Source organism: Phyllostomus hastatus, unplaced genomic scaffold (genome assembly GCF_019186645.2).
Source record: "Phyllostomus hastatus isolate PE091 unplaced genomic scaffold, TTU_PhHast_1.1 phas_contig_159, whole genome shotgun sequence".
In the NCBI taxonomy this organism is placed as follows: domain Eukaryota; kingdom Metazoa; phylum Chordata; class Mammalia; order Chiroptera; family Phyllostomidae; genus Phyllostomus; species Phyllostomus hastatus.
In genome coordinates, this window is record NW_025333640.1 from 34,660,217 (window position 1) to 34,732,305 (window position 72,089).

Sequence of the window (72,089 nt, forward strand, 5' to 3'; positions counted from 1 at the left end):
AACCCTACCTTTCCTCTCTTTTATTAGTGTCTAAAGCTACTTAAACAGCAAAAAAAAGTAAATCAGAACAATGAAAATAAATAGGTTGTCTGCTTGCTCATATGTGAATACTTTCAAGGATCACTTGAAAAAACCACCAGAAAAATTGCTGGAACTGTTCGCTCACTACGTACGGTACTTGCAACGTTGACTGAATGACACACGTATCGGATGCAGGAGCTCAGGGCCCCAGTGGTCCTGTGCAAGAAGCAAGGTCAGGATTCTCCCGTGTCTCCAGCGGCTGCACAGGCATCCCTGCCTGGATGCTGAGGTGGGAGTGATTTAGAACTTGATGCTGTCACTACCCTGCCTTGCCAGTGATTCCCCACAAAAGTGCAGGCAACCTAATTCATTCCTTGACTTCTCAGACTCATCAAGAACCAGAATTCAACCTTCATTTCAGCTTTGTAGTATCTGTGAGCATTTAATCACATTCGGGTTCCACATCCCATTAAGTGAAAAATAAAGTGGAATCATTTATTTATAATTAATAACAAAGAACAACAGGACCTGACTTCTCTGTCCCAGGGATAATGATTTGGGTATCCGATGTAAAGGGAGATTTTCAAATTACTCCATCTCTACGCTGCATCCCTTCATTTCATAATTAGTTCCGTGGACACGCCAAGGCATGCCGTCCCAGACACAGAGCAAGGCTAATTAGCCGTGAGGGATTGAGGCTCGCCAATTAGTTGTAAATTTTAACTCAGCTGGGTGAAAGGCCCTTGGAGAGGTCAAACGAAGCTGCCATTGAACCAGCACATGGAAAGAGAACCATACTGAAGGTCAAAGGGGCCATCAATGATAGTAAGTACGGAGAAGTTAGGGTTCAGGACCAAAATATTGCAGAGTGATGAATTGCACAATCTCTGAAAAGGCAATTAAATTTGAAGTACCTCTAATTAACTGTAGGGGTGAAAAGGAACCATGGAAAGAGTAAAGGGAGAATAAATCACAGGCCTCTAAGAAAAACATTATTTTCTTCATTAAAGTTCTTTAATTTAAATTTTCCTTTGTAGAGTCTGAGGGATGGCAGAAGCCACCTAATTAAAAATCCACACATTACCTATTAGTCATTTTTCAATCACATTATTTAATGCCCTTGAAAAAGAAACTTTTGTTAATGTATTCTACCAATGAAAGCAACTCAGAAGTCTCTTTGATTTGCCATAAAGAAAGAGTACTTGACAATATGAAAGTAAAACTACTTGATTTTCAGTCTCTAAAACAATTTCCATCATTCAGTGCTTCCTTTAGGGCCACCTTCTATACTTAAATTGGGTGTATCTTTATCAGTACAGCTTGTTGGAAGTAATTTCATATTATGACTAATCTATGTGAAGAAACGCCTATTAAGAAACATTGGATTTGTCTCATTTCCATTACATTCTTATTTGAAAAGCCTACTGTTTCCTCGGGAAAGTGAAAAGGGCAAATAATTGGAATTCCATGTAACAATTAAAAGCTGTACTAATTTTTCAGATACTCTTCAATTTTGAAAAGCTTATAGAATTCATCTGAAATCAGAGTGATCGAGAAGGCATTTTCTCCTAAGAGATCAATTTGCCTCACTGGAATTCATTCACACTGTTGAGAACATTTAGATGATTCTAATCAAAATATTAATAAATTTAAAAAGTAAATGCATTTGTATAATTATACAAATGAGCAACACTTTGAAGAGCTGAAGTTCAAGGTGTTCCCTTTGCATAATAAAAAAAATCAATGAACAGTCATTACAATATGCATCAAAATCTACTTGATTTCAAAAAAAGTTTAAGGATGATTATCTTGAAATATGGGTAGGAGTCTAACAGCAAAGGAAAGGCCATGCCAGGGTAAAGAGAGCAGGGACTCTGTAACGAGGGGGGTGACAGGGAACAGCGTGAGAAGTGGCGAGGGAGCTCCCGTTTGCCGGACTGAGGAAGTGTCTAATGCTGTCAGTGAAAGCTAACTAAACTTTTTTCATCAGCGCATTCTCTCCATATAATCAAGACGATCGCTACCAACAATGAGCAGCATAAAATCATAACAATGGTTTAAAGGGATGCTTCTCATACTTCTATTGCTGTGCTCCTTGGCGCAAAGGAACACTAGGCTTTAGTTCAAAGGAGCCCTGTGAATGCAAAGTTAATTTTTTTAATGTTCACTATACACTATAATATAGACACACTGTTTGAAATGATAAAATGTTTTCCCCAAAAGATTTGAGGCAAGGTGATCTTCTAGAAACACATTCTATGTTTATTCTCTAGAAAACACATTCTATGTTTATGCTTATTAGGTCACATACCTTGACTTAAGCATCTCAAACTTCTGGACTTATGTCTGTTTAGACAATGCAGCTCTAAATTGTGTGTGTGTGTGTGACATTGAGTGCGTATGCACAGACTAGTGTGTATCATTAAATTATAAAAGGAAGCAAAAGATGTAAATGAAAGATCCTTTTTATATACCTTAGTACCTCCTTCCAGGTTCCCTGGAGGTTGGGACCTAGAGTCCTGCAGGGAGTGAAATATCGGCAGAGTGGCCGTGCAGAGGAGGAAGGCTAGTGAAAGGTGTGTCTAGAGAAGTAAGCAGTAGTCAGAGCAGGTACTGCCTTGTGCATGACAGGAAGCATTTTAGTTGTCATCTTAAAAACTAGGTGCCCATCGGTAAATGAACGGATCAAAAAACTGTGGTGCATTTACACAATGGAATACTACACAGCAGAATGGGAGAAGGAGCTCCTACCCTTTGCGACAGACTGGATGGACCTGCAGAGCATTGTGCTGAGTGAAGTAAGCCAGGCGGTGAGGGACAAACACCATATGATCTCACCATTAACAGGAACCTAATCGACAAAACAAAACAACTGAGCAAAATAGACCCAGAGACATGGAGATAAAGAACAAACAGATAGTAACCAGAGGGAGAGGGGGATGGATTTAATGGGGAAAAGAAGAAAAAGGGTCATCAAAGAACATGTATAAAGGACCCATGGACAAAGCCAAAGGGGGGAAGGATTGAGGGTGGGAGCTGTAGTGGGTGGGGAAGGGGAAGTGGTGGTGGGAAAACAGAGACAACTGTACTTGAACAAGAATTTAAAAAGATAAAATAAAAAGGTAAAAAGAAATGTATATGTAATAACACTCCACCAGAAATCTAGAGCTCAGCATTCAAATAAAATATTGTAATAAAAAAGAACAGTGGAAAGTTATTAAAGAATTTTAAGCATGGATGTGACACCATTAAGAGCGTGTTTGAAAAGTATACTCCGCGTGGACTTCTAGAAAGTAGATTAGGAGTTAAGAGGGAAGGCTTGAAAACCAGGAGGTGTTGGCAGTAGTATAAAATATAACTGAGTTTCTGAGATTTATTAATGAAATCCTGATTCCCAATCAATGTTCTTGCCTCCAGACTAAGAAACATTTTCATTGAACTATAGAGGTTATTTATGAAGTAAATAACCTTACTACTTTCATTTGTTTTATTGTGACTATATACAAGTGAAAAGCTCTGATTTAAGAACTAAAACCTGCATTCCTCTGGATTAATTAATGAACATTTATTTTAACTTGGCATTTGGGATGCTTACTTTATTACCTAAATATCCTTGTGTGTGTTAATATGTCATTTTAACATCTGAAATAAATTCTGAAACAAATTATTGTTTGTGCAATTAAAGATATAGGTTCCTGAGTAAAATATTATATGGATATGTTCTCATTCCTAATTTGAGAACAAAGATCTCAAACTAATAATATTAGGAGGCATAGAGGTAGCATAGAAGTAATTTTAAAGATATGTTTATATTTTATTTAGTAGCTTTCTAAGTGAGGCAGAACTTGAAATATATTTCAGCGCACAAATTTTACAGCTACTTTTTTATTAACCACAGGAAGTCACCTTAGAACACATTTCCTTCAATTATGCCAAGCAGGTCCATTTTAAATGTTGAAATCCCACTCCACAACAATCAACGTCTTTATTTTTATGTAGAAGATTTGTTGAGGTTTGAATCCAACATGTGCTGTATTTCAGGAACGTGCGAGGTAAAACTACAAATTAGATTTTCAAGGACATAAATCCTGTAGCTAAAAGGAGAAAATGTACATATTTCCCTAGTTCCTTGTCCCTGGCTTTCCTGAGAGTTTAACACCTGGAAGCCGTTCTTTCCTCTCTACCAGTGTCCCAGTGCTCGTAGAATTGGCCAGGCTGCCTTTTCACTCGCCTCGCATCCTGGCGATAGACAGAAGCCTCGCTTTCAACACTGCTACCAGTGATTTTATAGTATTGATATAGTATTTTATTGTGTATTCTAGTAGATTATCATCAATGTAGAATAATGCTCCTGATTTAGGTACTTTGATCCCGAGACGAGAAAACCCACTCAACTCGAACTCTACTCAAACTGAGTAATGTTTGATGCTACTTGTGTTATGTAGATGACTATCATTGGTAAATAATATTTTACTCTAATCCCTCTCAATCCTTACACTCTAATTCTTTTCTTTGCTTTTTTTCTTTCTTCACTATCTCTCTCTGTTTCTTTATATTTGTCCCTTTTTCTCCTTCCACACACCCCCCTACACTTCCTTACGTCCATTATTCTTACCCCATAACCAAGACATTCAGTACTAAGTTAAATAGTAGCTATGCTAATGAGATCCCTATCTTACTCTTGTTCTTAAATAAAATGTGTCTGTGTAGGTATTTGGGACATAATCTTTGCTAAACTAGGAAATTTGCCTTCTTTCCATTGTTGATTATTTTTTAAAATATTGATTTTTATCAAATCTTTATTTATGTCTGTGATTATACTTTTTCTTCTTTAGTCCATTAATGTGAAAAATTGTAATGACAATATTTTTAAATGTTGAATCAGAATGGATATTTTGGGATAAATTTTATATGAATATGATGCATTAATTTTAGAACATTGTTATTTTATATTCACTTAAGTATTGTTTTATCTAAGGGATTCTTGTCTGAATTTATAAGAGAAATGGATCTATAATTTCCCCTTTCATACTATCTTTATCAGGTTTGATATTATACTAACTTTATACAGTGAATGGTTACCTTTGGCAATTTTTTCTGTTTATTTGGAAAAATTCACCAACATTCATGAGAATCTCCTAGAAGTTTCTGGAATTTTTTCTTTGTCTGACACACTTAAATTTCAATATAACATGTGTAGTTATATATTTCCTTTAGAGAGTTTGACATTCTATAAGTTGTTTCTCTATGAGATTTTAAACTTTATTAATTGTATGTTTATTATCATTACTTCTTCAAACATTTGCTCTTGTTTTGTTATCCTATGTCTAAATGCTCACAGTTCTACTTCTCTTCCCTAGTTTCCTAATATTTATTTTATCCTTCCTTGTTGCCTTGTGTAAACTTTTGTGAATATGATTTTCCAGGCCATTTACTTGTTGTTTATCTGTTTTGTACCAGCATTTTATTTCATCCGCCATAAGTAAAATTTCTACTTTATTACCTTTTCTGTTTCTTTCTGAATTACTAACATTCTTTTATAATACACATCCATGAAGTTTACATAGGACAATCAACTTGAATTCTTTTGCTTCTGATTTCAAAAATTCAACACCACGTGTTGCACTTGTTTTTTTTATAGAGTGGGTTTACTTCTCAGATAAGATGATTTTGTCTTGAGTGTTCATATTCCCCTGGCGATACCCTTTTGGCAATAGCTGTACAGGAGGTAGGTCATAGTTGTGTTCCTCCCAGTGAACTAAGGGGCATAATAAGCCCCAGGTTGAAGACGCTCAGTAATCTTCAAAAGCTTTTGATCGATGCCATTGTTGACTATTCTACCTGATCATTCCTCTGATCCTGGATATGTAATGCCCAAATAAGTTTCTGTATCAAGGAGACCTAAAGTTTTATAATAACTTACACAAGAATCGTGTTCCTTTCTCATTTCATCATTCAAGGGGAGTTCTCTAGGACTAGTAGATCATTTCTTCACCACAAAGGCACTGAATGACTAAGTATAAAAGGTGGCCCTTGGTCCAAACTGGCTACAACATCTTGTCTCTATGCCAGCAAGAAAGAGAAGCATGGGGAAGGCAAGAACTTTTTTCTTTTTAAAGATGTAATCTAGAAGTTTTAAGCATCATTTCCACTTATATTCGACTGACCAGAGCTACACCACGTGATCACATCCGGGTGCAAGATAGGAAATACAGTCTCTATTCAGGCAGAAAATGTGCCCTGCTAAAATTCAGGGGGCTCTATCATTAAAGAGAACTATGAGTGAATAGTTCCTGGGAAATCATTGGCATTTCTTACATAAAAATTAATCTCAGGGGAAAAAAAAGCACTCAGTCCTTGGGTTTGGACAAGGGGGACATGGAGCAATGAAGTCCCCACCTTTTCCTACCCCCATCCCATTAGTGATTTAGGCCACGAGGGACATTGCTAGAGCTTCTGTGGTGATGACGAGCTAGGCCATTCCCAAGACAGTGTGGTTCTAAGATCAAAATTTTAAAACTCTCTTCCAATCTAACCTCCTGCTGTAGCACACACACACATACTTTTTCTGGAGTGGATTATATGGGAGAAAACTAAAAGCAGGTGCTAGTAACCATTTTATCAAGTATCAGAAAAAGTAAGAATATATATATATATATATTCCAAGAATATCATATATATATACCAAAAATGTCAAATAATTTGTAGAAAGTTAAACATTTTGTTCATACCCTTTCAATAACTTCTCAGAGCTTATTTTATCTTCTTAGTAAATGGGTTATTTTGACATTTTATTGGCACAATCATAAATAGAAATATTTGAGAAGAGTTGTGAGTCATGATAGTTACTAGAATAGATAAAATAAAGAATAATTGAGCATAATTTTAGTTTAATTAAATGAATAAAACAGGTTTAGTCAGATTTTAGGAGAAATTATGAGATTTCATATTGAAATTCTCAAGATCTGAGGGTCGGATGAAGCTCAGCATTTCATGGTAACGTGATACTGAGGCCACAGGAAAGAAGGCCCCTCAATGTGCAGCAGAGCCACCCTGTAAATTAAGAGAACAGTTCTTAGAATGAAAATTATGCTAATTAGATGATTGTTCTGACTTACTTTTAACTCAGTTTTTCAATCTCTATCTCTCTGACGGAGAGCAGCTTAAGAGAAGAATAAACTGTCTTTACTCGGGAGAACCCTAGGTGTGTCTTTTCCCCAGTAGTCCAGTCTCAGTCTGAAGCGCCAAGTCCCGGGTGGCTGACGGAAGCCTGCAGCTCCAGCCAAGGAACTGTGGAAGCCGAAGTCTAAGGGGCTCGTTCTAGTATGTGTGCACGTGTGTGTTTAACTCACCCACGTCCAAGTTTAATAGTTCGGGCCACTCTGAGTATTTCCCCAGGCCTCCTGAATAGTCACATAATCAGACCAAGGCAGCTGAAGGTGTTCTTCTTCTATTGTTCCTTCTAATTTCTCTTGGGCTGTACCCTTTCTTATGGATAAGAGGTTGTACTGGTGCTGAAAATGCACAGATTGTTCGTCCATACTGATGTATAATATATCACTGCCAGTCCTTTGTCTCGCTGATTGTTTTAGCTTTAGGATCTACTAATGTGTATCCCTCCCCTAGGTAATAACAAGACTGGGTGTGGCCAGACACTACACTACCCAGCCCCTGACGCAGCCTATTGGGAACAGGTGTATTCACTCCCTCGCCAATGGCATATGGAAAGAAGCAATGTCCGCATCTAGGTGGGCCTTCAGACGAGTATATTTGTGCTTTCCCGACTTTTTTTTTAATGTCCAGGGCCCTAGAGTTGAGTCCAAATAACGGCCTTGGACACAGAGATGAAAGTATAGATGGAAGTCTCCTTACCAGGCTGGACCTAATACTTTTGTTCTTGTATGCAAAAGATGAATACATCTCTACACAGTTTTTATTACTATATTTTGTTTGTTCTTTGTTAGAGCAGCTTGCCTAAATGCTAACTAATACATCCTGAAAACTAAGTCAGACACCCTTAGGGTTGGGACTATACCTAAACTTGGTATAACTGATACTTGATTTATTCTGCAACGGCTTCCTTTCATCCCATTCCTGCTTCTTACCGCACTCCAGAAAATAGAAACTCAGGCATATAGGAATAAAGCAGGAATATTGTCACTACAATATCGGGGGGGCAGGTCTCCTGGCAAGACAGACTAAAGTCTGAAACAATAACTCTCAGAAGTTGGCACGGTGCTGAAATTAGAAATAGAAAAAATATGATCACTCAGTAGAAGAAACACAAGGGAAGAGAATACGCAGTTGTTCTTCACAGCGGATCTTAGAACATCACATGAGCATTACAAACAGGAGCTCATCCGAGCTAGTTGTTTATTTCCTCGCTCTTATTTCATGGCACATGATATAAAGGGGCAGGGAGGGAATGAAAAGCATTTACAGGCACATACTGCCTCGTAGTTAAAAATCACCTCATTTGTGTTGAGTTATTAACTTAGTCTGGTCAAATGTCACAGATAAAATATGAATATTCTAACCAAAAATTATCATATCAAATACACATAGAAAATCAAATAATTACAATAATGTATTCAGCAATATAAAACTCTAAATAATGTTCATTTGGGAGAAAAAAATAAGTTTCTTTTTACTTTCCTATATTCTTCTATCTGGATGAATAATCAAATTAACATGAAACATAGGAACAGGAGAAAATGACTAAATTCATCACATACCAGGGACGGATGGGGGTTTTGTAAGCACATGAGACCCTCTTGGGCAGATGGGGCGGGTAAGGTTCTTTTCCCACCTGAGCTGAGGATAAAGGGGGTGGAGGGAGGGGCTTGGGACTTCAAAAGGCAGGAAGGCCATTCCCAGGAAAACGAAAGGGAGATGTTTGAAAAACAAGTGTTTGCTGTGGCATCTTTAACAGTGGGACACGAAAAAGACTGGGATCGATAGGGCTTTTCTAGGTTCCTCCCTGTCTACTGCACATGAGTTCAAATTAAATTATATTCATCTATGGTGATAGCTCCCTTCTATAGGAGCAGGTCCTATGTCTAAAGTCTTCTAAGGCAGTGAGGGGAAGGTCAAAGTTATTTTTCTGAGTCATTTGTTTCTTAAAAATTACTAGAATAAAATAATCATAATCCAGCCCTGGCTGGTGTGGCTCAGTGGACTGAGTGCTGTCCTGTGATCCAAAGAGTCACCAGTTCCATGCCCAGTCAGGACACACGCCTGGGTTGTGGGCCAGGCCCCCAGTAGGGGGCGCATGAGTGGCAACCACACACTGATGTTCCTCTCCTTCTCTTTCTCCCTCCCTTCCCCTCTGTCTAAAAATAAATAAATAAAATATTTAAAAAATAAAATAAATAAAATAATCATAATTCAAAACGCATATTATATGATGGAAAACTGTTTCTCCTCATTTACATGTTCAGAGGCAAACACTAACTTGAGCATATTCAGATAAAGAGAAAGGGCAGCTCTGTGAGGGGTTACAAGACCACTTACATGGGATCTAAAGTCCTACAGGGCAGAGAAATTACTGGTTTCCACATGTATGTAATGAATCAGTAGATGCATATGCCTGAAAATGCATCTAAAACACCACTCTACTCGGGGAGTAGTGGGAGAATATACTGACTCTGGATTATATCCACACATGGAGAAAGCAATACGCCTCAAGAAGGATATTGAGGATCTGTCCTTTTGAAACCGTTTGCTGGAACTCAAAAAGTGGAGGAGTTTCTCAGTCCTCATAGTTTTCAAGGAGCATAGGTCTCCGGCCAACTTCAACAATTTCATTAGAATGAGGAATTATGAAAATGTATAACGCCCTGGCTGGCATAGCTCAGTGGATTGAGCGCGGGCTGTGAACCAAAGTGTCGCAGGTTCAATTCCCAGTCAGGGCACATGCCTGGGTTGCAGGCCACGGCCCCCAGAAACCACACATTGATGTTTCTCTCTTTCTCTCTCTCTCTCTCTCTCCCTCCCTCCCTCCCTTCCCTCTCTGAAAATAAATAAAATCTTTAAAAAAACAAAAAAAAGAAAATGTATATTCTTCTATTATTATTGTAAATATCTAAATTGTGTATGTTTCTAATTATATCACTGACCACTTAAACATCTATAAATTCTTATAAAAGTGTTCCAAATATTTGTCTACAACACTCAGATTCAGAAAAACAACAAGGGGATTATAATAAAAATCAATAATTTGTGGCTTTCATACTCCATGGATAAAAAAATTCGTAATCAAATAACACCAAATGAAGAAGTTAAGGTAAAATTTTAAATGCCGGATGAAAAAAGGTTGAAAGCACACTTCCTCTGAACGCACACGTTCCCAGTCGAGACTTGGCTCGGCTTGCTCTTAAAATGCTCACGAAGTTTCCGCGATGGTGAAACAGTCCTCCTGCCTTCCGATCCCAGGGCTACAGCTCCACTTCCCATACACGCATTCCAGAGGCTTTGAGCGTCTTGAAAAATTTAACAATCACCAGTGGATCTTCAACCCCTTTCTCCAGGCGAGGGTCTATGCTAATTCCTTCTCAACCTGGGCGGCAGCAGCAGGGGGAGCCTGCGGAGGAGACCGGCCTGAGCTCCGCGGTGATGGGAACATCTCCTCCCACCAGCTCTCCACGCAGCGCCCGTGGCTCGCGCATGCTCGATACGAACAGGGATTTGCTCGTAAGAATGTCTACTTTCAATTCTGAGCCTAAGACTAAACTTAAAGCAAGTACTTCATGACTAAGAAGGCAATTCTTCTGTCAGGCTCACGAACTATGGTGAGATATTTGATTAGCAGGTTGAAGGGTTTTTGTTGTGTTTTTTTAACTATCCGAAGCTGTTATTTCCATTACACTTTACGGTTTTATTATCTTGCTCTTAACAATGCCAAATGCATCTCCCGTTTTAACTTCCCTTTCCCTTCAGCCGACTCTGTCATTTTGTTTTATTTCAAGCCAGGAGTCCATTCAGTGCTCTGCACAGAGCCCACAGATTGCTACTAAAAGTGCCTATTTGTTGCTGCTGGAAATCAATTGCAAGTTAAATATTTAAATCTAACTAATTGGACATTGTGCACATTGGTTTCCAAATGATATTTTATCTAAGTCTCTTTACTAATGATATTAATAAATAAATTAGAGAACATTGGAATTAACATTGGTAATCTCAAAGTATAATAACACTTTTCAAACACAGTAATTCCTTAAAACCTTAATTGAGAAGGACCATATTTCCTTTGATAAAGTTTGATGAAAGAGTGAATAAAATACTGTACTTGGACATAAAAGGATGCTGTCTTTCTGCTCTTGTCATTTCTTAATAAATAACTTTACTCAATTATTTATTTTTTAAAATATATGTCACATGATAGTAGACTATTTTAGTTGATCTTATATAATTTCTAGTAAAAACAATGCATTTAAATGTTTGCTAAAAAGGATGGTCCTATTAAATATAATACCCAGTTTACAAACAGGTCCTTCCATAATCAGAATGCCCTGCTCTGGAGGCTAAGTAGCTCTGGGCAGATTTCCCCTAACAGAGCAGCCCTAGACACAAACACAGTGTTCCTTTCCATCTACTGCTTAAACTGCTGTAGATGTCCCTTTCCTGTTAATGTAAATGAGGCCCATTAGAGCCCACTCATTGTCCCTGGTCATGGTATGGTTAGAGTATGCTATCCCCACACTCCCCCTTGCCCCCTTGAAAACCTTCACACAGCTGTCTGGCCAGACTTTCACGCAAACAACTGGGACAGGTGCCCTGAAGGGCACTTGAAATAGCAGCAGCAGCAGCAGCAGCAGCTAGACATCCAAGCCCAAAGCCAGAGCCCTTATGGACACAGTGAACTTGACTCCCTGGCAGTCCAGCCCTTCCCTACCACCTAACCATTAGCCCAGACATTGCCAGTGGCATTCAGTGACAATTAGAGACATTTAAAAGTGTTTTTAAAAACCTACCTGTTTTTTTCCCAATGCTTTATTACAGAGAGCATGCTGGTTCAGGTTTTCCCTGCTGGACAATAGAATGTGCACGCAATGCTCTTTTCCTCTCCGGCACCCTACAATTGCTCACGTGTGTTCTATCGGCTCAGATCAGCTTCTCCCGCCGCCGTTTTGTCTTGTGAACTCCTATTCATCCATCACACGTGGGGTCAAATATCTTCGTATTGGGGAAAGCGATATCTCTAGACAGTTTCTGTGGCATTTATTATTGCTTTATGTATTTAAATTATTGCATTGTGCCCTTCACATAGGGCATGAGCACCTGCGATCTTTGTACTGGTTTTGAGTCTCCGTGCCCTACCACAGTGCTTGGCACAGACAAGGTGCCCATCAAGTTTGGCCCCATGAATGTTGATTTAGGAAGTATTGATTTAGGATTTACTATGGAACGGACACTGTGTTAGGTGCTGTAAACAGAGCACTCAACCAAACGGCAGTGTTTCTTTGTGTGTGTGTGTGTGTGTGTGTGTGTGTGTGTGTTTGAACCCCTTGGTCTGTCGTTTATCCCAGGAACCCCAACGTTTCAGTTTGGCGGGGTGGGTTAGATCCTCGTGGCCCTTCTGTGTGTGAAGTTCTGATGAGTCCCTCGAGACCAGTAACTTCACACGTTGGAACATCGTCTACTCTAGTCCCGAGACCTGTGGCCTTAAGTAGGAAAATGGAAACTTTCCCTTCTAAGGCGCTCAGACTGAAGAGAAAAATGCCCCAGGAACCGTGAAAGCGAACCCAGGAGTCAGAGACCCTGGTTGGTGACCACTGCTGAGCAAAACAGTCTCCGGCACGGAGCGACTTCCCCTCATTTTCAGCAGCACTGCCAATGTCATAAACTGAAAGACAATTCTCCTAAATGACAAAGGAAGGGAAAACGTATGTGGAGCTTTGATGTACGGACCATGTGGTGGGGGGCGGGAGGGTCTGACTGCCGCCCAGGTGGAAGGCCCCCGCCCTGGCACTGCGGCCCTGCCCTCACACGCCGGAAGCCCCCCACGCCTGGGCCAGAGGCTCGCGTACGATCTGGATCTGTGCATGAACAGAAGTGGGGTTATTACATGGGTCTCGTTAAATGGTGAAGGTGAGGCCATTAGTTTTGAACATGTTAAATTGCCTCATTGGTAGACTATTTGTGTGTAAACCAGGGAGGAAATGGGTCTTAAATGTCTAAGCCGGTTTAAGGAAGATCCTCCAGTTCTGTTCCCATGTATCTCTCAATACGTTTCCTCTCCTCTCTCTGCTTCTACAGCTATAATTCAAACATGCCATTTCTCAACCAGACTACTGCGACAGCTTCCTTGTAGAGCTCTATTTCCCATCAGATGCCTTTGATGCCAAGCCGCCTCCACACCAGCAGCTCTTGATCAAGGTGTAATGATTCTCCCGCGTCAGTGGAAGGAAGGTAAAGGGAGAGGCACCCTGTAACTGCTTTATACGAATCCGGAACGATGCAAGGATTACGCAGTGGCTGCTGTTATATTTGTCCTTAACATCCTTCAACTGCCTCTAATTCGTTATATGATAAAATTCCATATCTTTTTATGGATCAGTAGACAAAAAAATCTAGGCTGCGTTGCTTTAAAATCTTCTCTCAATCTTTTCCATAAAATAGACATTCCCTAAATGTTTATTTTTCACTCAGACAAATTCAGCATGGGTCAGGTACACATCTTCGTCTGTAACTAGGCAATACGGACTTGGTGTCCACAAGGTCACTACGGAAATGGAAGGCAGAGCTGCTGCCACCTTCGGCCACACAACTCATGAGACACTCTCTCTGGTGGCCCAGCCCAACCAGAAACGTATTAGAAAGGAAATTCTGCGGTTTCTATTCAGCCTGGCCAAGTTGACACATCACAAAACAGTCAACCTAAATGCATGAATATTCAGTATCCTGGAGTGAAATTCCTCAGAATCACCCTTGACACTACCTGAAGCAGAATGAAATGCTCACTACTCGGCCATTTCACACTGGCTTGCATACACCGCTGATTACCGTTGTCTTGTTATGTTGCATCAATTTGCCACAAACACTGAACTAGTGAATGCTGAACTATTGCTCCTAGGAGAAATGAAGGGTCTCTGTTCTCCATATTTTCATCAGGCAAAATGCCATTTGTATTATATATGTTCATTTACAGTGTTGATCCACCAGGATCCTCAGTGTTGAAAATCTGCTTTTCCAAATTACTCGTTTTCTGGATAAAACTTAGCAGGGAGTTGAAATCTGTCTGCAGCTTTTTGATCTGTAGAACGCATCTTGCCTGCAACTTTTACCATTTTCCACACTGTATCACCTTTTGCAATGTGCACGCCAGCCAGCACTAGCCAAAAAGAATTTGAGTGTTCCTGATCCTAGTTAATACCTCTGTAAATTTTAAGGGTCATTTAAGGGACCCAGAATGGAGGATTGCAGTACGTAAGGCTTCTCTTTCTTCTTGCTCCTGGTGATCTCATCCACACTCATGACTTTTAACAACTATTTTTATGCCCCTGACAGCATATTTCTACACACAATCTACACCTCCTCTTGAACTCAAGTTTTAAATACCTGAACTGCTTAGCTGACTCCATCTTTGGAGTGTCCAAAAAAATGCATCATCAACTTTCCATTTCATGGAAAACTGGATTCTTTTTTTAAAAGACTTTATTTATTTATTTTTAGAGAGAGGGGAAGAAAAGTAGAGAAGGGGAGGCAAGTCAATGTGCGGCTGCCTCTCACACGCCCCCTCCCGGGGACCTGGCCCACAACCCAGGCAGGTGCCCTGACTGGGCATAGAACCGCCGACCCTTTGGTTTGCAGGCCCATGCTCAGTCCACTGAGCCACACCAGCCAGGGTTGACACTGAATTCTTGATTTCCCCCAGCCCACAGCCAGCTCCTCTCCCAGTCTTTTACATCTCAGTCATTACCTGCTCCTTTTTTCTAGTTTCTCAGGCCACATTTCTTGCACCTGTCTTTCCCCAACATGCCACACACCTCAGGAAATGTTTTCCAGTGTGACCACAGTCTGCAGCGACACCCTAATCCAAGCACCTCTTGTCTCTCAGGCAGATTACACACGTCCTGCTTACACCTGTGGCCACACGTGCCTCCAAAGGCCCATTGTCCACACAACAGGCAGTCAAGACGACCCCCTCACCCCTCTCTTCCATGACTTCCAGTGTCTTCCTATTCCCATCCAGGCGAGAGGATCAAGTGCCGGATGACCTACCTTTGTATGCCCTCCATTCATTTATCTGCTACCCCCTCCTCCTCACAGTGTGCCAGCCACACTGGCGTCCTCTTTGTCCCTCCAACCCACTGGGCCCAGTCAAGCCTCAGCGGCTTGGGACAGTCTGACCCATCTGAATGGATCACGTGCTCCCCAAGATTCAGTCCGCTCGGTAACTTCTTTCGGTCATCTCTTTTCCCAAATGTTTGTTCAATGGAGCTGCCGCACTTAAACCCGAACTCCCCCCACACAGAGGCACTCCTGCTTCTTACTACTCATATTCTTTCTACAGAAATGATCAGCTTCCAACATCATATTTATTTTAATTCGTTGACGGTCTTTCCTTCCCCAGTGGCAGGCGATTTTCATGAGGGGGATGGATTTGTCTGCTGGTGCTTACTGCTGTATCTGCAGGATGTTGGGTAAAAACAAGGATGTCCTGCCAGCACTCGATAAAGACTTTCGAGTGATAGTAACAATGGTTCCTTCTCTACTCCTTCTACCACTCCTGGTGTTGATGAGGTTTATTGCGCCCTCCCAAAAGTCCCCTGGCAGATAGTGTTCCTTTTATTTTACAGACAATCTCAAAGAGCTTAGTGACTTGTTGAAGACAATGACAAATGGACACGGTGCCGCATCTCGAACCCACGTTGTGTGAGTCCATATGTGTGCGTGTGTGTTTGCAGAGAAAGACAGCCAGAGAGAGGGGAAGGGAAAAAAGGAAAGAAAGAGAGCAGCGAGGGGTGAGGGGACGGGAAGCAGATATGAGAGAGAGAAAGAGAGAGAGAGAGAGAGGGGCTGCTTCTCCTCTAGACGCCCCTCGTCCTGAATTAGCGACTTCTGCAGTGGCGGGCCTGGTGGTTAGGAGACTTAGCCACAGCCGTAATGGTATGATTTCCAGCAGTTGTGCAGCAAATTTTCTTACAGTTCCTTTTTGTATATATTTATTTCTCTTCCACACTTAACTTTCCCTTTCCATGGAAACAGAAATTGAGATTAAAGAAACAGTAAAGCTGATAACAGCCACTGAACAGGGAACATTCACAATAAATCCTACCACTCACTTCTCTCTAGTGATTAGTAAAAATGCTGACGCTGCGTAGAGTGTGTAGGTGACAGTATTAATTAACTGATTAACTAATGTCATTTGAGGTGTGCAGGCACTGAGTTTCGTGTCCATTTAAAAATACGAATTTCATCACTGCTTTGGAAGTTTCCAAAATTACTTCCAAAAAAAAAAAAGTAATTGCGATGAAATGATGTCCTTAGACCTAACCATGGAGAAAGACTAACCCATTCGCCAGGCTGTGTGCCTTTACCATGGGCTTTACTGTTCTAATCTTTTATTCTTTATGTGACCATCAGTTCAAAAAATACACACAGTTCAAGAAACCATTTTTGTTTCTGTTTTCTCAGCAGCATTTTAAATAATGTATGCCTTTAGGTACATGCGTTTGGAGAGGACTGTCTCCTGCCCCCCGCAGCCACACAGCCACGTGTCATGCTTTGTTCCCACACTTCCTATCTTACTGCCACGCGCAAACCACAGTCTGTGAAATCCCGCAGCGATGATGGCCACTCAGCGATATTTTGTGGGCACTTACTTTTCTTTCTTTTTATTTTTCTGTGGGAACTTCATGAATTCCGAGACATGAAAAGTGTTTTTCAATCAGCCCTGCCCTTCCAGGGGAAGATGCGGGGATGCACAGCGACAGCGCTCCCCCAGACGCGCACTGTCCGCGCGGGGAGGGCAGGCAATGGAAGAGCCACAGCGGCGGGGTGGGGAGCAGTGGGCGGCGACGGGGCGGGGCGGGGGCAACCGAAGCCACGAAACTGTGAGGAGTGCTGTTTGCCGAAGTTTGCTGAGAAGTCTGGTTCTCGGAGGTAAGTATCGTGGTGAAGAGTTACAGATGGGACTGAAAAAGTAAATAGTAGTGAAAGGTTCTTCTACGCAGCCACTGCTCCACGAATTACTTCATTTCTGCCCCCCACTGGGGATGCATACGTGTGCCAGCCAGCTCGCTACCTGCACACAGCCAAACAAAACTCACGGGCTGCCACGCCGCCTTCCATTCTCCGCGAGTCGCCCACCCAGGGAGAAGAGTTCGCTCAGGGGGCGGGGCAGGCCGTTAGACGCAGAGAAAATTGCAGCCTAGGAAGTTCCCTTTGACTGCATTATGAAATTCGAACTCATCACTCATTGCAGAAAATGAATTAACAGCCAGGATGTGTCACATTGGTTTGGAACACGAGCAGCACGACAGAGGAAGACTGAAGTAGAAAAACCAGCCCTGATGTTATCAGAGACAACGTGGGAATATGAGGTAGCTTTAAACCCCTAATATGAAATTAGAATCCTCCGGGACATATTAAAAGATATCATTTCATAAAAGCAGGAAAAGGAACAATTAGAGGAAAGTAAAGGACTCTTTAAAAAAAAGCCTACATATAAGAATATCTAGGTGATCTTGGGTTTGATGATGGCTTTGACACAACTCCAAAACTTGAATCTATAAAAGAAAAATATTTGTAAATTGGATGTCATTAAAATTTAAATCTGCTCTGCAAAAAAAAAGGCAAGGTACCAATTAGGAGTAAATATTTCAGAACACAGGTATGACAAAAGATGGGCTCCTGAAATATATAAAAACCTCTTAACTCTCAGCCATGAAAAAAACAAACAGCCCATTAGAAAAGGGGCTAAAGATCTGAAGGGACACCTAACCACACGAAACACACAACCGAGGAAGGAGCACGTGGGAAGTCCTCCCACCTCACATGCCATCAGAGAACTGCAAACTAAAGCAACGAGGAGGCGCCGGTACACCCCTCCCAGGATGGCCGGGCCCAGAGCATCGACAACACCAAATACTGATGAGGATGTGAAGAAAAAGGAACTATCTTTGCACTGGTGGTGGGAATGCAAAATCGTGCAGCCATCAGTACGGCCGTCTCTCACGAAAGTAAACATACTCGTACCAAAAGATCCAGCAATCACACTTTTTGGCATTTACCCACATTAGCTGAAAACTCCTATCCACACAAAACCTGCACTCAAATATTTATAGTAGCTTTACTTATTCATAGTTGCTAAAAAAAAAATTCGGAGGCAACCAAGATGTTCTTCAATAGATGAATGAATAAATAAACTGTGGGGTATTCAGACAATGAGTATGAGACAATGTTATTCAGCACTAAAAAGAAATGAACAATGAAGCCAAGAAAAGACAGAGGAGCCTGAAATGCACACTGCTAAGTGAAAGAAGGCAATCTGAAAAAGATTCATCTTGATGGACATCCGCAATAGAATGGGGAAATGAACTCAGCATAGCCGCATACTAGAGTACTAGATAGTGACTAGGATAGAGTGCAGTTTTAGCATCAAACAGGTTTTTAATCAGGACCAAAAAATCATAGAAGGGTTTTTAAAATGATAACAGTATTTAGTTCACAAAAAAGTTTTGTAAGCCCTGGCTGGCGTAGCTTAGTGGATTGAGCGTGGGCTGGGAACCAAAGTGTCCCAGGTTCGATTCCCAGCCAGGGTACATGCATGGGTTGCAGGCCATAACCCCCAGCAACCGCACATTGATGTTTCTTTCTCTCTCTCTCTATCTCCCTCCCTTCCCTCTCTAAAAATAAATAAATAAAATCTTAAAAAAAAAGAATCACTTTGTTTAATAAAAAAAAAGTTTTGTAAATATTATAATGTCAGAAAATCTATAACAGATAATAGCATCAACGCTCATGAAAATATTTTTCACAAAACACAAAAGACTAAAAGCATCACTGGTAGGTGATTTACTGCATGACAAATCAAGTGAATAAAAAGATGACTTAAGAAAATCTAAATAAGATTTAGGAAACACATACTTAATTATAATTAATATAGAAACTATATTAGAGATATATAGATGGATTAGAGGATACACTTACTTCCTGGCACCATTAGGATATTTTCCGACACATACCTGTCTATAGAAAAAAGCTTAATAAATTCTAAACTTAACTGATGAAAAGGTCATAAATAAAATGGAAGGAGAGACAGGCGAAGGGAAAAAGTCCCTTGTAAGCTAAATTACTTATATTTATTCATAGGGGTTTCTAGAAAACATTTTCACATGGAAAACTAAGCAATAGAGATGCAGGCAGGGCTGGAACTCAGGAGACAAACGCTGGCGTGGCCTTGGGACCAGCGAGCACGCCTTCAGGTGCGGATGCGCTTCTGCCGCACTGGCCGTTAAGGATGTCGAGTGCTACCCCTGAGTACGAATGCGGGGTTTACAGAGATAAAGAGCAGACTAAACCAGCTGAATAGAAACATGCCCAGAATGGTGACTCCTAAGAAATATCACTCACAATTTTGCTCACTTTACATTCGGTGCTTTTCCACAGTGCTTCGATGTTTATAGCCTTGTAGCTAGATGGCTCTAAAACATTTTTTAAAAACCATCGCTCCAATAATCAAACTTTGACTCTCCCTTTCCCTTCTATACTCACCACACAATCTTCTATACATTTTTTCTTCATATGTACTCTTCCCAAATTACTCACAATACCACTTCTCTTCTTGGATTGTATTTGCTTTATCTTTTACGATTAACTATTTATGCTGAACAGTATTTGCTGTTAGGTCTTTCTCCTTCAAATACTTGCTTTTATAATTCTGTTTTTGCATAAACTCTAGACAATTTTTAAATAAATTACTTTTTGTAAGTAATTGTAAACATTAACCAATAAAATTAATATGTATTCGAAATTGAGCTGGAAAACGTACTCCAGTGCTCGGGCAGCAGGAGATCTGGGTTTGGCCCTGGGTCTTTCACACACAGTGACCTCATTGTCATTTCAACTCTACATCCCTCCTTCTTCTCCTGGGGAATAATAACAACAACAATAAGTATTCCCTAGTGTTGTTACAAACATGAAATATTTATGTTCTTTGAAATCACTTGTAAAACGTAAAGCATTCAGAGTCTTCTTACGACACAACGCATGTTATTTGCTCAAGGCACACAGGTGAGCCCGCGGCTCCTCCTGGGAACACTGTATTCACGGGCGGATCAAAAACTTCGGAAAGTCTTTCTCTGCCTCGCTTTGAGTACATCTGTTCACTGGGCCAGTTCTGTCGGTAGCCAGCATATTTCTTTTCAGCTAGTTGTGCTCCTGACAGCGGTCACATCCTATTACCGCACCTTCCAAACTTTGCGGGGCAGCTTCATCTCATTTTCTATCAGAAAATGTGCCTGTTTCCTTTGTCATGCAACCCATAATTATCTGAAAATAAGCAGCCTGTTGTTGATGCTAGCAAAGGAAGCGGGGGAAGGACGATATTCTATTCTTCACACATGCCTGGACCCTCTGTGGAGACACTGGATGCAACTGCCGGTAACAACCGTGCGCGGATGCTCTGTACACAGCTGTGGTTTCGGCCTTTACGTGGTTTTAATCTTCCCTGCAAGGATGAGCTTATTCATGCCAGGGTTCAAAATGTCTTGGTCCTTTATTCTCTCCCACAGAATTGATATAAATTGTGGCACGGTTTTTTGGCCAACAGTTTTTACAGGGGTGAGAGAGTCTTTCTCTTTGAGTGGGCAATCAATTAACTATCTACGTGTTTGCTCTGAAAAATGGAGTTGAGAATTTAGTAATTATACATTCTTCTCAATATCGAGATAAATTTCTAGACCCTGAGCCTGACAAAATCATCACTGAGAATACTGTATCTTGGGAAACTGTCTCAGTCATAGAAGACATACAGGAGTTATACCCGTTAAGCTATTTTCTAATTGAAGACGTTACCAAGTTGGGGAAAAACAACAGGTTGTTTTTCTGAGTGAAGGATCATAAAGGAGAATCGTGCAGCACAAGTTTGCTCTGGCAAACTGTCACATTGCTCCTCTGTACTTACACTTTTCAGGGTCGGGCGACCCTCGTACTCCCCTCACCCAGCCAGGTCATCATCCTTAATTTTGACTGCTTTTAGTGAGTTCTAAAACAGCTCTACGCCTTTCATTTACCACATGCCGATGCAATATTAAGCATTTGATGCATTTATTGAAATGCCTTATATCATCAGTAAAATGTGAACACCTTATTTCACATTAATACATTTATCAGGGGTGTCAACATCATTTTCATCGGGGGGCCACATCAGCCTGGTGGTTGCCTTCAAAGGGCTGAATGTAATTTAGGGCTGTATAAATGCAACTGCTCCATAACTAAGGGCAAGGAGCTCAGCACTGCCGCCAGGTACAACAAGGTGGAGGGCTGGATTCAGCCCTCGGGCCTTGTGTTTGCCACCTGTGATTTAGGTATTTGGATTTCTGGGTGATGCAAGCAAGTCCTCTTGTGTTAGGCAAAGCTTGTTGGAGGTGGATGGTATCAGATACATACTTTTACATTCTCCTTCCACATAGGGGACATGCTCTTGCTCACTGTGTTTTTATCAGCTGATGTTATAGCTTTTCTTACTCTATGTAGTGCTTTGGGTTTTATGAGAAATAGTAGCCAAAGTTAATTAGTTATTGAAATTTGTAGTAACACATTTTCTTTGGCATTTATAAAATTTTAAAATTTATACACAAGAGGCCTTGGAAGGACCAATTATTGAATGTATAAAGAGTCAGGTGAGGTTTTTTTTTAAATATTTTATTTATTTTTAGAGAGGGAAGGGAGAGAGAAGAGAGAGAGAGAGAGAGAGAGAGAAACATCAATGTGCAGTTGCTGGGGACCATGGCCTGCAACCCAGGCATGTGCCCTGAATGGGATTCGAACCTGAGATACCTGGTTCGCAGCCCGTGCTCAATCCACTGAGCTATGCTAGCCAGGGCAAGAGTCATGTAAGGTTTAAAATTAAATTTAAAATTTTGTCCCTCTAATCTTTCTCAAGTACTTTTACTAGTAAAAAAAAAAAATCATTTTTTTAGACATAGGGCTCAAACTAAGAGAGGAAGAACTGATGTTTATGTTATAGGCATTTTCTCCACTAAACCTCATGCATATATTGCATCAGCATGTGGTCATGAGTGTCTACCAATATGACTTCCACATCCTCAGACCAAAACCCTAAACTAAGAACATTACACCAAGAGGCATCTCACAGAGCCCAGACACTTATTTTCCTCCTAATAAGTTTTCTTTTAGACCCATTGTTCTCCTGCAAACTAATATTCTAAATTATATAAAAGTAGATCACAATTTGTACTCTGAATTCTTAAAAGAAACGTCATTTTTAAAGCCTGAACTACTTTGGTAACTGCTGTAAAGTTATTTCATTTTAATCTTGTAGCCTGAGGATAAAAGTTTCACGTGGTTTTCTTAAAAATAACAAAAGATGATAGCAAGTCTCTGATTCCGTAGTTGCTGGCGGGCATGTCACGTGGGTGCCACGTGGGAAGATCAGGTGGCTAAATCGCAGGGAAGTGCTGTGCGTGAAAGAAAATCTGGTAGACACAGTCAGCTGCATTCTCTATATAGTTTTCTCATTTCCAGATACTTTAATTTCGTTATCCTGTTTTGTTTCTTGTGATGCTTTTCTAGTTTCATTTATTTAATCATTCCAAACTTGTGTGTAACCATTCAATGTTTCATATTTTTCTCCTTCCTATCCAAAAGTAAGTCAAGTTTGTCAGTAGAATGCACTTGGCTACGCATTTTGGAATTGGGCTTACAATGTGCATCAAGATGATTGGTTTTTAAAAGTCCTTAGAGGATTTTTATTAATTCCACGAAGTTCGGGACATATTACCACGACAGAATATCTGCTTCATCCTATTTGCCCAGGATTATCTGAATTATGTAGAGATATGAACATTAGGATTTCCGTGCACAAAAAAATATGCTATAAATATGTATTAAATGATGTTTAGTCAGATCAAAATTGTTTTATCTGCATAGAGCCAGTGCTTGGAGGCCCCGTGTGTGGCGCAACCCACACAGAAGCCCCAGTGAGCGCAATAACGAGGCAGCAGTTCCCGTGCCCTCCGGCCCTTCGGAAAGCTGGTGTGAGGAGACACAAAGGAGATCTCTTCCGGAAGGAAATAAAGTGCAATCTAACCCAGTCCTCGTTTCCTGTGCACGGATGCTCTGAATGTTGGAAAACTATCATTCCACCTAATTGTTCAAATCAAATAGCTCCTTCATTATTACACTGTATGAAACATATGTGATACGTCCATTCTCCTGCAACCTTAAAGAAACGTGACTGTTACAGTCCCTATACAGTTTACGGTTTCATTGTTCAAATTTGAAAAAGTGAAAATCCCTAAATCACCAAGTCTCCCAGCAACACACATAAAAAACGTATTTGTGCTTCAATTTAAACGGACTAGGAAAAAGAAGACTCAGCCATTTGGAACTGAAATATTCATGAGCTACCCAGAGAACAATGAAACGAAGTGTCTTCAGGTGTCCTGGAGGAGCAGGAGTCAAGGAAACACAAGAATAACGAGGCTATTTAAACTGCCTTCTTTTTAGCTTTTTTTCCCATTAGATGATAATATACAATTTAATCATGTTACGTTATGAATAGTATGTGATAAGATCGCCATTCTATGCTAAAAAATCTCTTAAAGGTTTTGACATGGTTTAAGTCCATGTGTTTAGGGATATCGGGACTTTAATTGGTTTTATGGCATTTAATCAGATAATTAGAACTATGGAAAGACGTTTCCATAGGTAACTTTTAGGTAAAGTCTAAAGCTCATGGCATGTCTTTAAAGAGCAATTTTTAAAAATCAGCATATAATGTAATATTTTAACAGATTACAGACCCAGATTTTTGGAAATTATAACTTCTATAATCTCTTCAAACATTAGTGTGCAAATAATAATTACTCTTTGAGTTATTTCTACATGGTTCCACCTTCCCACTTTTGAAATTTTAAATCAGCTACACATTTTTAAAGATTATCTCATATAGTTAAAGACATAAAAAGAGAGTTTGAAAAGCATTTCATTATTTGGAAGATTTAATCACATTGTGATCCTTAGTCAAACAGAATGATTGTAAGTGAAAAATCGGTCTACTTGAAAACGGTATGAGGGTGTGCTTGTTCATTTGGTCGATGGCATTTAGAAAAAGCATATGGAGCCCTGGCTGGCGTGGCTCAGTGGATTGAGCGCGGGCTGCGAACCAAAGTGTCGCAGGTTCGATTCCCAGTCAGGGCATATGTCTGGGTTGCAGGCCATGACCCCAGCAACCGCACATTGATGTTTCTCTCTCTCTCTCTCTCTTTCTCTCTCCCTTCCCTCTCTAAAAATAAATAAATAAAATCTTTTTTAAAAAAGCATATGGATGTAAAACTAATTATTACATTATTAAAACTGAACTCACAAGTCTTAATTCTCCATACCCACCCTTTTTCAAATACACCTTCCTGTATCTCTTTCTTAGTCAATGTTACTACCATTTCTAAGTTCTCAGTAACCTATGTGGACATATCAATGCTAAACCCTCACTGCCATTTACCTGGATAAACTACAGCCTGTTCTATCCGGGTCATAGGCAACAGTCACAGTCTTTGCTCACATGGAACTCCATAGCCTCCAAACTGATGGCTTCATGTCCACTTCTGTCCCAAAGGACTTAATCCTTTCACAGAGGATGCTAAGTGCTTGCTTAAAAAAATATATATACACACACACACATACACACACACACACACACACACACACACACACATATATATATATATATATATATATATATATATATATGTAGAAAGAGAGAGACTGACTCCTACAACTCACATAATCAAAACTGCTTGCAAAGTGTCAAGAGAAAATTCCCCATGACATGCCTTCATTTCTTCTATTAACTATTTTTTCTGATTATCTTTGGAAGGATATGTCTATAGCACAAAACTTTGGATGATAGAACTAGGGTCTCCCTCTGCAGAAGAGGACAGATCTATTTTCTGTCCAGAATGAAAAATAAAAAGATGTCCGCAGCAAAGGTGAGTCAGGTTTGTTAGCAGCTCCTTTGACAAAATTGGGGTTTCCTAAACTTGGGGATCCTTGACACACCCACACTGTGTGGGCAGCATCCACCTGGGCCTGCTTCATTGCTGCCCCTGTGGGACTTGGGAGAGGAGGCGACCCCAAGAAAACACTGCCAACTCTGCTGTAGCCTTTTGTCTCAGCTTCTGGAACTTTGTATCTTCAGGTAGTTTCCTTGAAACTGCAGCGGGATCACTTGTGAGCTCAAAAGAAAGATGTGATTGATCTCAGGGCTTAATCCAGGCAGCCACTCAACCTCAAATGATGGGCCTGGTGCACTGGCACTTAAAACTGGCCATAATGTTTCTTTAGAGACTGAATTTCAGAGACCAAGAGCCTGAGTTCAAACTTAAACACGGACTGACTGCATAACTTTGGCAAGTTTCTTATACTTCAGGAGCCTCACACTGTTCCTGTGTAAAACAGGCACATATGTGTCTCTCCAGAAGGTATCTAGCCATGAAATAGGAAAAATAGAGACATGTATTGAAGAAGAAGCAAGAAACATTGTACACAGGGCAACAATGCCTCAATCCTCTTCAAAGTAGGCACCTTGGGACCTCACACAGTTCCTCAATCACCATCAGCTGACCTGCTGTATTTGCCTGAATTTCATTGACAGTCTGAAATCTCTTCCCTTCTAAAGGTGATTTTAGTTTTGGGAAAAAACCAAAGTCACAGGGCACCAAATCTGGGTTGTAGGGGAGTCTAAGTCACCTGGGTGATTTGATGTTTTGCCAAAAAACTCTGCATGAGATGTAATGCATGAGCAGGCATGTTGTCGTGATGAAGCTGCCAATCACCAGGTGCCCATAGCTGCGGCCTTCTGAATCATCTGAATAGATTTTGTGGAGGAATGCTCAAAGTTAACACAAAATTTGATGCAGATGCATTGCTCTGCTCACTCAGTCATTTTGAATGTGACAGCCACACAGTACACATGCTTGCTCAGCAGCATCTACCGCCCCCTTTGACTGGTACAGTGCAGTCATCTTTGTTCACATATGTTAATTCCAATCCACTCTCCTTGGCTGCCAGGTTACATTGATGTTGTGCAAACCATTCATTATATTAACAGTGGCTGGACTTTTTCCAGACAGACCTCATATACTTCACATTGTCGGTGTGAGAAATCAATTAGTGAATACAAGTAAGTGGTTACAGCATTGTGTAGTATGTAACAAGCTCTAAACATATGTTAATTATTTTATAATCAGGCAGCAGTAGCAATCATCATAGTAGTATGTTGTGCCTATTGTTTTATAAATTAAAATGTTTCTGTATGGAAACATCTATGTTACTTGTACTGAGAAAAAAAAATCTAATCTAACAAATAGATGCCCCGAAGGTGAATTTCTGCTAAACAGGTAGCTGAGTTCTGAGAATCTGAGGAAGCTTATGAATCATTTCATCTAAATTTAAAATATAATAGACCTGTCAAACTGAGCTAAAAAAAAGTTACATTTCCTTTTCAAAGTCTGAACTTTTCTCCAAGAAATAAACTCACTAGAAACAAACAAATTCCTCACAAATCTATTCAGGCTAAAAAAACAAAAACAAAAAACAAATGTGTTTGTATCTCTGAAGGAAGCACAAAGAGACAGAGATAAAGATATTGTAAGACCATGACCCAATAAAACCAACATGGAGAGACAGGAATAATGTTTCCAAGATTAACTTCTTTGAAAGATTTTAGCATGAGGTTTATAAGTTTGTTTATTTCCTTAGGTTAGAATTAGCTCTTTCTTCTCACTCCATGTATGTGATAGATGAGATTTCATGTTTTCATAAAGCAGGTCTTACGATTTTGCTATCCAAGTATCATTGGCTCAAAAATAGTATTCACTCTTAGAAAAATGTATATAATTTTAAGTCTAGCATTCAAACTACCTTACAGCAAATATTAGGGGAGATTAAGGTAAATAAATAGTCTGAAAGTCAGGGGAAAACTGTGACCCGTGGTTATGGCCTCCCAGACGCCCTGCAGTCCAGGGCTGCTCTGTGTGGTCCACTTTAGCATCATCTTTAAGTACGTCGGACGTTCAGGCGTGTATACTTCACTTCCTGGTAAGTTCGCTAAAATAGTTTAAAAAAATACCTCACAAAATCCATTGTTTCTTTCCAAAAATCATGTAAAGCATAGAGTAAAAATACCAAAAACTACATACACACTTGCACATGCAATATTCTTCACTGTCGCACATTCATTTTTAACTTATTTTTCCTATGACCTAGCTCTCTGCTCCCACTCTAATTCCATGAGGTCAGGAATTATTTTTGCACCCCTAAATTACTCCAAGCCCAAACTGGCTCATCCCTTACTACTTGTGATTGCCAGAAAACTATAGTTATTCTTTGAATTCTTCCTGCTAACTCACCTTCCAAATATTGTCTCATAAAACGTCTCAGAGGAGGAAGAAGCACAAAGTATTTGGATAATGGCCAAAACCTTATTAAATTTGACAAGATTTGATTGACTAAATAAGATGATTAAAAAGCAAAGAGCCATAGCGCATGAAATAGATTAACAGTGGAGAAGATCAGTAACATCAAAAGTTAGTTCTTTAGAAATATCTAAAAATTACCAAAAATCTGGATAGCCTAATGATGAAAGAGAGACAATAGAAATTACCAAAATTAGACAGGAAAGAAGGAACATAACTGCTGATTCCACATATGTTGAAAAGTTAATATGGGGATATAAAAAACAATGGTGTGCCAATAAATACTACAGCCTTGAGGCAAATATAAATTGCTTAGTAGATGAAAAGTATGAAAATGATAAAAATGCAAATAATATCAGTGACGAGAGAAAGATGTCATTTAAGCATCTTCCCCCAAAGAAAATTCCAACCCGTATGAGTTGACTGATTCACTCTGGCAAATATTTAAGGAAGAAAAGTATTTCAATCCTAGAAACTCTTACAGAATTTAGAGTGAAAAAAAAATACCTTTCAACTTATTCTGTGAAACCAGTATGACCTTGATTCTAAAACCAGACAAGCAAAAATGTGTGTGTGTGTGTGTGTGTGTGTGTGCACGTGTGTGTTTAAAGTGGAGCAAAAGTAGTTTCACAGTTGTGAGTACTTCAAACACAGAGGTTACTCTTGTATTGTTATTTAGTAATTATTGCATTATTTTCTATGTGAACAACTGTAAGCCTACTTTTACCCCACCCTGCATGTAAACATGCCTCTTGGACACAGGTGCAAACAAATAATATAGATATAATTTCTGTATAGCTATTTCCCCATTTCCTGTTAAAAGATGAAATTTCACTTTGGAATGAACCTTTGCTTTTATACCAAATACCTTCTTGTGGAATATTTTTTTAACTGTTCGGCCCTCTTCACCCATTCCCTGCCCTGAACCATCCCCTCTGGCACCCATCAACCTGTTCTCTGTAGTTTCCAGCGTGGGTTTTTGTTGGTTGGTTTGTTCTACATTCACACCTAAGAGAGGTCGCATGGTATTTGTCTCCCTCTGTCTAACTCATTTCATTTACCAAAATGCCCTTGAAGTCTCCCATGTAGGTGAAAAATGGCAAAGTTTTATTTTCTATGGATGGATAATATTCCTTTGCATAGAAAAGAATGTTACAATTTCTCTATCCATTGATCCTCTGATGGACCCTTAGCTTGTTTCTATATCCTGAGCACTGCAAGTAACTCTGCAGTGAATACGGGAGTAGATATACCTTTTGAATTAGTGGGGGCATTTTTGGAAATGTACAGAGTGTCCATGTATATTCACTTTTTAGAAAATCATTTAATATAATTATTTTTTGACTTTCAGTTGTTTGAACCTGATATTATCAAAACTGAATAGTGCTATTAAACCATTTTCTAAATAAAAGGAATTTCCCCACAGTATTTTGGAAATACTATGAAAACATTTTGACATTTAAATGAAAAATGAATAATGAAACATGGGTAAAACAGCTTGTAGATGAAAACAATCACTGCATGATAATAATAAAAATACCATGTTATCCAAGGATAGATCCCGAAGAGAGAGCTCTCCAATTTTTCCAGAAGGCGACCCCACTCTAGGTAGCATTCAGGGGACCTGACTAGCCCCAGGACGAGGAACACATCCAACACAAGAATGCTTCGCCACGCCTGCGCTCGGGCACACCACATGCGAGGAGGAAGCCGCAGTCGCAGAATAGCCATGCGAGTTTCACTTTTGAACTTGAACCTTTGAACTCTCCTACAAAGGACTTGCAGTAGGCTGTTCTTCCATGGTAAATACAAGCATAATGAGCCAGACTTTCTACCTCGAACAAGTCTTAACAACACCTTGGCAACACTGCAAACTTTTAACATATGGTTCATTTACATGAAGAGCATCTTGGCTGAACGGTTTTAAATATCTAAACCTCAAAGATGATGAGAAGACAAACCACCTGGCCCACGAGGTGATTAATATCATTGTGTACAACCATGATTGATCGCCCAGGACACGTTCTTCTGTCAAACTTCTCCTGCTAAAACCTCACTGCAAACAGAACTTTTTTGTTGTCATTTTGAATATTTTAACAGCTTCATTTCCTTGGGTAAAATAATGAGTGCATTATAATTAGCATATAGCTTTGGGTTGACTGCCATGAAAATGAAGGTAGTACTCTTTCAGAATGTAAACTACTATAATTTAATCCTATTTTGTTTCTTTTATTTAGCACTTACGGAGATGGGAGATGTATTCTTATGCCGAAGCATAGTGTACGATGTAAAAGCTACGTTCACATATATTCTAATTAAGTAATGTACCAGAATCACAGTAAGATATTACTGATTGTTACTGATAAACTCTCGATGTATATATTAGGAAGTTATTTCATTTTCACTACACTGTAAGCTTCTTAACAGCATGAATTATATAGTTAACCATGGCAGTGCATGTATGAGATCCCTATGTTAAATCTGCAATGCTGCATTTGTTTTAACTTCCTAATAAAGTAGTTTACAGAAATAAATATTTTGTAATATCGTTCACAATATTTTGCTTCTCCCTTTTCAAAAATAATTCAACCAGCTCTCCAGTCATCTACCTTGTTTCTGCAACGCACAGGCCGGGCTCCCCACAATACATCAAAATCTCCCAAGTGCTGAGGTTAACGACCTTGCTCCCGAGCAACCACGACAAACAGAACAGATCAGCAACCACTAAAGCACAGACTAAAGAGCTACGAGGGGAGAGCAATAACGTACTTTATTAAACAAAAAGACAAAGAAAAGAATAAAGTGAATCAGGGGAAATATGCACGGAGTCTCGAACGAGGAAGGGAGGTTAGGGACCTCTGGGGAGTCCAGTCTTTGGGGCCGAGGGGTGGAACAGCCAGCGGGGGGAAGACAGGCCAGAGAGAGCCTTTCTCCGTGAACCCCTGTTCTCCGGGTGCATGTGTTTTAAGAAAACACAGCGGGAAGGCTGGAACCATGGCAACGTCAGTGGACTAAATCACGTGGCTCAGAAGTGTTTCACGTAACCATCGGGCAGAGCCACCCATAGGACAGCAGCTGTCCAGCTGGGAAACCTCGGCAGCTCGGTCCTGACGCCCCATCGGTTCCATGGAAGGATGTCCGGTGAGGATACCTGTCTGCTGTCTTTGAGTTGGGCCAGGCCGCTCACTTCTTCAAGTCTCTGCTTGCCTTAAAGAAATGCCTGCTGGGGAAAGGGGAGCCCGCGGGGCTCTGGCAGCTCGGCTTCAGAAGGGACGAATGACAAACTCCTCCACCTCAAGGAGCGGGACAGGGGCCCAGTGTGGCTCCTGAGAGCCAGGGGAGGTGCTTTCAAGGCTTTGCTGAGTATGACTCTGAATTTCAGTCAAAAGGAAGGGAGATTGTACAGACCTGCTCAGAGAATCTCGCACAGTGATATGATCAGTTCATTAGTTCCTGAAAGCGGAAGGAGAGGAAGGAAGGAAGGAAGAGAGGAAGGGAGGAAGGGAGGAAGGGAGGAAGGGAAGAAGGGAGGAAGGGAGGAAGGGAGGGAGGAAGGGAGGGAGGGAGGGAGGGAGGGAGGGAGGGAGCGATATCCCCCACACACACATACACTTGGCTGGCACTTCATGCTGACACTTTTCATTGGGAATTCATTTTTTTAAATGAAAACAAATTCAATGTATGGGATTTACCAACATTTATTTCATTATTTCGATTGATAAATATTTAGACTGTTTCCAGTTTTCACTGTGGTATCATATTATTGTATATTGTATTCACTTCAAAATCGGTGCTTGTTTTACTGCAATAAATCAGTTATCACATTTACACTTATGTCAGACCTATTTAGTATTATGTAATTGTATTCATTTCTTTTTATAATATTGAAAATGTAAATTTGATATTTGATAACCATTTAGGTCCCTTTTTAACTTTCATAATCTTTTTTATGGATACTTTGATACTTTCATATTGATAATGTTGTTTCTTCCATGCTTAGGTGTTATCATACTCCCAATGTAAACGCACATGTTTCCTTTAAACCTCTATTTCCTTTTTTTCAACTTTAGACAGTATTATGACTCCTTGCTAGCAAATTGTAGAAATGTTAGCGCTGACATTTTCACTCATCTTCTAAGCACTTAATTTGTTTTAAAATGATTATAATTTTTAATTTCTTAATATTTAATATATTCATTCTATTCAGTTTTAATTCAATACAGAAATAGATTCAATAGTCATCAAAAAGGGGCTTTTGATACTTAGTTACTCACCTTCTGAATTATTTATTTTAATTCATCATGTATTTGGTTGAATTTAAAAGTCAAGCATTTATTTCAAGAAAGGATCATGTATGCTAAGTTCCCTAAATCACTTTAAGATCGAGGTAGTCTTTCCGTTTCTCTTACATGAAAGGCAAAATGTCATCTGAGTCAATTCACAGCAAGAGCAAAACCTGGGTATGAGAAAGCAGTCAGAATGAAGGGTACTGAATGGCTTGGGACCTGTGTGTCCGGACACAGGTTGTAGAAATTGAGCGCATGTTGTATGTCTACCTCCCAGAGTACAGGTGGTCGGGGAGATGGACCAGAACAGCTGTACGTACCTAGGTATGTGGTGCCCTTACTCTCCCCCTTGAATGTGAGCTAAATAGAAAAGTAAGCCCTGGCTGGCGTAGCTCAGTGGATCGAGCGTGGGCTGCAAACCAAAGCATCGCAGGTTCAATTCCCAGTCAGGGCACATGCCTGGGTTGCAGGCCATGGCCCCCAACAACCGCACATTGATATTTCTCTCTCTCTCCCTCCCTTCCTTCTCTAAAAATAAATAAATAAAATATTTAAAAAAATTTTTTAAAAGTTTCCCCACGTTAAAAAAAGAAAAGTAAAATCATTTATTTCATTAAAGGTATTGACCACTTTTTAGTCAGTAGTTAAAGCAATAGAAAAATCAACCTTCTCTGTCTTTATCAGTCATACGTTTGCACAGTATGACAGGGAAAAAGGAAACGATCTATAAGAATAATAAGGCACGAAGTTTTAACTTAGGGTACATACATAACCCCCTGTGAAATCTGCATTTAAAAAATGTGTGGGCATTAAGGTGTTCGTGGAATCGGGGCCTATTCCTTTATCAGACCCAGGAGAGTTATAACTCCCAAATGTGCACACCTCTCTTTAGAATTCCATTTGTGCCGTGTGAGTGTGTATTAACGCGCACCACGCGCAAAGCTAGTGCGATTTGGAAGCGCGGTGCGGAGGAGGAGGGCCTCCCCACCTCGTGCATCCCGGTCCTCACTAAGGAGATCGCCGACCCTGATAACAGGCGCCCAGTGCAGTGCTAACCGGCTGCGACGTGCTCGGGGGCGCGCTGACATGTTTGGGAAATGGTGTGTACAGAGGTATCTGCCCTTGACTTGAGGCTTCCTGCTCAGGAGGATGCGGGTTTTCTAAGCCCTTTCTTTGCTAATACAAATCTTTGATTTTTATTTTGTGCGTGGATGTTTGGTGCCCAGGATAATTTGATAAACTTTTCTTCTTCCGCTTTTCCATTTTCCCCTTAATTTATTTAGTGCTTTTATTGAAAGCAAAATAGAAATCAGGGCAAGGACGTTTCCTCCTCAGGTCTCTTTAGAAAAAAAATATTCTTTTCATTGCTTCTAGGAGGCTGCACCACCGAACGGCGGGCAAGCCCGTGAATGACTGACTGATGTGGACGCTGGCGCCCGCGAGAACGCTGGAACACCGAGCAGATCGGGAAGTGCGGGCTGAATTATTGTCATGGTAATTATCTTCCCCTGAATCTATCTTGGTGTTAAAAAGTAATAATAAAAATCCTTAATAGGTAGAATAATTACCCTTAACTGCTGTAATTAATAAATTAATTTTAGAAAATGATTCATATCAGGAATGAATTATAATGACTGAAATTTAAAACCTCCGTGCTCATACTTTAGACAACTTTTTAACAAGTGGTGTTTAAATCATTATTTAAAAGAATGTGCTTTTCTGGCTTACCTACTTTGTATCTTAGTTTTCACTTTTATAACGATTAAGTTAGTACATAATCAATGTCTTCATCTTATAAGAATGTACAAGACACACATTTCAGAACATTTACATTCAATCACAGTGACGATCTTGATTTACTCACTGTCCCCAGATACACATGCGTGTTGATCAAGCACACACATGCATAGGTTATTCTACAGACAGCCCATGGAAACCACTTCCACAGATGGATTCTGTTTTTTACCTCTAATGTTCACAGACACTCCTTGAAGACTGGGGTAACTGTAACTCAGCACTAATTCTCAAGCATGTTATCCAAAATTCTATAATAATAATGCATAGAATGCATAGACTGGTGAAATCATTTTAATTGGGCAAATAATATCCCTATATTTCCACAGCCTATGAGAGAGTCTACATTATCAATACGAGTTTTCTCCCTCCTCCTTCCTTTTTTCCCTGTTGTATTTGTTTATTCACTTAATTATTTTATGCTAGTTGCAACCTCAACACACAGTGCGCTCTTTTGTTCACTGTTGAGATCTGAAAAATTTATGCACAGGTACTGCCTTTGTGACTGACAGCATGTGCACATGCGTGCCACGGGAGTGGAAAAACTAGTCAATTATTAAGCTAACTTATCTCAAACACTACTTCCCCCAGCTCAGTATGGCTATATTATTTTTAAATGAGAGTTCACAGTTTTGTTTCTCCCCCCTGCTTGTCATAAGTGAATATAAAGTTGTACTACATGTCACTAGGAGATAATGTAATTATCGATTTTTCACAGGAAATGTATAAAATATATTAATATGCATTGTGTGTAGATGGAAAGATTATACGTACATATTTGAATAATCATTAACACCTTGGTATTCTATTATTATTTATGTGGAAGTCAGATCATTCTGACATTTGCAATATGGACAAAAGGAATTGAAATGCTGATCCAGTGAAACCATACGGACATAGTTTGAGCCCCATGCAGCATTTGCTCCTACAAAACGATGAAGGTAGACTACCTGGTGCTCAGGCTTAACCCGGAATCAGACTGATTACGTTGCAAAATAGCAAGGAAGACAAATTGCTCCTTGATATATGACCATGATTTATTTTCTCCCCGATAGTCCCAACTTCATGGCATCTCATATCACCAACATTTTTTGGAGAAATGTTCTACTCAAGTATATTTGAATTAGATGGAAAACTTTCATTTATTTATTTTATTATTTTGAGCTCTTAAAGTACTGTATCTGAACTCTTTCTCTGCCAGTAGTAGTAAGATAGGAGGCTTATTGGGTGATCCGGGCCACAGCGAAACTGCAAATTTAACAACTGAATGACAGAAAGGATGCAAATTACCCAACAAAGCTTCACATTTCTATTTGCAATTCTTTCCTTCATTCTTTCTGTTTCATGTGTTGTCAAACCACTGCCTATCATCAAAAGCAGTGATGAGTGTCCACTCCATCCTGACACCACGTAGCCTGGGGGACGAGACTGAGGTCCCGCTGACTCGTGCTGCTCAGCCCGTCACCCCGGACACCACGCTCGCTTGCACTGGAGATGGGGAGATTTGCATCTCAATGTAACCCGACTCAAAATGTGACTGTCAACTTTATTATAAAAATAGAATACATTTAAATATACATGTTTATGGCTAGTTTAACTGACCTTTCTGAAAATCAAAAATTGCTCTTGCTTGTAAACCTAAAAACTTTTAAAATATGTGAAAAGTTATCAAAACATATAAAATTTGGATTGTTGTTATACTTGTGGGTTACACACCACATATCGCCTTCCCACGTGGCTACTTACAAAGTCTGTTAGATTCTGAGAGTTGGATTCTCCTACAGTGTCATGGATAGTAGAAAAATCCTGCAAAACTGAGGAAGAATTAGTCTAGGGTAATTTATTATTACACAGGATTTTAGCAGATGATCTCTAATCTGATATGGTTTATTGATCTCACCAGAGAGAAGAGGGGGCTTCTGCCTGCTGATACGACGACCGCCATTGCCACTGCCACAGCTGACCCTACTCACCCCCTGGTTTTCTGCTTTCCCCCAAGCAGGTGTCAGCACAAGGCATGTCTGAGTACTTACAACCACATTATTTCTGCAAATCAATTTATTAAGCTCATCTCCTTGCCGATCAGGAGGGCCTTAAAGTCCCCCTCGGTTGAATTTAGTCTCTCTGCCTATTGCAACAGTCTTCACTCCTATTGTAATAGTCTTAAATAAAGTCTTCCTTGTCGTTTTTAGTGCTTTTTTTTCTTTCACAGTTCCCTAGAAGAGTTATTAACTCACAGAATTTATGTATGTTATAAAACAGTTATTTTATACCATAAAGTAAGGGCTATTTTATTACATAGCCATAGTAGCTAGAAAACTATTCTACAAACCATTACCAATGCAACCTATAGTTGAAATAAAACATGAATAAAAACATGAGAAACAATACTGTTTCAATATGGGTCGTTAGAAAAGGAAAAGGTAATGTTGAAAAATTTACATGGACCTTTATTTACATTATACCATAACTATTTCCCCATTAACCTTTTTTAAGGTATGATAGACATATAATACTACTTTCAGGTGTACAACATAATTTTTTTTATATTTGTAGATACTGCAAAATGATCAACACAGTAAGCTTAGTTAATATCAATTACCATGCAGAATTACAGAACTTTTTCTGTGATAGAAATGTTTAAGTTTGACTCCAGTTGAAAGTTAGCAACTTTCAAATATGCAATATAATATTGTTCACTAGAGTTGCCCTTCAAACTTTAGCTATACAAACTTAGCGCCCTTTATCCATGAATAAAGGAAACCCTTTCCCTTCTCTTGGTCGGCGTAAGACTGCTGTTACCGCCGGAGAACATTCACGTCCCAGAAGCACAGAGCCAGCCCTGATCATTTACCACAACTATTTACATCGACTCTTCTTCAGTCACTGCAGCTCACCCCCTCGCTCCCCTCAGCACAGCCTCCCCTTCTCAGTCAGAACTCAGACCATCCGCACTCTCTCCAAATGCTGCCTTTTCAGATGACTCTCTTCTCCTCCTCGGAGTAAACAGAAGCCAGGAAACCCCAATGGGGTGCATGCATCTGTCCTCCATTTCTCTAGGGGAAGCAAAAGCAAGGCCATTTCTCCCGTCTCGGGCCACATTCTCCATCCAGCTCCTTCCGCCTTTTCCGTGGGAGCCCAAAATGTCACTGGGGAGATGACAGCAAGAGGATGCCAAGAGATCCACGGACACTATGTCGCTACATTTAAGGATTTTCTTCACCCTCGTGGTGCTCGACCTCCGCAGCATTTGAAAGCTTACATCTGAAATGCCTCGTGAATCCCCACCTCCCACTCTGCCTTCTTGGGCTTCTGCACACCCGGCCCCTTGCACGCACTCCAGCGTTCCTGCTTCCCCACTGCGGGTCCTCTCCCTGCCCCCAAGGCCTCAGTGGCCAACTGCAGGCCTGCATCTCCTGGGACGACATCCTGAGTAAAGGTCTCCATGCAAATCTCCAGGAATGGGTAACCCACTGTCTACTCTCAAGCCTTCTCAGCGAGTGGGAAGCTGAAGACAAAGAAGCTTCTGGCGCTGGCAAAGAGATGATCAGAAAACTGAGAAAAAAGAAGAAATGTATTAAAGTGGATATACATGACCGGTGATATAGAAATTCTCCAAATGTGAATGAACTGCTGGCAAACTGATACATGAAATAGAGTAAGCATAACAGGCAATGCGTCTCCTCAGGGACAGCTTGGGAATGGCACAGAAGGATGGAGGTCATTCCTCTGAAAGCATCATTCGGGGAAGCTGACTCATGACATCTGTGGTGTTAGTAAACATGAAGGACTGATAGGTGAGCAATCGAGAGTAGGAAAAGTGATCAAATATTTTGTCTCATGAAATGTTACATGTTATATTGCACTTATTAAATGGCAGACTCCATAGGAATGAGGCACATTAACTCAATTCAACACAATGCTGTGAAGTAGAAACTCTCATCCTCATCTAACAGCGAAGTGTATATGAAGACAGGCTCTACCAGGGTCAAGTCCATGAAGGCAGAAAGAACTAAAACTGGGACTGAAACCCAGTCGTTCAGACTTCAGGTTCCACGCTTGATTGTATGTGCACTTCTTGGTTTGGGGCATATTCCGTGTGCACGCCACTGCAGCTTGAAGAAATGAGGGAGTTTGCCTCAGATCAAATCAAAGCTCAAAGCCAAGGTGACAAGACAGAAGGGTGGAGAGAAAGGGTGGAACAGAAGTGGAAAGAAGGGAGAGAAAACAAGCTGCCCCTTTATTTGGGAGTCTGCACACAATGTGACTGGTGTTCTCCGGGGCCGCTTCCTCCTCCCCTGGAAACAGCACGTTCCATGTGGGACCAGCCGAGTGCAGGCTGCAGGCCACCAGGGCCTCGGGGAACAGGGAGCTGAACGAACCGAGCTGTGTTCCTTGGGCTGCAGGATATCACGAGTGGGACTGGATGAGAAACCGCAGGGACGTCTGCTAACAGATGGCCCAGCAACAGGAAGTTAGTAAGAGTGGGTTTTCTTCTCTATCCCGCAAACCATTCTCCTCCGAAACGCGTTGATTCTTGAACCTTCCTTCCGTGTCCCCCATAGACCCAGGCTCATGCCTGTGCTGTGCCTCTTCCTGGGCTGGAACGCAGCACCGTGTAACAAAGAAGGATTGTCTCAGAGAGAATCGTTTGGCTCATTTTAAATTCGTAGGTGGCTCACAGGTGGCATTAAACGTGAGATGCTTCTAAAGGAGACAATTAATAATGTGTCATAGTGCCTCAGTTTCTTTTACACGGTCACAAAAGAGATCCCATCAGCTGGTTCAAGCCAGGAGTGTACTATTGAGAAAATTACTGTTACATTATATCCAAGTCTGTTATCCTTCAAAGGACATGTCAGATTCCTTCTTTTTAAGTCTGAAATTCTTAACTAACTTCAGAGCCTGATTTATGTTAAACCTAATTGTGCTGAAGGCTAAGGTTTCATGCCATATAGTTCTGAAACCACTGACTGTTATTTCTTTAAAAAGTTAAATGCAAAGAACACCAAAGCTAAAAAGAGAAAAGCAACTGTTCTATTATAAACAAAATAGGTTATTACTAATATGATAAAAGTTAAGAAATTGTAAAGGGTTCTCTACAGGTGCTAATTTTACTACTTGAATGAAATTAATAAGACTCTATAAAACAGCAGGAGGTCCTCAGATTACACGAGTAATCAGCAAGAAAATTTATTGTGGTTTCATGAAGCATAAAATGTTTGTGTAATATATGCAAAAGTGGTACTTTATTCTCTGCAGTGAACAATTCTCAGTCCTTATAATAGAAAAATATTTAATAGTTTGACACCTCTTGAGGCACAGTTTTTAAAAGTTGTTCAAGTGTTGATTAATTTGACTCAAGACAAAATAACAATGTAATGCTGAGTCATGTGGGACTATTGAAGGAACTTATACATTAATATGATGGCATTCATAAGGGGAAAATGTAAAGGATTTTCACATTGAGATAAAGGTCAAAGTCAAAAACAACCCAGAACATACATTTATGCTCAGAAAGCATGCATTTAATAAATAATAGGGGCAAAATGAATAATCAGAAACTACCTGGAAATAATTGATCTGAAACCTGGAGAGGAACTATTAATGGCACTCACTAATTAACCTACAACATAATATTTTAGGGGTAATTAAAACAGATAACTTCACTTTATGCTGTCAACTTTAGAACATATATTTTACACTTAACTGAGTTTAATCAAGTCCTATGTTGGACTTTGCTTCATACTGCTGGAAAAATAATATATATTTTGAATTTGGGTCTTTTTTGCCATATTTTCCTTGCTCCAGTGCATTTGGTCTACTTAAATGTTCCTTGGATCTCCTATGCTTAACTCTGGCCGCTGATGGCTTCAGAGAGAACTCTATAGAAGTGTTGGACAGCCACATAGCCAGTTCAACGCTTAATAATTACCACATAGTGGTTTTTGTTATTAGGCTCCCCCGTGTCAAAAAAAAATGACAACTAAGCATTAGAAATTCCAATCCCTATTCATGTCCATGTGCCCACATACATTGTAAACAGTTAATTATTTTAATAACTATTATGATAGAACATTACTCTCGAATAAATGCTTAGTTTCTCCTGATTGTTTTCTATTAGAATGCAATGTGGAGTCCAAGATAAGGCGTAAGTCATTTTTCTTTCTGATAAATGTTACCACCAGCCACCTCCCATTCTTAGCCTACAGGAAACCAAATTTGACTTCTCATTCTTTTGCACGTGGATTTATTTTCTATAATCAATTACACTTAAATGTTTGCCAAAAATGGTTTCTTCAAAGAAGTGGCTAAGGATGCAGGTTCTGTTTATACTAAATCAATGCATTAAATGATTACCAAAAAAACTTAACCAGCTTTTCATATAGATCTAACATATTCAAGTGCACTATTATCCCATAGACAATTTATTTTCTACAGATAGAAATCGTGGGCACTATTGGGAAAGGCCAGGCACCGTAGAAAGGGAACAGGAATTCTAGATAAAAGGACCTGCGCAGGACTTCCCAATTAAAACCTTCACATTAGCATCGCCTTTTAAGCAGTTAATATCCTCATGAGACATCGCCAGCGTTGAGGAGTGAGCTGCAGGACTGAGCGTGGCCCTGAGGCCTGCATCTGGGAAGGGCTACAGGTTGGCATTTTAAATGTGATTTCACGTCATTTGGGAAAGGAAGTGCTACACTGCCACCTTCTGACGAGGACTCTCTCCCCATCAGAAAAAACGCCTCTGTAAATGGGGCAGACACTGCATATGTGCTTTTGGTAGGTTGATCCTTTTAAGGCATATCAGACGAGAATATTTTATATGTTTCTAAAACAATTATCTGCACTATGATGCACATGCAGAATAATTTAAGTAGCATGTATGTAAATTATGCAAAATAACAAAGGAAGCGACTATGGGCCCAGCATCCAAAGGAAGAATTAAACATTATCACTGCCTTCAGGCTCCCTAAGTTCAGAATTTAACTCTGAAAACGTCTGTCTTTTCCTATGGACGCCACCAGAGTGAACTGCATGCGCGTCATAGTTGGGTTGCCTGTGTCCTTAGCCTTTCCGCGGTTCTCTGTGCCTGCGGGCCTGCCTGGCGGGTGCAAGTGGCTGAACACACCTCTGGCTGTTTCCATAGATAGATTGATTACCTTGGTCCATTTTCTTTTGCTATAGTGTCGAAAAATCACTTACTTAACAAAGATTGATTAGACACCTGTGTGTGTCCATTTTAATAGCAAGTAGAACAGATCTAATGGAGAACAAGATAAAAATCACCACTTGCCCACTGGACAACTTTTCTAGGCAACTCAGGGAAACAGCCAAACAAAATCCAGTTAGATGACTGCTGTGGTTCAACTGATATCCAGTTCCTTTTCCTAACCTGGCTGGTTTTCAAGAACCCGGGGGTAATATGGGCACTGACAAAGAATGTGGCCAGCACAGAATCCTAATTAAGGAATGGACTCATTCAAGACGCTGTCATGGGCTCAGTAACATCATTGAACCCAGGATCTTAAAACACATGTCCTGTAAAAAGTCCTTTTTTTAATCATAGTTCCCTTCATTCAGTAAGGTGATCGGTGCCCTATAACACTCAATGCTTCTCTCTAGTAAAACTGGCAAATGTTCCCTGGTTAGAAGGTTCACAAAGAAGGAATACCTAGAAGGGATAGAGGTGAAAATGGTATCAGCTTTGGTTGATAAGAAAAGAGCTGGAAATGATGAGACGATAAAAATTTGTTTCATAAATGTCCAGGACAAAGATGATGGTAACTTAATGTCCATTGTCATTTTCATTGGAATTTTAAAATATTAAAAATTAAACTGTAAGCTCATTTATATCATAAATATATATTGCAAAAATAAAATTTTTCATATGAACATTAATTCTAATAACTCCTTTTCAACAGTGTGATATATCTGAGACTCCTTGAAAGTCTCAGATATATCACACTGTTTAAATAAATCTGACTTAACTGGTGACCACAAATCATACAATGTGGTAAGAGAAATAAGTTTCTGCAACATGAATTGAGCATATAAAGCAAGTCAAGTTTAGGACATTACCAAGGAAAAAAAATAAGAAATCTCTCTTACTTTTTTATTCTTGGCTCTATATCGATTATAAGAATTATATATGAATATTTTCCGATGGGTCATTGCCTTAAATAGAAAAAGAAAATCATTAAGCAATTATTCTTATAGCTTTCCATGAGGAAAGTGTGGTCCTAGACCGGAAGGGCACTAAAGTTTCTCGTGGCCTTGTGATGTCATCCCGAACCTCGGCCTTGGGTCAGACCGTTTCCGCCAGAGCCACTCTGCCCGGGTTTGCTGCTGGGAAGCTTAGCCACTAAGGAAAATTTCACCTTTCCTCACATCCAAACGATTCCTTTATTTACATCTCTCAACAACGATCACTCATCATGGGGCACCATCCTCAGCAATCCTAGAGCATATAAATATCAGGTGTCTTTCCAACAGAATTGCTGTCTGTTGCTCTCAGATCTAGAATTTGTATGGATATCATCTTCATGCAATTCACCCTCCATACAATAACTGGATGCCCCTCCTTAAAGCACATTCATGTCATTTTTAACTGTTTCGGTAATGAAGGTCAATTACGTCTTACACAAATGTAATTGCTCTGTTCTATACTCCAGTAGCATATGTCGTCTTCACAGAACATACAGTTTGCCTCTTCTTCTTACACACTTACACACTTTTTGATTACTGCTATTCATCTTCATCCTATTAAAAGTACAATTATCCCTTTTTTCTTTATTTTTATTGACCGTATTGGGGTGACACTGGTTAATAAAACCGTACAGGTTTCCGGTGTACAACTCAACAGAACATCATCTGCTCAGTGCACCGTGAGCCCATCGCCCACAATAAAACCCCTTCCTGTCCCCTTCACCCCACCTTCGCCCAGCCCCACCTCGCCCCACCCCTTTCCCTCCGGCCGTCACCACACTGTGGTCCGTGTCTCTGGGTCATCCACGCAGTTCTTTAACCTACAACACTCCCTCAGAAGTCTCTTTCTCCTTCTATGGCGTTTTCAGTTCCTGCTCACGTCCTGTCGTCCCTCCCACCCCCCTGCACCTCAGTGGAACTTGTAAGCGCATGCCATTTTTGAACACTAGACCAAGCATAAGCAAGGCATTTATATTTGAATTATTTAGTGCTTGAAATTTTTTTTTCAGGGAAGATAATAGCAGGTATTGCTCCTTCCAGACAATTAGTAATTTCCGTTTGAAAGACAAGCCGGCACCAAGGTGCACATTGCCAGTTTACGTACGGTGGTGTTTGGACAGATTACTGACAGGGCACCAAACAGTCTGTGCACTCAGACATGGGAGAGAAGACGAGGGTGTGAGTCACTCCGTGTGGACGCACGGCTGCTGGGGCCCGCGTCTGCGAATGCACAGCTCAGTAGCAAGAACTTGGCTGCAGTAGAATTTTAGTAAAATGGTTTGGGGATGAAAATTGTTTTCTGGTACTTAATTCCTGGTCATTTACAGACACAGAAATAAAAGAAACTTGGAAGTATTATCAAGTCCATCACTCTCTTTTTGCTCAGACAGGATTGGCATTGCACAAAGTTACATTATGCACACGACCACATCATGAATTTCATTTTACTGAGAGTTAAACTGCAAAGTGCCTCACCTTGCAATAGTAGAATTGTTTTCCTAAAGTCCAAGAGGTTTTTCAATCTCCAGTAGTTCCTTATTAAAATGCAAGTACTCGCCCTGGCTGGCGTAGCTCAGTGGATTGAGTGCGAGCTGGGAACCAAAGCATCGCAGGTTCGATTCCCAGTCAGGGCACATGCCTGGGTTGCAGGCCACAGCCCCCAGCAACCACACATTGATGTTTCTCTCTCTCCCTCTCTTTCTCCCTCCCTTCCCTCTCTAAAAATAAACAAATAAAATTTTAAAATACAAGTATTCTACTGTGGGACAGCCCCCTTAACTCAAAAGTATTTAACCCTTTAGGGAGCAGGAGGACACAATGACCTCTGATTGGGAGTAGGTCACTGATGTCAGGGGTCCAGAAGGAGTGAGAAGAGCAGGGTGCACTGGGGAGGACCTCCTGGAAATATTGATATTGCCCGTCTACAGCTTAATGGTCAGAGTCCACAGAAGAATAGAACCTTATTTCATTTTCAATGAACTTATTTCCAGGACACACCAATTTTCTAAAAACACAGGATTATGAAATGCCAGATGCTTCTTCAAGTATTTGTACACCAATAGTTTCCATTGCACAGCATTACATTTTAGCCAGTATACCTGCAGAAGACTAAATTTAAGTTTATTATCAATGTTTGGGGAGTTTATACACCAAAACTCTAACACAGTTGTTGGCAAAGATTTCTTATTCATCATAATATGGTAGTATCAGGCACCCTATTTGCACAATTTTCTTATAATATAAAACAGGAATTATATCACGTTTAAAAATCTCAATAATCTGTTTATGTCAATGACATATAGTCTGTTAAGTTTGCTTTAACTAAGTGAATAAGTGAATCCTACATTATGCTGGAGAACTAAAATATAACATATCTGTATCTGTTAAGCATCTTTGATGTATTAAAAACAGGAAACCAAATTCAAACTGTTCGACATTTGTGTATTTGCTGCTCTCTTCATTTTAAGATGAAGCAGCAGAAATGTTTTCAGCTTTTGTTTCATGAAGGGATCGACTTATCTCTGATGAAGTAGGAGTCTGCTTCTTTTAGCAGGGACTCCCTCTCTCCCCTCTCTGCAGTCCACACGGCCAGCCTCCCCCCAGTCCTAAACTCCCCTCTGGGTGTTGAGAGCAGTCACCCCGCCGTCTGCAAACCACACCAGAAAATGCTAGCTCTTGGTAGCTGTTTCAGGAGAGGGGAGAAAATTTATTTCCAGAAAACTCCCCCTCACATCTTACTGATTCAGTTGGACTTGAGAGTCCATTGTTGAAACCATCATTTAATCCACGAAAATGACATGTGCGTGGGCACAGGCTCTCTGAGCCGATCCCTGTAGCAAAAGGAATAGGGGTTTCTCCCATTTGGGTGTAAATAAGATTCTGTGTGAGTCATCCAATGAATGAGGCTAATCAGAATGATGAAAGGGATGTTGGGAAGACAACCAGATCATACGATTTTAAAAATACCAACAAGAGTTTACAAAGAAACTATAGTCACATACACCTGATTTGTATTGGCATACTGGTATACAGGGACAGAATGAGTGCTTCACACATATGTACACACAAAAGTACACCACACACACACAAACACACAGATAGACACACACAAAAGCAACATGAAGACCACAATTATATGTTTATGTGTGCTTAAAATTGTATGCATACTTGCATACTGGAAACCTTAGAGTCTAGATAAAAACCCTTACACTGATATCAAATAGAATGATCCCCCCAAAACCCTTTTCTAAATTTTAGAAATAGCATGCTTTCTGAACAAGGTTTATATAAAGAAAACCCTCTGTCATTATCTCTTGAACTAGCAACAACTCTCATTCTTGGTGTATTATAAAATAATATAGATTTACCATAATAATGATTATTACTTAAAATAGCACTTTAACCAACTGATGGCACATTAAAGATAAGTTCCCAAACCTCATCCTATAAAACAGAAATGCTGTTCTATCACCTGGTTTAGCAAACTTTTCAGAAAAAGAACATATAGTCAATATTTTCGACTGGGCACGCCATAGGGTTGCCGTTGATGTCATAGCGCAAAGGCAGCTGCAGCCAATATGCACGTGAATGGACTTGTCCATGTTTCAAGAAAACCTTATTTCAAACATAGGCAGTGGGCCATGTTTGCCTACAGATGGTAGTTTGCCTACCCCTATTATATGAAGCTATTCAGTTACTCAAACTGAATAGTTAAGTTTGGATTGCTCATTCATTGTTAAGTAATAGATATATTGAGATGAGTGTCTACTAGAATACATTTATTGCATCTAATGGTGGCCAAAAATATAATTTTCAGAAGTCAATCTGAGAAATACCTAGATTCATTCTTGTAAATATGCTTGGTCTCACCTCATTCTGTTAAGATAAACTTTTGCCCTTACCTTGTAATTGAAAGACATACTTCCTAACAAACTATCATTACTTTACTGAGAAAGTGTGTATTTCTGATTCAAAAAGAATCTCACTTATTATTGTCTCTGAATAACTAAATATAGAGCAAAGCCTAATTTGTGAAAATTGGGAAATTTTGAATCAAACATTATTTTTAGATATGCACATGAGCACGGGAAAAAGTAACCTAAACGTGCAAACTGAATAGTGCCAGTGGGAACATCCAGTCTAGTTGTTAAATACAGAAACACCTTCATAAAAAAATAACATAGACATACATAGAATTGAAGATGTTTTATGGTTATTGTTTTACTAGCAACAATTAACTTACATAACATTCACTAAAACAAACCTTTATTAGTCAAGAAAATAAAGATTCCGTAAAAATTACCACATTTTATCTAAATTATAATAAGCAGTTACTTTGAATTATAATATTCCAGGAATAGTACTATCATGATATACGTTAACTTAATCTTTTAAACAATGATATAAGTTAAATATTATTAACTCGCTCACCCTGCAGATGAGGAAACCGAAGGACAGACAATGTAAAGAAACCTTGCAGGGTCATCGGGCCAAGAAGTAGCATCACCATGCTGGGCATCCCAGGCAACCCGGAAGCAGAATAGGCTTTGGGACCTATTTGTGCTCCTTCTTACGTTTGTTTTGAATTACTGTCCTATCCGACCTTGTGCTCAGACATAATTTTTAATAATGTGAATTAATCATTGAGCTGATAACTCGAAGATATGCTGAAGTCCTTTCCCGAGCATTTGAAATAAAAGAAATATTGGTTTTACACATTTCCTTCAAAGTTAGTGATAGAGGTGTAGATTGATTCTTATTTTTAATTTCATTTTCATTAAGCAATACACTTCCTAGTAGGATAGGTGAGCAAAACGGAGGATTGTTTCTCCCATCAATCAGGAAATGGTTCCTTAGTCAATTAGTTATCTCCACACCCTCTGATACATGGTTAATAACGAACTCCAGAGAGCCAACTGTGTCTCTCCATGGAGCTCCACTGATACAAACAACAGACGTCCCTTCCTTCCTTGCCCCCATCGGCGAACCTGTGGATGCGTGAAGTGGCCACTCTAGGGATGAGCAAACACACGACCAACCACGACATCCATTCCAGGGGGAAGAGCCAACCAGATCTTTTAACCACTACAAATTTAGAAGCATTATTCATCAGAGTTAAAGTAATACCATCCTACAGTGAAAGGGACAGAGTCAGTATCGATTAGCTGAAAATTTCAACAGATGAGATAAGTATAGGACGACACAATTCAGATAGGAATGTAGGCTTTATATGATGTGAGTTCATGACATTGAAGAACTTCTAAAACAACAATTTCAGAAAACTATATTCTGGAATAAATTTTCATTCAATTATTTGTGGACATAATTCTTTCAATGTATACTCCTCTTCAGAAGTGAAATAAGTTTGGCGATGGCACGCTTGAGTTTCTGAAATTTGCCCTGTTCTAAAAGTTCACATTGAATCCTCTAAGTGCTGGATTTGAAACTATGAGGTAGAAGTTTCTTTTCTGGAACTAGAGATGACTATAGGAACACTGGACCATAAAATATTATATTAAGCTAACACAAATCTCCTGCATCTGAAAAATTCCAGTCCTTAAAAGAGAATCCATAGTGTCTGACATTGGAATTATCAGGCGATATTAATCTATAGAAAATGTTTTTTTTAATTGTTGTCACAGACAAGCTTGAGGTGCTAAAATCAAAACAGAACAGAACAAAAACCATGTGGCATGGTAGATGATTGACGGGATTTGTGGCAGAGAGAGTTAATGGGCCACCAATATGGAGTGGTATGCCTTACTGTCCCAGCCTTTCTGACAGTAGGTAGGGGCACGTGACTTTCTCTGCTTGACTAACAACATACTAGTTGGGTGCATTACTTGCTGGGCAAATGAAATTAAGAACTGATAGGCAAGTTCGGTCTCTGTCTTATACTTGCACGGAAAATTTAGAAGCCAGATTTTTTAGATGATGCCCTTTCATCCAACTTGATGAGTATGCTGTCTGCTAAGACAGAGATTTCAGGGTTTGGGTATTGTGCCTGTTCATGTGAGTTACCCTGACAAATACAGGTGCACATGTCAATCAGATAACCACTGTCAACAAGGAGGATAAGAGACAGTCTCTCCACAGGAGAGATTTTTGCAGTGACAATCTAAGGGGCTTGCGAAGAGCTTCTTGGAGAAGCATGTACCCCAGAATGAGTCAGTGCAGCACATTTAATGGCAAAGAGTTAATGAACAAATTTAAATTGCCTGATTCCTTTTAGGACAATTTGAGAAGGATCACAGTAGGAATGTGATCAGAATACAGAGGTCAGATACTAGATGACAGTATCTTTCCAGCTCTTGAATCTAATCTCCTGCCAGCAGGCTCCCAAGGGGGAAGCAGGGATTGGATCTGAGCCCAGTCAATTGTCCAACCGTTCCACTCCCACACTGCATCCCGGCTGCCAGTGCTGGCCACATAGGGTGACAGCCCTGGCAACACTCCCAGGGCATTCTGAAGACCTCATGGATGGACCAAATTGATTGAAATTTCTGGTCGTCCCAGGATTTTTGATGAAACTTGAGATTTTTGTGTGTTTCAGATTTGGCAAGAAGTACATGCCAGGCTAACTGAATCATGTTCTTTCATGGAAAAAATAAAGGGGTGTCGAAGAAAGAGAACTCAGTTCTGATGCTGATGATCTCACTAAATTGTTGTGTAGTTCTTTTTTTAAAAAAAACTTACTGATTTTAGAGAGGAAGGGAAATAGAGGGAGAGTTATCAATTTGTTGTTCCACTTACTTATGCATTCATTGCTTGATTCTTGTATTGTGTAGTTCTTAGGTTTTCTACAGATAAATTGTTGTAGACATAGCCTGTCTAAAGTAGGAAAAGGCAGAGAAAGAGATAGGTCATATGAAGGAGAGGTTAAAGTGATAGCAGATGGAGAAAGCACAGCACTATTTCATCTGAGTGCTGGCAAGAGAAGAGAGAGGAAGGAAGTAGGCAGATAATTTACATAATTTGAGAGGCATCAACCCTCAGGTTACAATGGTCCGGTAAACTAAAACATATTTAGAAAGAAAGGAAAGAGGAGGAAGGAAAGAAGGAACAAAGGAAGGAAAGAAGGAAATGAAGGGAAGGAAGGGAGGAAGGGAGATAGCTCACAACTTAAGAAACATCATTAATAAAATATTTTTAAAAAAGAAACATCACAGTAAAAACACAGATGGGAGAGAAAAAGATAGTTATAATTTAATGAATATCTCATGTCCTAGAACACAGAAGAGGTAGCCCCATGCCTGGGCCTGAATTTGTAAAGGCGACTTGGTAACGACACGTAGAGGTCAATGCCACCAGAAGAAAAGTCTAGCACTGCTCACAGCTCCCCTAGAACGAGGGGCGGAGCCACACAGGGCTGCAGGGTTTGTCAGGAAGCAGAAGCAGGAGCAAGGGGAGAACTTGGTCCAGTAGCTTTTATCAGGGTGTCCCTGGGAAACACAAGACAGGGCAGGGGCAGCATTTTAGGACTGGCGAGTTTGAACAATTTCAGCAGGCTTTGGGGTACCGCAGAGATCCCTAGCTGCTGGTACCTGGCCCTGGGATGGTTCAGGCTGAGGAATGCTGCCCCCTGGTGGGTATGGCCAGACGGAGCAGGTGTGCTCTGTGTTGGTTACTTTACATATCAGACGTGCCCCCTCCCACCTGGACCCTTTGCCAACCTCTGAGCATTAGCTAGGTCTGGGAGGGGAGTCTCTCCACAGTCAGCAAAGTATTTTTAAGTTGTCAAAACACCACGATATGCAAAAATAAAAGCATGATTAGTAAAGTTTATTTGCTGAATATGTTACAGGTAGGGGGAGAGAGCTTTCATTCAAGTCAAGAGGCGTTCTCCCCCTGGTTTCAGTTCTTGTCTTGCCCACCACAGGACGTGAATTCAAGCGAGAGACAAGGACGTATGGTGGAAATGAGATAGCGAGCTTATTTATGAGACGCATGAGCACAAAGATGCAAGCAGGCGCCCATACAGTTGTTAGTAAGATTGTTAATACATCTGTTAACAAGTTGTTCTGTACCCTTGAGCCAAGGCTACAAGCGGGCACTTCGCTAATCTAACCATGCCGACTATTGGGGTTCAGGGGTCATACACCTCAGTCAGCTTCTAGGTTCCCCTCCTTCTCCCCCTTGGGAATAATGCCCAGGCACAAAGGCTTCCTCTCTCAGTTAGTAAAGGCTCTGTGTCTTAGTGAACTTGTGACAGAAGGTCCCTTCTCCAGCACGGCCTCAAGGACTCTCCCCTCCTCCCATGCTATTTGCTCATAATGCTCAGGACACCTGGCCATCTTATCAAGCCACGCTCAGGACTGCCAAGCTGACTGGTGAGACAGGTCTTCCTTTTGCTTCTAGACTCCTGTATGGAGTTCTCTGTTAGACTGCAACGGTGAGGTCCCGGCCTTTATTTCCCCTCTGGCTGCTCATCCCAAGCTGTTACCTAACAAATATATGAATCACCAAAGAAAGCACCATCCTACCCAGTCCGCACCTCTGTGTAGGGGAACGCCCGTGCAAATAGCAATCTTCGGAGCACCCCACTGACATCCAAAATACATCCAGACTGAGGAGAGAGGGAGTTTAGATGCGGGGCTTCCCCTTGACCTCCACCTCTAGCCTTTGCTTTTGCCAGGTAGGGGCCTGTCATTGGCTCCCTTCCACGTGTGTGCCCGGCCCCCTGCTTCTTCTCATGCAAAGTAGGGCTGCAGGGAGGGCAGGAGGGCGGTAGTAGGGCCAGCAGGAAGCATGAGAGCCAGGCTCCCTCTGCCCAACTGTCCATCAGGCCAATTGCATTGTAAAGGTAGCTATTAAAACACCCTAAAGATTTTCCCTGTGTATGTCACAGTATGTTGTCAGGGTTAATGCAGTAACTGATATGTTTTTACTATCTGTATATTTATTCATAGTATCCTGAAATTGAGCACAAGACTTCTGAGATAGGGAAGCTGAATTATCACACAGAGCAAGGACCGCAGCCTTCCTCCTTACCCTGAATGTCCCAGTTCTGAGACGAGAGCCAGAGGGCCAACCGTGTGAGTATAGGGGGTCAAACCACTGGAAAAGGACCCTGAGACTCTGAATCCGATGTTGTCTTCAGGATCTAACTGCCACCTCACCTCTGAATACAAACCAGTTCTGGAAGAGAAGGGAAAAGAACGCTGACATATTTATTACCCTTCGGGATGTCAATAAAACATCTTCAGAGGAAAGATAAGGGGACCTTCTCAGACTTGACCATCCCTAGAGCAACATGCTCCTGGATCTGGGCCTCATTCCTGACTCAAATGTAAAGAAATGTCTCTAGACGAATACATTCCCCTCTCTATTCAGTAACGTCCAAGGCATGTGCTTTGCCCCAAGTCCCAGTAAAATGTTCAAAAAGCCCTAACTATGAAGAAACAACCATAGTCACTTCCTGACAATAGTGTCTCATTGGGAGGTGCTCTGTTCTTTTTAAAGATGATCAGGCAGAGGAAGATGTGGTCACTGAGGTTCTTATGATTGCTTATCAGGAAGTCTTGTTCCCATGTGCATGGAATAAGGGGTCATGACAGGGTCCCTGACCTGGTCTGGAGCCCTGGTTCTCAGGCTTGCTGCAATGCAGTGCGATAAACCAGCCCGCCCCGGATGCCATCTGGTCCACTCAGTGCTGGGCCCTGTTCTAGGTGCAGGCGAGGAAGCTGTCAACAAAACATACAAAAAAAAACAAACCCAAAAACCAAAACCCTGCTTTCATGGAGTTTGCAATATGATGTGATGTAACATACATTGGTCACTTATTCCTAGTAATAAATCATATGTTTCCTAAGTGACACATGGATTTTTGTGTTTTCATATAAATGTATGTGATATGGAAGTGTGGCCAACCCTACACAGGTACCACTCTCACGTCACAGCCAAGCGTGTTCCTGGCCTGGGAGACAAAGGGTGGCATGAAGCCAGCTTGCCAGCACATTGCAGGGTCCGAATGGCTTGTGTGCAGGCTAGACATGCTCTGAGCGCTGCTGGCTTTGCAAGTTCAAACCTGGGTCCTGGCACTCGGTTGCTCTTTTTTTTTTTTTTTACTTAAATCATGGATTAGATGATTTAATAGTTTTTGTCTAATGACAATAGTTTACTTTATTGGATATTTATTATATCTTCTTTTATGATGTGCCCTCCTGAGTCCTAATTGCTGTTTCGGTCTTAGGATTTATAATTTAAAAATGATGACTAGGGAATATATTGCTGTTCATTTTTTTCTTCCAGCTGGAGAAATAGCAAAAGTATAAGATTAGGGAATTATTCCAGTAACTAATATGAATATAGTTTTTACTCACGGGAGTAGTTATTAAAATTACAGATGTATATTATGCTCAACATTGTTTGAATGCATTGACACTTTTTAAACAAGCAAAACTATTTTATTCCATTAAATGGGAACTTAACAGGATAGACTGTTTTACGCATTTCAGTTTTTTCAATGAATGTAATTACCAAGGTTTCCCTAAAGCTCTTAGAAATAAAACATACTTTTCTTTTTTAAAAAAATCAGCCAATAATTTACCTTTTATCATATGTAAAACTAGGTTTTGTGGAAACAATAGATCATTTTCAAATAAACCCACTTATTTGTTTGATAGCCTAAATTAATCTAAAAAAACACAATGATTTCTCAATAAGAGTTATCCATTTTAAGTCACCTGAACGCAGGCAGGTAAGTGCTGAACTCTGTACAAAATAAAGTGCATTTTCTTACTCTCTCACTGTCAAAAATACTGAGTATTCAAAGTATAAACACGTTCTGGAGATGACATGTTATGTAAATTTCAGTGCTGCCCATTGCAATTTTTAAATTACTTTAAATCACATTAACATTTTGAGTGGTACATTTTCATTGTTTATAGAACTTCAATATTAAGGGGGAAAAGTCATCATCTAAAGAAGAACCACACAGCCCTGGCTGGCATAGCTCAGTGGATTGAGTGCAGGCTGCAAACCAAAGCATCGTAGGTTCAATTCCCAGTCAGGGCACATGCCTGGGTTGCAGGCCATGACCGCCAGCAACCGCACATTGATGTTTCTCTCTCTCTCTCTATCTCCCTCCCTTCCCTCTCTAAAAATAAGTAAATAAAATCTTAAAAAAAAAGAGTGAATGATCAAACAAGCAATTCTTATATAAAAAAGAGAAGAAGAAGAACCACGCTATCAGCCATGGCCTACGTATGAATCCCCATCTCCACCGCCTGCAGGCCTTTGCTCACTGCTCAGTTAGCATCCCTCTGGTAATCGATCAGCTGGAGGCAACGGCTGGGAAGTTTCCCTGTCAGGTTTATCTCCTGTGATCAAACCCGCATTTCACAGAGCACACGGCACGCAGAACTCTCTCTTTGTTGTGATACAACCTGACTGGTTACGCACTTGCTCCCAAAAGCCTGTCAAAAGCACATTCAGCCAGCTACCTCTGTGGCGAGAAAGGAAACAGCGGAATTAACGACAGGAAGAAATCTGTCCTTTGATTCAAGGCAAAGTTATGTGCAGTTCACTTTGTAGCTCTGGATTCCCTGGAACACCAGTGGCGGGGTGGGAGGGGGGGGGGATGTAATACCCAGTATCTGTGAAAAATGATCACTAGCACTGTAAGCATTAAACTCTCCAATTGAAAAGAAAATGCAATGTTTGAGAAGAAGTGGGGGTAGGCTGGGGGGAAGGTAACCAGCAGCTGCAAAGGCGAGCCAGTTTGGAAGAGTGTCAGAGTGGCCTGGACCAGAGGCGCAAACCCAGGAAATTAGGTTTTCTCTGTTCTCTGAGGTCTGGAACCAGGGATTGTGCTCAGTGAGATGGGGGGAAACATCATATTCTGGCTTACTCATCTTCCATTGAATAAGATGAGTCACAGATTTGTACTTGAAGTCCTCTAATGGCTAACATTCCCATCTGCCACCTGTTTGAACCCGCTTCTAAAAAAATATGAGTCATTTTGATAAAAAAAAGAGGAAAACTGTCCTGAGTGTCTCATAAGGGGTGAGAAGAAAAAGCACATCTGAATTCATATTCAGGGCATATGTTTTGAGACTCATGACTTTGTCTTTTGGGGTGGAAAGGAAAATTATACACTTTAAGGCTTTCAGTAACACCATACCAAAAAAGCTAAAATATGTCCTTCCTTTTTTTGTGCAATATACTATTGCATTCCACCTGTAAAATGTCCCTGCTTGATGTGCTGAGAAAGACAGGAATGGAGTGTAAATTAAAAGTCTGCATTTTTAAATTGTGAAGTCACAGAAAAATATAAACTACATTAATATATTTTAATATATGATTCACTATGTGTACTGGGCACAAATAACACACACACACACACATATATATACTTAATGAAGAATTAGTCACTGGTCTAACTATGTATCTAATATTTATAAGTCTTTATCAAATGATTTTAGGATCATAGACCTCCAGTTCTACAGCATTCTCTTTTTCTTTTCATTTCATTTTTTTTCTTTTTCTTTTAATGGGGCACATACTAATTCCAGGTCATGTAAGAGATTGCTAAAGATGACGGAATTATGCTTCTAATCCATGGCCTGCCCAGTGGTTACTAGATAATAAAGCTTCTAGGCCCTGTGTGCCACCTGAAGGGGCCGAATCCTCTAAAGCCGTGGACCTGACCACATAACCCTCACCCGAGGGTTGCCTTCCCAGGCAACTGCAGAGCAGGGGAGGCACATCTGTGCACAGCTGTGCAGAAAGAAAGGCATGCGCCTTCCCGCTGAGAAGAAAGAGGCACCATGTTTGACCAGCCAATGCAGAAGGGATAAAGCACCATTCCCTGGTCACTGCCTTTTCTCTCACCGCCCGCACAGCTCTTTCAGGTTCAAAGCCTGCCTCCCTTGCATTCCAACTCATCTTAACAATTAAAATGGTAGCTGAAGGATCAAAAAGGAGATAAAGTGGCATGTTTCCCCTCCTTTTCTAGAGAAAATGGTCTGTCTTAGGCCCGGGAAGTAGCAACTGGATTCAAAGCAAATGCAGTAGCAGCCACACCTTGGCTAAATTTAACAACACGCCTGGAGCCAGCAGCACGCGGCTCAGAGGAACCGGCAAATCGATCCTAGGCCAACCACAGGGTGTGGGCACCACTTTATTTCACCGAACCGTAGTGGGATTTTTGACGTCTAACATATCAGAATTCGAAGTGCATCTTAAACTGTGTAGGATGTTCTAGTTTAACAAGTATTTTAGTAGTAAAACAATGTTATAGTTTAGCAGGTATTTTAGTAGTACAACAAGTGCAATTTTAAAGGTAATGAAAGTGTTTTTCCACTTTTTACGACGGAGGACACTAAGCTACAGAAGCTTACTCGTTGTCCCATTGACAAGATTCAAGCTCAGGAATGAGGACTATAAATTTCCTTTTTTAACTGTAAATTATACCTTCTTTACAGTATTCCCAATTGTCTTGGAAGCACACTCACAGACCAGAATTCCATCCCATTCAATAAATTACGAGCCAAAATAAGAGAAGTTAGGAGCATGGCAAGGATTCAACGTGACGCTAGCCTGTGAGATTATAAGGAGGGGGTAAGAGTATGAATTATAAAAACTGAGAAATTTGTATTTGCTGAGTTCGATTGACACATTTAAGACAGAAAGTGGCAACCTCAGATCATTCAATTCGCAAGTTACAGCGTGGACTAAATGTCAGGATAAAAGGCATGGAAAGGGATCCTTCCCTCACACAGCCCAGGGGCAGATTATCCTGTAGACTAAGCCAAGGACTGATTAAGATAGAAGGACTCCAGAAAGAACTGAATCTTTGCAGCCCAACTCTTCTGACCCTTAGAACGGGGACATCTGGAAGGGTGTACTCAACAATCTGGGCCCGCAGGATCAGCCCGGTTCTTCCTTGCTGGAAGATAACGGTGCGTTCCTCTGCAATTCTCAGCATGGCCCAGGGGAAGGCATGTTGCTCCTGCTAGAAGCCAAAAGGTATTGACCTCCGAAAGAGCCACAGGATGAAACTACTAGGGACCAGCTGAGCTGTGGAATCATGCCTGGGCTAGACCTGGAGGGACGGGCTCTGAAGGGGCAGCAGAAGAAGCAGGCTGCGAAGTTGAGAATAAGGAGGGATTCTTCACCTTCCACCCAGGAACACTTTCCGTGACTTGGGATTTACCATCCAGGGGAGGGCACCTGGCTCATGTCCAAATATGCCCCTGGCAGGGCTCTGTGAATCTCAGGGGGGAGAGATGACTTATAGTAAGTACAGGGGACATGTCCGATTTTGCTCGGCAGGATACTGAGAAGACATCCCTGAGGCATGGAGAGGCGAGCTTGACAGAGTGCTTGTGTTGTGCAAGACCCCAGATCACCACCGCTCCCTCCTCGGATGGCCGTGATCTTGGACAGAGCCAGAAGATACTCTCCAATGGCAATAAGAACACATCATACAGAAACTCGGTCATAACTATTACGTTTTCAGTCCAGTGCTGGCAGTAAGAGATGCTGTTATACAGTTGAGTTCATTAGTGTCTCCTTCTCCCCACAAAAATATTAGAATGTCAGAAATGCAGAAACCTGGTGACAGTGTTTAAAGGCAAAAGGAAGCCTGGTTTAATACTCTAGTCTGCAACCAGTCCAAGGTGGCTGTTGGAACAACTTTCCTGCAAGGACCTTGGCAATGTTGAATGAACCAGGGCTTTCCTAGGGGGATTTAAGAATGCTTCGCTCATACAACCTTGGCCACAGCAGTGTCTGTGGGTTCACAGACTGTCTGGTTTAACAGCTTCACTTGTACAGGATGGACTGACTTAAGACAATAGGCACATTACAATGGGGATCACTGGTATGAGCATCTCCAGAAGATGCATTTTCTTAGGATACTGAAGTGGGCAGCTAGAGGTGTAGCTAAGGTTCGAGCTTCAAGATAATTCTGTGTGTGAATGCGACTGTGACCTTCCAGATGTAGCACATATTCCAAACCAACAACCATCGTGGGAACTATGTCAGTGATGGCTACCCACGGGCCTGGGAATCGAAGAGTGAAAGGAGGAGTGGTCTCATTCATCATCACTCCCAGTGACCCACGTGGGGAGTGCACACTTCTGATGTTGACACCTATGGTCTTTCCAGGCTAGCGATCTAGGTTTTCCGAGGGAGGATGTTTCCGCCAAGTGATGCTACAAAAGTCCCGTCCCATGAAACCCTAAGCAACAGCTGCCTCCTTAACATCTTGGGCCCCAAAACTATAGAAACCAACAGGCAAAGAAAGGAGAGGCCATGCTGGCAGGAATAATTGACCCTGCTCCATCTTCATGAGAAGACAGTTTTGGTGCTATATAATGAGAAAAAGGAGAAAAAACTTTGTAATTCAGAGACCTCTATCCGTTCTGGCATGCCCAGTTTTAACTATGAATGAGCAGTTACAACAACCAGAAGCCGACTGAAGAAAGATACTCAGGAGCTCAGGGCACTTAGACCTCCACAGGTCTGGGTGGTGTGGCCAGACCAGCCATTTGGACTTACACGGAGAGCAGCTGGCCGAGGGAACGGGTGATCTGCACCAGGCGGTCACAAAGGAGATGCTGAAGGTAAGTTTTGATCAGGGCCATTTGTGGGACTCATCCCTCTAAGTTTTCTTTCGTGTGCCCATGCTCCCCCCCCACAAAAGCACCACCTTGAATACTCCATGTCAACTACCATATGAGGGAGTCACCATGCTGACCCAGAGCAATGGAAGGGGATCCTGGGGCAGACAGTGCTGGCGCTCAGTCAGCCCAGATCCCTGCAGATACCTTTTTGCTCTCTGCGCCCCTCTCACAGTCTCTCCGCACCTCACGTGCGCTTTCATGTATAAGAGCCAGTGCCTGTGGACCCCCTTCCCCGGTGCTAGAGGATCACCGCAGGGGCCTGGAGATATCCCACCCCCCGCCCCCGCCCACGATGCTTAACCAGTACAGAAAGCTGCGAGCCCAGCGCCCTTGCATCAGGACAGGGCAACTCCGGTTCATAGCTCACGATTCAAAGTTCTCTAGCTTTGTGGCTCTGCGCTCACGGTTTTGCCTGTGGATTGTTGCAATGATGGCCTGCAGTGACTTGTGCTCCCTGTGTCCATGGCTCTGGATAATCCCTACACACTTTGACTGGGGCTTGCCTGAGTAACTTGCTTTGACCAATGGGACATGAGCCAATAGGATGCAGACGAACGTACGAAAAGTGCCTGCGCTTTGCTTTTTGCACTTCCTCTTCCTCCTGAGGACCTTGCCAGCATGGCCACGTGGGTACATCTGGACTCGTCTGCTGGAGGCACGTGGCCACGGCACCCTGCCGAGAGCCAGGGTCCACTGGTGGACAAGTGAGGATGGCCAGCCCCGGAAAACGACCTCTCAGCTAAGCCCCGTCCAGCTTCCTAACCCCTCGGACCACAGGCCAACACGTAATTTTTGTTTTAAAATAGTAGATTTGGTGTGGTTTGTTTTACAGAAAAAAATGTAATTGATATACTTCTCTTGTGTTAACTTGCCTTTCTGGCATCCCGTCTCCTTTCCAGTTTCCCCAAGAAATAGGCGCTGTGTGAATGAATCACTTACACAGGAATCTTTGACTCAGGGGGAACTTCTGGAAACCACCACCCTAGACAATAACGATTTGTTACTCTCTAGACTTCGTGAAGACGAGGCAGCATTAGACTGACACATCTACATTACAAAAACTGGGCACATACCCCAGGTAATTCTAAATTGGATAAGGGAAGTTCCTGAGAACAAAGCGTGAGGGGAACCAGGGAGACTTCCCAGACACGGGCCCTTCTTTCTCTTCTGTCTGCCAGGACCACCCACCCATCCTGCTCTTACCAACGTCAGCCATGAGTACAGTGCCAGTAAGAGGGTGAGGTCCCATGTAGAGACTTTCCAAGGGATTAATAATGCTAGAAAATACATTCTCATTATAGGACAGATAGCCTATCTACTATGTTCCCAGGTGCTGTGTTCTACAGCGGAAACAGCCACCGCGAAACAGGTGGTGAGATATTTGCTGTGACAGATAGGACACACGAAAGCCATGTGTGCCCCTGCCATTTGCCGCTTGGCAGATGGGTTCTCAGAGCGCAGGACGGAGAGAAAGAATGCCCACTGAGGAGACTCATCTCTGCAGCCTGGGGTGGGGGGTGGAGTTCAGTCATTTTACTGAGTGAATCAGAGGAAATCTCTTGCACGATGACAGGAGCGAATGAACATATTTTGGAAAAACATATTGTATCAGCATTTCTCATATAACCTCCTTCTGGGGGGTAAGGAAAAGCAGTGTTGTAAAGCATTTTACAATGGAGAACTATACCAAAAGGTCATTGATATTCAAAATCTCATTCATCTGTATTGCCCTCACACGTACTTTTTTCAGAAGGGAGAAACCTATTCTTTATTTTTTATTCAAATTTATGTTAAAATTTGATTGCTTATCTAATAAAATATAGGAAAACTACACATGTCTTTATACATTATTGGCTTTTGCAGGGTTATAAACTGTAACTTTTATACAGTGGTAATGCATCACTATTTAAATATATATACCTTCTAACCATGCTGCAGATAATTTGCTGGAAGGGAGATGATATATGTTTAATTTTATGGTCAATAATTGAGCTTTGCATAAAATTATAAAATGAAAAATTTACTAAATCTTTGGCAAGATGACTACATCTAACAGTTAATAATAAGGAAGTAAGAGACTGTGATAAGTGGGGAATCATATTTGAATTATTAAAATTAGCAGTCCAAAGAAAAAGGAAGACTACAAGTGTATATAATAGAGCATTAATTTAAGCTTTATCAGCCCTTTGCTGGAACAAAGATTATGGTTCAGAATATTAAGTAAAAGTAGAGCATCCACTTATAAAATGTCCTTCTGTTGTATTTTAAATATATAAATCATATGAAACAATTTATGCTAAAATATTATGTCATCTCTGATTGGTTTTCAGGTTCAAAGTTTTTGGGTGACTCTAAAAATTCTAACATTACCATTTTAAATACTATGTTATTTATTAATGAAAGAAAAGTACTGTTTAAAATCACTATTATATAGCAGGGGCGTCAAACTCATTATCACTGGGGGCCACATCAGCCCACATGGCTGCCTTCAAAGGGACAAATGTAATTTCAACTTCTTAACAGTTAAGGAGTAGTTACATTTATGCAGTCCTAAAATTGTTTCGCCCCTTTGAAGACAATCTTGAGGCTGATGTAGACCCCGGTGAAAATGACTTTGACACCCCTGTTATAGAGGTATTATACAGATCAGTCCCCAGATTCTACTCATCTGGATAATGCTCCAAAGATATTGGGTATGAGTACATTTGCCACCACTTGCCATGTTTGTTGAATGGTGTTCATGAATCCATGGTTTATGAGCGATAATGAGTATTAACTTTTAAGGAAGTTCCATCTCATACTCTCACATTTCTTGTTTGGTGGAAGTAAAACTTTTTTGGATGACATGCCATGAACCTAAGTAGGGAAGCACGTGGAGAGAAAAAAAGACATACTGGCCACAACAAGGAAAATTGCAGATAGAGCCTCCTCTTCGGAATCAGGTTGTGGCCTCTGTTTAACAGTACGAACCCTAAAATTACGAACGGAAAAAAACTGTATAACACCACGATAGAGGGAATTCAACCATAAAGTGAATTGACCATCAATTAGGCCTTCAACCCCCCTTTTAGTGAGGCTAGGGTACTCTGTCACTCATCAAACACTAATCCAGGTGTAGCTATCCTGCAGATATGCTTACAATCTACAGTTAGTTAACTTTGAGTAAAGATTATTCTTGTTAGTGCAGATGGGCCTCTCTTAATCATTTGAAGGCCATAAGAACATTTCTTCCTCATGAGGAAGAAGAAATTCTGGTTCAAGACCAGTATCAGCTCCTGCCCAATAGTCTTTAGCTTCCTGAACTGACTTACAGACTCGTGACCAGCCAGATGGACCCACTACTGTGCAATTCATTTCTTTAAGATTACTCTCTCTTTCTATATGTTTGTATACACAAATATATATATACTTTTCCCCATGTATGTATAAGATTAATATAATATGCATGTATAGGTATATATAATACATGTACATATACGTGGATATAGCCCTTACCCACATGTATGTGTACAGGTACGCAGGCACACGCATCCATGCACAATTTCTCATTGTCTGCATGCCCTGACCGACCCGGGTAGCGTCTTTTAGACTTGAGAGTGCTGGGAACAGTAGGGGGATACTCAGTGCCGAGGACATCTGTCATCACAGAAATTCCAGAGATGACGCTGCCTCTCATGAACCTTGCTTGCTCCTCACCCTGCAGGGTCAGACGATGGCAGTAAAACAGGTTTCCCCCACCTGGAAGATCCTTGGAATAATTTCCTGGAATTCCTGACTGGTCATAGGACCCATGATCATCCATGTCATATTTAACTCGAACAGACACCACTCCCGGGAAGGACCGCGCTGTGTCTGCGCCTACGGTGGATTTGAACATTGTAGGAAGGCCCTCAGATCTCCCAGCAACTGTGTTCTGAACTCTTGCCCTAAACCTAGCAGTACTGCCAACCCATATTTCATGTGATTATTTTTTGTATCAGTTATCACATTAGGGTGGTGTTGTGGTGTATGAAATGAGTATGCTAAAAATAGAGCAAATATTAAACTTAGATGTGGAGATTTGGAAGAGTATTCGAAATAGAAAACAATTTGGGGGGAGTGAATAATAAATATGGTAATCTGATTAGTTTTGCAAGCAATAATTGGGCATGTTTATAATTTTCAGGATGACTGTGTGTTGAAAGAGAATTCTCTATGAATATTTCATGATTTGCATGGTCATGGTCCAAGACTTCTAATCAAGGGAAATGTTTGAATAGCAAAGGCCTTGGAAGCCACAGTTTTAAAGATGTCTACCCAGAGACATTTGCTGCCATTCCAGCCAAATAAACTAAGGATAAAGGCTTTCCCATCACCTCCTGGGAGACGGTTTGTTTACGTTATGTGCCAGCAGCAGTTATATAAGTTCTTGGTCTCATAATTTTGGGTTTGCCCTCTTGTAATGTAAATCCACTACATGTGCAGGGAAAACACAGTCCTCATTCATGTCGCCCTGTGGGGATTTGGAACGTGGGGAACGGACACAGATGCTCCTCCATGAGTAACAGACAGTTTCTCTGGTCCTGAAGCTTCCTGCTCACAGTCCTGTGACCTTGATATCTTTCTCCTTCTTTGTACATACAACTATTACTCATTGATAATATTTAAAAATAAGCCATTGCAAAAACAGGACAATGTTCACGTGGACATTTATTATCCTGCCTCTTTGCAAAAGTGAGGGTAGAACATTCTTTAAACAAATCTTTACATCTATTAAATATGAGAATTTAGCTAACATTACAGATCACGAAGTTGTAAATAAGGTGTTCTCCTCTCCATGAAATCATTTTCATTTTAGAAAGAAAAATAAAATTAGTGAAACGCATTATAGTACTTCAGAGAACATGCTGACTCCATTAACAAGCACATGTGAGTGATAGATGCTTCAGATCTTTCTCTTTGTGTCTCATCCACCCTGCCTCCAGCCAGAGAACATTTTTTTGTTTGTTTTTTGTTTTGCTTGTAAGAATTCATATGATTAGATGGCGTCAACACTGATTATTCAGGATAATCTCCATGTTTTAAGCTCATGACCTTAATTACATCTGCAAAGTCTCTCTTTCTGGGTAACATAACATGTTCACAGGTTCCAAGGATAAACTAGAGCAATGGCATCTTTCGAGGGGGCACACTCTGCCTATTGCAGCCCATATGCCGCACGCAAGCTTTTAAGTATCTCCGTCTTAATTTCCCTCTTTGTGAAATCAGCACACTAACACTTAACGCAAAGGGATGTTTTGAAAGCCAATCAGACAAGAGTAAAGCAGACTCCCTTACTTCTGCCTCCCAGGTTTTAATCTGAGCTGCATATACTGATATATCAAAGGGTAGTGATGAAAGCATTTCTCATAGAACTGAAATCAAATGGCGCCTTCCCCTTGCTCACTGTTTACGGCTGGTGTTGAGTCTAAAGAAATGTGTGGTTAACACGTGTAGCAGATCAAAATGTCAAACGACTCTGTTAAGCTTTTGGCAAGTAATGATTCAAAGTCAATCCAATATTGAAATCTATGACAGACAACTATCAGATAGACAACAGACAGATAGACTATCGATATTTTGTTTTGCTGATTAAAGAGGGATTCAAATGTTTTAGATATAACCCTGTAGGACAGTTCTGTTAATGAAGTCATTGATAAAAAGGACATTTGTTTATCTGCTGCACCACTGCTTTAAATCTAGATTGATCCCCAGAATACACTCAATAAACATCAAACAGCAGACTTTCCTTGTACTGTCAGGAAACACGCTTAGTAATATGTCATTGAAAAATTCTTATATATGAAATATATATATATAAAGGTTGCAAAAATTTCTAGTAGAACAAGAAATGGGATCAACTCAATGGATAAAAGAAAATCATAATGAAACATTTTACCTGAATATGTATATACTTTTAGATTTTGCCAAATATTTGAGCAATTATGAAGTTAAATATAAATTACTTTCTACATTTATACATTCTCAGAAAGATTGCTTGATTTAACTGTATTTACACAGCTTGACAGTAATAGAAATAGGGTCTACATTGAGACTCTTCCTTTTTTAAAAAGTGTTTTACTTACTTAACCAGTATGATGTATAGATGGAGAAAATAGTTTCATTATATAACAGTTGAAATTTTTTTTTAAATTTGTATTATTTTCACACTATTATGATATTTAAAAGAAAGCAAAAAGGTTGCCCAGATGTCGAAGGGCTGGTAAACTCTCAAGGTGTTAAATCAGCCTATAATTCTTAACTATAGAGCAAAGAATAAAGGCTAGGTAACATAATTTGGAATGAGAAAACTAAAACTGTAAATACTCTCTGATTGGATAAGTAACAGATCAGCATCTGTCCATTAATATTGTGAGAGCAGGGACATTGTCTTTTAATCATTATGAAAAGGCTGACTACAAATTTCCTTTTCTACTGCAGAAACATGAATTCTAAAAGGGCAAAAAAGTAAAAATATAAATATATTATCTAAATGACATGATAATTGTCAAGAGAAAATACAGCAATAGAGTCACATTTTATGATCCAGCTCTTTAAATTTTGCTGAAAACTAGAATTTCATTTTCTGATACCATTCCATAGAACATAAAATTATGTTTCTAATGTTATTCCACAGAATTTATTAGAATATAATGCAGAGTGGAATATTTTCTCTTATATTTGAAAATCAGGGCCAGAAGGACCATTTACTTAGACATTGTATATAACAATATCATTATTGAAGAGATAGCATTTAAGTTGAAATAAATTGATTCTACACCAGTTGCTCTATTTAACCCACTGTCAGTGTTGTAAGCAAAAATCTTTATTGAATTACAAGGTAATATTTTTTTAAAAAATACCTATTAAGTTAAATACAGTCAACTAGACTCTCCGGGCACAGTGTTTGGATGGGACGATTAGTCGGTGATGGTGGCGTGAAGTAATGCTCTTCTCTGGTTAAATCAGCGGAGAATCCCATTGACAACATACCGACTGGGCACAAAGGACCAGTCCACAGATTCAAAACTGCGTAGTCTATGTGCAATCTCTTAGATTCTGTGGAGAATGTAAAACGTTCTTATTAAAACATGGGAAACCTCAGTAGAGTGAGGGACTGCTGGTGACAGTAGGTAGTAATAACATATCATTTAAAATACGTACAGCTGTATCTGCGGTGCTATCAGCTAAACTTAGATGGTAAGTGTGGTTCCGCAGTCAGACGCCTGACGCTGAGGGAACATATGCATGTTCTGTGAGTTAAACCGGGGACACAAAGACATATGCCAATTCTGCTGTTCAGAAAAAAACCGAGGTATTGCTGCCACAGCCACAGGAGTTGAGGGAAACCGGGTCGACGGCCAATGTTTGCCTTAGATTGCCAGCGTTTTATTTATTATGATCTGGATGTGTTTTTAAATTAGCACATGTGTTTTACATCTCTCTTCCCTTTCCTTTCTTTTAAATACATTTTCCCCCAAAAGACAATCCTAAAGCTTTCTGTCTCTTACAGTCCTAGCAGCTTATAACTGAGGAGCATCTATAGAACCTCGGCTTAGCAGAACACGATGGTGGCAGCAGGCAGAGGCTCACTGCAGCCGTAGGCACTGGACGTCTCTAGGGGACAACCCCGCAAGAAACAGTTAAATGTCTGATTCACCTAACATCTTCATTTCTCAGTGAAAATTGATAATTTGGTATCTGGTTCATCTATTCCTACCTCTTCTCAGTTCTATCACAGTGAATTCATCACCTGAATTCTACCTAAATCTGACATCCAGACCAGATTATGGTTCTACCCACGAAAGCTGATGTCTTGAACTTGAACTGTGGGGCCCAATTTCCAAAGCACCCAGCAACAAATATTCACTGTGGGTCCCATTATCCTTACGGGAAAAGCCTTTGGAATAAAAGCTATTGGTAATGGGAAACAGAAAAAAACAGACCTGTAATTAAGTAGAAGAAAGAATGCTTAAATTCAAAGAGAACACTAAATCCTAGAGTTAACCTACAAGCATAAGAAGTATCATTAAACAGGCAAAAATATTAAATTATGCGATGCTTTTAGGTAGCAGACTTTGCTCCAAAGGGCTGCAGGAAGCACAAAGGGAATTGAGGTAATAAAAGGAAAACAGAGGGTAGGGAGAGGCATTGGAGATGAGAAAAAACAGTGTGAGCAAAGCGATACTTGTTCACTGCTTGTATTATCCTGGCAGGTTAGGAGAATGTCTTTGCCCTCTAATTCACAAAGAAAAATGGCAGGTGCTACCCACAGAAATTGTACACAATATGTGTAGATTTGATGGAGTCCTTAGTATTCTATCGTCACACTGTTCTACAGTAGGCAACGGCCAGACCTACTGAAGACCTAATGATCCGATGAGAAAGAGCACGGAGGAACAAGCTACTGCGGGCAAAGCGAGAACAGCCGGGGTTAGACAGCAGGGACAGTGGGCAGGGCGTGTTAGACCAGCACCGGCCAACAGAGCTTTCCACGAAGGAGGGAATGTCCTATCTGTACCATCCACATGGTTCACTGAGTGCCTGAAATACAGTTAGTGAAACTAAGGACTTGGATTTGTGGTCATATTTCATTTTAATCTACTTGAATTTAATTAGCCACCCACAGTTGGTAGCTAGAGGCAACTGGGTTGGAGTCCGATGTTAGAGGCTTCTCTGCCAGCTTGCTTCCTCCCCCTGCCTCGTGGGCCCTGAGCTCCTCTGGTCTGGAAAGTGTTCCACCGGCTCGCACTTCACGGACTGCCGGATGCAGCATGCGCCATGGGCGGGCTCCGGGAAGCCGTGCCAGCCCCGGCCAGTTATCTTCCGGGCTACCTCCTCGCCTCTGTTTCTTGCTCTGTTAGTAAGCCAACTAGAAAGCAACCGTAAACAGAGCTGGAACCTCCAATCTGTTCAGTTTTAGAATCGAAGCCATCATTTTCAGTCTACCTATTCTCCCATAAGCAAACAATTAAAAATATGGATTCATATCTATTTGGGAATCTTTCTTTAAATCCAATTTATCTGCATGTTTGTAAATGTAGATCAGATGTTTTCCAGCTGAGTTTGTTGGTTAGTACCAAGTTATAAGTTCCAGAAAAACAAAGTCGGTACTGGAAGAGTCAGCCAAGTTTTAACTTAATCCACCTTGCTGTAAAGTTTGGTGTGCGATACATTACACTCCTCCTCAAAAAGTTCTTTATTCTGTGTAAAGTCATTCTACCTCTGTAATAGATGTATGCACGATGCATCTCAGTGCGTTACCTACTTCTAAGAATGCATCATAGTAATGCTACCCTTCACGTTGCCGCAGCAGTGAGATACTACTTTTGGTTATGATGCCATCCTATAAGGGATTTGGCAAACTTCAAATAATTTAATGAAGCAGTAATCCCACTCTGGGAATGTAGGACTCCTGAGGAAAAAAAAAACAGTCTTTTATTAGTATTATATACAGTGTGTATGAGTGTTACTAATATAAGTCATCTTAAATATGCATGATTTTATTTTCGTGCTGTTATTCATGTTCCAAAACTTATTCTCCAGTCTCCATTTCTCCTCTCCTTTGAAAAAAAAATTAAAGTAACTGATTTGCCTTTGGAGAACATACAGAGGTGTACTAAAATCAGAGACAACTCTGCCTTTGGTGTATGGCTACACATTTCTTGAGGGTATGATTTGTTCTGATATAAGAATGGAAACTTTTGTACCTCATCCAATCTTTTGTTACTCTCTGATTTCTCTTGATTACTTCACACCTAATGTGTTAATGACCATGATGGATATCACAGCAGATCATCCTTGAGAATTTATGGTGAGAATAGAAACCATACAGGATGCACAACTTTTCTAGGAAGAGAATACAACTTTTTGCCTAACCTGCCTAGCTTACAGTCATCCTATTGAATTGCTTCTAATATAATTGGCATAAAGAAAGAGAAGGCAAAAGGTGTACAGGGAGGGGTATTGTTAAAGAAGAGAAAGAAAGGGAAATGCATGACAATAGAAATATTCCTTTCATAATCTTTCCTCTCACAAATTCTTTGTTGCCCTATTGTTAAAAAAAATCCTACAGAAAATCCAAATGAAAGTCATACATTTCTGGTTTCAAGATAATGGAACCAAATGTTTAGCTTCTTGAACTTCATATTAAGAGGATTTTTAAAATTCAGGGCCTGCTAACATTATTTGAAATAAAAAGAGAGAGAGAGAGAAAGAAAGGAAGAAAGAAAGAAAGACCTAAATTAAAGGAGTCTGTATTTCATCAAATAAGTCATCAAACTCTGAGCCATGAGTCTGAAACCCCTTTGCAACTACTTTACAAACAGCAAAATACATCTTAAGTTCCCTATTTCCTTATAAGAGAAGTTAACTAGAATTATTGAAAATGACTTTAGTTGAATAGATAATAGCCTTATCAGACATCAGATATTCTGCTCTGCTATTATCTGTTGTGAGTTTCAATAACACAAAATAACAACAAACTTATGTTTAAATGTAAATTCACTGACATCAAGAAGTGAGGATGGCAGCCCTGGCTGGCATAGCTCAGTGGATTGAGCGCGGGCTGCGAACCAAAGTGTCACAGGTTCGATTCCCAGTCAGGGCACATGCCTGGGTTGCAGGCCACGGCCCCCAGCAACCGCACATTGATGCTTCTCTCTCTCTCGCTCTATCTCCCTCCCTTCCCTCTCTAAAAATAAATAAATAAAATCTTTAAAAAAGAAGAAGAAGAAGAAGAAGAAGAAGAAGAAGAAGAAGTGAGGATGGCAACCCTGACCGAACTCTGGAACAGACCACCCAGAAACAACGCTGCCCGAGGTGATGGCGGGTCTCAGAGGAACTCTCACAAGTGTCATCTCCTCACGCCCCACCTGAGACACACACCACTGTTTCTCCATTCCTTGTTCACTGTCTTTAGAACCCTCACTACATGCTCATAACCATCTTATTAACAATCTGCTTGATGGTTTTAATCGGTCTCCTCCATACTTCAGTTCAAGAAATGCAAGGACCTGTCTTGTTAAACCTTCAAATCTTCAATTCCTGACTCAGATTAGGCATGAGACAATAATGTATGGAAGGCATTGATTTTTATATGCATATTATCATTAATAATTAACCATTTCACATAAATAATTTATTATAGACATGCCAAAAGGCTGTTGGACATCATGTCTAAAATCCTTTTCAGTTAAATCTTATATGATTATAAAGCAGTCACGAAAAACTCTTAAGGACTAATTTAAAAGGTAAATAAGTCCATTTTTGTGTATATTTTATTAAAATCATGTTCTGTGTATACACTGATATATATTTTAAATATTGACTCTTTGGTATGAAAGATAAATGAGAATTAACCAAATCTGTCTCATTTACTATTGTCTCCAAGAAGCTCATGAAGCTATAAACGAAATATTATCACGTGTCTATCAATTATTTATTCTAATAACATGGAAAATATTTGGGAGGAAGCAAGCCATCTGTTCACAGTCAGCCTAATCCACAAGCCAATCAGGTATGACTGTACATCACGCATTTTTTTTAAAGTCTTGTTTTAAGACAATATTTAGCCTGAAATAATAAATGTATGCTCACTTTATAAACTTGGAACAACTGAAAACACAATGAACAAATGAAAATACTCCAAATTCTATCCGTAGAGATAATCACTAAGAGAATTTTTGGTGTATCCTCTTGCAGTCTTTTCTTATAACTCCACATAAGATTTCCAATATAAGATCATTTTCAACATGGTAGTTTTATGTCTCAACCTAATATTTTATAAATTATTTCTTTATATAAAGTTTTGTAGTATGCCTTTCAATACAAAAATTAATATATTTTTAAATTATTTATAGTCATTATTTAAACATACATTTTGATTGATCACATGATGACACCATAGTATCTTTAACAAACCCCTTATTTTATGTGTTCATTGTTATTTTTATTTTTGCTGAATTTATTGGGGTGGCATTGGCTAATAAAATTATATAGGTTTCAGGTATACAATTCTTTTTTTAAATTTTTTTATTTTAATTGTTGTTCAAGTACAGCTTTCTGCCTTTTACCTCCATCCCAGCCCCCCCACCTCCCTCCCATTTCCACCCCGTCCTTGTTACTGTCCATGTGTCTTTTATACTTGTTCCTGTAAATCCTTCCCCTTTTCTCCTGAAATTCCCTCCCCTCTCCCTTCTGGTCCCTGTCAGCCTGTTCTCTATTTCAGTGTCTTTGCTTATATTTTGCTTGTTTGTTTGTTTTGTTGTTTAGGTTCCTGTTAAAGGTGAGATCATAAAGTATTTGTTTTTCACCGCCTGGCTTATTTCACTCAGCATAATGTTTCCAGTTCTATCCATGCCATCACACAGGGTAGGAGCTCCTCCTTTCTTTCTCAGAAAACTAAAAATGGATCTGCCTTTTGACACAGCAATTCCACTACTAGGATTATATCCTGAGAACCCTGAAACACCAATCCGAAAGAACCTATGTGCCTAATGTTCATAGCAGCACAATTTACAATAACCAAGTGCTGGAAGCAACCTAGGTGCCCATCAGTAAATGAGTGGATCAAAAAACTATGTATGGTACATCCACACAATGGAATTCCATGCATCAGGTATACAATTCTATAATACAGTACCTGCATATGGTACTGTGTGTTTGTCATCCAAAGTCAAGTCTCTTCCCATCTTGTTATACATAATAATGTTGAACAATTTTTCTTCGTACATGTGTTTTCAACTGAATTGTTGATGATAATTTTAGTTGATTTTGGAAATGTGTTACTGCTTCAAGCAAAGGAGATGAACCTTTTTAAGGTTCTTGATATGTAAATATACAGCATTGGGGCAAAAGTAAATTTATATTTGTGAGTATGCAAGTTTATTCTTGTATTATTTATTAATTATGGTATTATGTTTCATATGAACAACTGTTTTCCAGAAATGTGGCACTAATTCATTCTCTAAGTACAAATTTGAGGTTGTCTAATGCTTATGTTAAAATAAAATGTCTGCATGAATTTATAAGATTAATAGGAAAATGTAGCATGATAGTTTACTTTAACTTAAAGTATTAGTACAGTAAATGTTTTATACACTTACCAGTCATTCCTCTTAATGTTTACATATATTTAAATTTAATTCCTATTACATTTCAATTACCTTTTTGTGATAGAGTGCTTTGATCTCTATTCTATATGTTCCTAATATAACTATTATTTATATGACATACTGTTGAAAACTTTTTAGTATTTTTAATCGTTCAGGAAAAGTAAAAATTTATATTTTAACTTGCATTTTATGCATATACTTGTCTGCAAACATTTGTTTGATAACCTTGAAACCATAATTTAGATGGTTTCTAGTTTGAGGAAGACATAATGTTTTTATATGCGGGTTACGAAGCACCCTCCTCCACCCAGACCACCTAATCAAACACAGCATTTCAGAAGTAAAAGGTATAAATGTACACACAACACAACACTCTCACACCTGTACATGTTAGGCCCTCCTGATAAGTTTTGCTGTCCCGAAAATAATTAAACAAACAAAAGTAATAAAGTCTACATGTAGATAACTTTGTGAATTTTGCAATTGAAGATAAGCAATTATATTACCATGTCAATTTTAAAATCACACTTTGCATAAGATAATTCCATGTGAATGATGACCATAAAATGTATAATATGGACAGATGTTTCCTTCAAGTGTGAGTATATTCTCTTCCTACTTGAGAGAATTCCTATATAAATAGATTATATGTATATGTGTGTGTTGTGTGTGTGTATATATACACACACATATGGTCATCTACAAACATTGCTGGGGTTGATGAGATAGGACACCTTTGGTCCAGAAAGACTTTTCACAAAAGCTGACAAACACTTTTGGTGCCTCTGTTCTGTACACCTTATCTTCTTGGCTTGCTCATCACGTGGCTAACTCCTTGTTTTCCTTAATGGAAATGTAATGTGTCTCCTGACTCAATGACTGGGATGGAGAACCTCGTTCTTTCTTTCTTCATTCGATTATGATTTATCAAATGCTTTTGTTTCTATGACAATCATCACTTTAGTCATTGATGATATAGAAGTAAACACACCAGAGACATTGTGCCCTGTGGGCAACGTACATTGTACAAAGGAAGGAGAAATAAAAGTATAAATGTCTAATATGATGTTGCGTTAGTGAGTTGTACTCTGAAGCAAAGGAAATCAGGATAAGGGGGTAGAAAAGGACAGAAGCGGGTGTTGGTCTAGGATCCCCAGAGACGGCCTCTCTGAGCAGACGAACCCTGTGCTTGAAGAGACCAAGAAACAAGGCCAGTGTGTCTGAAGCTAGCAAGAAAGAGAGGTAAAAAATGACTCCTGAGATCCAACCAAAGGCCAGATCATGTTAGGCATTACAATATGTCTATATCCTTTTTATTTCACTCTTCTATATTTCTCAGTTGAACTC